At 45.4% G+C, this 72,089-nt stretch overlaps 1 protein-coding gene and 1 pseudogene across 1 annotated transcript; both read left to right on the top strand.

Annotated features, from left to right (window-relative positions):
• Positions 1-16,725: 16,725 nt before the first annotated feature.
• Positions 16,726-39,934, top strand: LOC121598770. The gene is made up of 7 exons (XM_041926044.1): positions 16,726-16,823; positions 29,261-30,332; positions 30,432-30,698; positions 37,942-38,459; positions 38,540-38,607; positions 38,763-39,553; positions 39,653-39,934. The coding sequence occupies exons 1-7, from the start codon at positions 16,726-16,728 to the stop codon at positions 39,932-39,934; spliced, it is 3,096 nt and encodes a 1,031-aa protein (XP_041781978.1).
• Positions 39,935-40,623: 689 nt separating this feature from the next.
• On the top strand, positions 40,624-50,720 carry LOC121598771 (annotated as a pseudogene).
• Positions 50,721-72,089: the final 21,369 nt, after the last annotated feature.

Genomic DNA, 72,089 nt, shown 5'->3' on the forward strand with positions numbered 1-72,089 from the left:
GCAGGCCAAGACCGCAAAGCGGTTGTAGTGCCGGACAAGTAAGTAAGTATGTATATTACATATATTACACTTTTATACACTACATACTATATATTAGATATTATACTTATATATATTACACAATATTGGCACGCGTGAAAGAAAGGAGGAGGAAGGCATACGTCTCATTTTGTTCTATTGTTAAAAAAAAGTGAGTCTATAGTTTTTTTTTTAAGAAATGAGGTGATTGTTTTTCTTCATATATACGCATTCATTTTTCATAGTATTAAAATTTAGGATCGTTGTGCTTAAAAGTGTATCGAGTTTTCGAATAGTGAATTATTTTTTTATTACGCTAGATTTTTTATATAATTTTTCATTGTCATTCTCATACGTATTATTGAAATCAATTATTATTTTTATTGTTATTATTATTTTATGCGCATTCCAATTAATATATTTCCTCATCGTTGCGAAGTGAACATAGTTAGTTAGAACAGTGAAACTTTTACTGAAGTGTAAACCACATCGTGATGTCGCTTAAGGCTGGGGAGGAAGAGCGCGTTGCAGAGCGCGTTGAAAAACCGTTGACACCATCGAGCCAACAACTTGCCGTAAAACGCGTTTCCTCAAAACTACCAAATTTTTGGGAGGAATTGCCAGAGGTTTGGTTTGCTCAAGCCGAAGCGGAATTCAAGATATCGCATATCACGCGAGAGCTTACTCAATATTCCTATTTAGTAGCTGCACTCTCAAAGGAAGTATTGGCAAAAGTTGAGGATATTGTTAAAAATCCAGACCAAGAGAAACCGTATTCGCCCCTTAAAGAAACCATTTTAAGACGGTTGACTTGTAGCGAAGAAGCACGGTTGTCAAAATTTACTATACCATGTTGAGATGGGGGATAAATATTCGTCTGAATTTTATCGTCACATGCTACAAATTGCTGGTGACTCTACTGACCTTTCACTCACACTAACACAAAAACTATGGAAATCAAGGCTTCCAAAGTCAATTGAAGTTGTATTAGTGGCAGTGGACAGCAAAGACTACGCGGAACTAATGAGAATAGCAGACAGCTTGTGGGAGTGTACGCAATCTAGCGCAATATCAGAAGTAAACAGCGGATTAAACAGTTCACGCGGGTCGGTTACCACAGAACTTCGTCGCGAAATTAGTGAAATTTGTGGATTAATTAAAAATTTGGCAAAAGATTCACACCAACCGCAACAATCACGATGGCGAAACCGAAGTGCTTCGAGAAACAGGAACAATCCCCGTCAAAAGACTCCATCGCGCCAAAGGAAACCATTTTGTTGGTACCATTATCGCTTTGGTAATGAAGCAAACAAATGTGTTGAACCATGCAATTTTTCTTCATCGCAGGGGGCTTCCACAAATGATAAAAAAAACTAAGAGGCTCACGGGAAGTGGCGGACATCCCACGAGCAGTCAACAGCTCCTTTCCTCGATTATTTGTGAAGGATGAAAAAACTTCACTTACATTTTTAGTGGACACAGGAGCAGACGTATCCGTCATTCCTCTTAGTTTGGTTGGAAAACCTCACAAACCTACGGATTTATTACTTCAGGCAGCCAATGGTAACTCTATAGAACGACGAAGTTAATCCAAGTATGTTTAGGTTTTAAGAGAATTTTTATTCGTTTTTATTATAGCCTCAGTGAACCGCCCCATAATAAGCGCAGATTTTTTATTTAAAACAGGAATTTTGGTCAATATGAAGGGACGCAAGCTAATCGATCCACTTACTCGTTTCACAACCAAAGGAGCTCTTGGAGAGTTCAGAAAAACTTTACATCAGCTCCCCACATTAGTGGAACCTTCGGATTATAGGAAGCCTGTAAGACATAATGTTCTTCATTATATAGGAACAAAAAGTCCATTACCTTTTGCTAAACCTCGTCGCCTAGATCAAAAAAAGCTTAAAATTGCTCAGGCAGAATTTCAGCAAATGGTTGGTATAGGTATTTGCCGGCCGTCATCATCACCATCGTCATCGCCTTAGCACATGGTACCAAAGGAAGATTGGAACTTTTATGCATAAATTATTAATTGGAGATTTTGATGCACCTGACATTTTAAATTTTATTTGCTTTTCTACTCCCTCTAGAGGTCTTAGAAGTAGAGAGCTTTTAGATCGACTGGTTTTGGTGCCAATGATCCACTGCTCAAAATGATTGATGTGTATAATAGGTTAGGGTTATCAGCAGATTTCAATCAATCCGTTAGTCAGCTGCGTCAGCATATTCAAGTTAGTTCTAGGACCATACTTTAAACTTGTACTCTGTAAGCATTAAGTTATTTAGGCATACTGCCCGATTACTTTGATTCAAATAAATAAAAAGATCAGGACTGGAGGCCATGTGGCGACTATCGTCGTCTTAAAGCGGTCACGAAACCTGGCCGATATCCCGTTCCTCACGTACAGGATTTTACCATGAATCTCAATGGTTGCACGATATTTTCAAAAATCGACATTGTGCGAGCCTACCATATGATTCTGATAGCCGAGGAAGACATACATAAAACCGTCATCACAACACCTTTCGGTTTGTATGAATTTCTTCGAATGCCATTTGGTATGAGAAATGCTAGCAAAACATTTCAAAGATTTATGAACAGTCTGTTTAACGATTTTGATTTTGTTTTTGTTTATATCGACGATATACTAATCGCTAGTCCGTCGAAGGAAACGCATATGAAACATTTAAAACAGGGTTTCAATCGTTTCGCTGAATTTGATATTAAAATAAAACCATCCAAATGCGAGTCAGGAGTATATTCTATAGATTTCCTAAGTCATACCATTTCATCAGAAGGGACTAAACCCTGCAAAACAAAGATTGATGCAATACTAACATCTCCAACCCCAACGTCAGTTAAAAAAGTACAACGTTTTGTGGGAATGTCTAATTATTATCATCGGTTTTTGCCCAAGGTTTCTGGTATCCTCGCAACATTACACAAATTGGTAGCACAGAATACAAAAAAAAACCAGGTAAAACCTTTATTGGACTGAGGAATGCAACAAAGCTTTTCAACAGGTCAAGAACGATCTGGCGAACGCTACGATAGTGTTGCATCCTAGGACAAACGCCAGTTTCTAGTTAACCACGGAAGCATCCAATTTTGCGGTAGGTGCAGTTCTTCAGCAACACCATGAAGGATTTGATGAACCTTTAGCATTTTTTCCCAAAGTTATGTCTTAGCCGAACAAAAATAATTTACGCATGATAGGGAGCTACTCGCAATCGTTCTGAGTATTAAAGATTTTCGATATTTTTTGGAAGGGAGATCGTTTACTATTTATACTGATCATAAACCTCTGACAACAGCGCTAATGTCGAAAACTGAAAAATCTTCCCGACAAAATCGACATCTCGATTTTATTTCACAATTTACTAGCGATATCCAATTTACTAGCGATAGCTTCATCAAAGGTGATAGTAACGTCGTCGTAGATGCTCGGGAACGCGTGTGGGAAACAAATTCTATTGACGACTTAAATTACAAATCATTTGCTGAACATCAAAGTTCAGATGAGCAAATAATTCAATGAACCAACAACCAGGCAAAACGCAATTCCTCATACAAAATCGACAAGTTAAAGCTGGGGGATACAGAACTTTTTTTTAATCGTCAACAGGTAAAAACAGGTTGTATGTACCAATTCCATTACGGAAGAAAACATTTGAAGGCGTGCACAATGCCTCTCATCCTGGAATAAAGGCATCACGATAATTGATGACCGGCAGATATTTTTGGCCATCAATAAATAAAGATGTTGCAAACTGGACTCGTTCATGCATTGGTTGCCAGAATTCAAAGATTACACGGCACACAAATTCTCCTTTCGAAAATTTCACAATACCCCAAGGGAGATTCGATCATGTACACATGGATCTAGTAGGACCTCTTCCACCATCTGAAAACAAAACATCTTACTAACAATCGTAGATCGGTTTACGAGATGGCCAGAGTGTTATCCTCTATCGGACATCACAGCAACTACGATTGCCAAAGTTTTCATAGAAGATACGTTTCCCGTTTTGGCTGCCCATTAAGGATAACTACCGACAGGGGTAGACAATTCACATCACGATTGTTTGATGGGCTAACCAAATTATTAGGTACACACCACATTACAACAACAGCTTACCGCAGCCCAATGGCATGGTTGAAAGGTTTCATCGCCAATGAAAGGAAGCTCTCAACCGAAACGGTGCAAACACGTCCGATTTCATACATAGATTGCCAGTCCGCTTACGCGTTTGACGGCAACAACTTAAGCGTGAATACGTCATTGATGGGAGTTAATGTGGTGATCAGCGCCATCTGTACATCAGATACCGCAATCTAAACGTTGCTGTCATATTCACCACCTTAAGTGGACATCACCTTGTGGTATAGAGTAAGTTGACAGAGCGTAGGTGTATGTGTATTCGATTAGTTTAGAGCAGGACGAACGAGGAAGCAGCGATCGGATGCGTCGATCGCTCGTTCACTTCTCTTGCAACCATCGGCTAGTTCTGATTCACTTATCATAAGTAATAAAGTAAAGCTCCAACTTAAAGCTTACACAGCCATGTCATACAATGAACCATCTCTTTAATGCTTAGTTCCGGAAGGACATCCTGAAATAGTGATAATGATGATGATGAAATAGTGATGATGAAATAATTAATTCTTCCCGCCCGCGAGTAAATCGTTGCATTTTCAACTTTAACTTTCAAGCCATCAATACTCACGCCGCTTTCTCGCTCGAAATTTCCACAAAGCTTTTAAGCATATGGCTGCTTAAGGTCTCTCGCCTACATCTGCCTCTTGTTGTCATGCGTTTTCCTCGTCCCGATACAGCCAATAATGCGGAGAAGTAGATGGGAGGGAGATAATGAGGGAGAGTACATGTTTGACGGGATATTCTGTACCACACTTATATGCCGATGACGACAGTATATGTAGTACTCAAGGTGCATAAGTACCAACAATGAGTATGGTTGGTTTTATGAATGATTGGAATAACTGGAATATTAACCATTTCACAATAAAGTTTTTTTGCATAGTTTTCAAAACATTTTTTTAAAGTTGCCTTGATTATCTTGATGTATCATGGGAAGGAGTATGAGGTGGGACACATCATCATCAGCTGGCTAATTTGCATCTTTAATTATAAAAAAACTCATTATACCCAATACAATGTGATTTCAAATTGATTTATCCAAACAAAAAATCTAAGTAACCATTGCCCTCATCACCCACGGGCTAGAAATGGTGCATGGAGTAATTGTTTTCCTGCAACGCGCGTTGCTAAAAGAGTTCTGCTCTTACGCGATTTTCGATTTTATATAAATATAGCGAGACTAGTTAATGCCCGGTAAAATCTACCGGATGTCCTCAAATTTCGAATTGTTTTCAAACTCTACACGTTCAGTGGCAGCAATGATACCTCAAACACCTAATTGTTCTAATTCGTTACACCACAAATGTGTTAACCCTGTTACTTCCTGGTTAGTTCTTGCTGTACATTGCAGATCCGTTAAATATCGATGAAGCTACTTTTGAGCTATACTGATTTAAAAATTAGTCTAATGTCTTAAATAATCATTGTTGAGACTTTATTGACAGGATTCTTTCTTTCACCCGAAATATGTAATCCATGCGGTTTTTAGCATCGTGGTTAAAGTCCATCACTCGTCCGGGTTAGTACCGAACTTGACCCACAGGGGGCCCTGTGGTGCAACATTTCATCTGAGATTGCTCGATTATTTTTCAAGCAGCTGAGTGACTGTCAGATCGTTGCTGCCACAAATTGTAAATAAGTGCCCCCTGCGCAAATTCGAGCAGTTTTCTGCGTAGTTTTTTGCGTCGTTTTGCGTCAAAAAATACGCAAAAAATACGCTAGACTTCAGCCGAAACTACGCTGGCCAGCGTATTTATTGCAGTTTTTAGGTGCGGAACGAGCGCCATCTGTTGAAGAAATGATTGAACTATTTCAGACGGCGGAGCAAAAAAAAACGGTCAAAAAATTCAAAAATATTGGCGCCCGTTCTCCTCTTCTTCCTCTCGCTCCCGCTTCCCTTCCTGCCTTGCCTTACTTGCGCTTCAGCCCGTGCCTTTCGCCGTCAGCTGATTGTGTGTATGCGTTGGTATATATGTACTTTGCGGTTGTGTATTGTAATTGGTGGGTATTGGCATTTATTTATTGTGTGTGACCTGCACGATGCGGGAGAAGCTGGTTCATTTTGGGATTTAAAGTGTTTAGGTGTATTGATGGTTTATTTTATTTCGTGCCGCTGCTGATGAGGCCATTTAATGCCCGTGCCAATTGAGGGTGAAGAAGCCAAACAAGCGTACGAGAACGTCTAACACTTATCTATTTTTTTAAAATTTGAACATGTGTGTGTGTGCGTGCGGGAACCCCAAAACTGTTTGATTCTGATGCGTGCATTGTCACCGGCTGCGTCTACACACTCCATGCATTCTCAGAAAACGCACTGTACGCCGCCCGATCGATTACCGCTACCTAGGAGACAATACAACCATTTAATTGGCACCACCATCTTTGCGATCGGTTCTGCTGTTGGGGGTATTAAAAAGACAAACGATCGAAGCAAACATGCGTGTGATATGTTGCACATTTCTTTCCAATTCCGCTAGCGGCCGCAGTGGAAACAACATTTTGAATTGAATTCATACAAAAGAGGATTCTGGTTTGGTTTATTACGGTGCGCGTATGATACTGCACCTGTCCGTCCAGAATCTGGCCGCTTGTTGGCTTGGAGTCGATATCATGACGCCGAGCGACCGGCACTACCTTGGAAATGGGTTCGGCTAGGTAGGTTAATGTTTTCATCGATTGCATTCCGTGCATTTGTCGCGTCACAGCGGTAGCACGGCAGCAACAAAGATAAGCCAATCTCTTCTCCGGATGTGGGCTGTTATGCTATGTTATTCCTCTTCTTATTATTATTATTGTCATTACGGCCTACGCGATCATGCCGGCCTTTTCAGGACTTGAGTAGCACGTAGGCGGATAGTCACCCCTTGCTACGGCGGACGGTTCATAAGCGGTTAGAACCCACGATGAGCATGCTGTTAAGATGTGCGGAATGATGGCGGTGCCGCGGGGCCGCTCCTATCCAGCGGGCAACTTGCATACTGCCAAACTGTATCCTGCCCGATGCATACGCTGCAGGCAGGGGGAAGGATGCAGCTCAAAAAAACAATAAAAAAAACACCGTCATGAACACCTTCCTTTCTTGGACCGATGGATCACAACATTCCGGAAGAATACACATTTGGCGACAGTGTTGCACACACACGCACACTCACACCCTTGCGCAGACGGCTCAGCCTATCTATGTAATCTACGACATACGAAAGGAAAAGCATAGTGTCACATAAAGTAATGCTTTATGCAATTAGGTTTAAGCTTTCCTATGCACGGCCATGGCCACCTGTGTTGCGTGCGCTACTTCGAAATAGGGTTCTGGGCGTTGCACAGCAAACCCTCCAGCGTGAGCTAGCGATTCGTTAGTTATTTTAACATTGCAGCGATTGAACTCATTGCGCTTTTTTGGTTTGATTTGTGAAAAATTAATGCCGCAATGTTTGTTAACGGTTTTTTTTAAGCGCCACAACAGCACGCGAGCATTGACCACACGCGAGAAAGAGATAGCGCTATGGAGGGAAAAAGCACGGACGACGGCTGACAGCGATTGGCCGTCTGACGCACCAACACATCCAAACTTTCGGCAGCGCGCTCAGGCGAGGGGTATGAGGCGGAGCCAGGGACGGGCAGCTCGATGAGTTGCTTGACAAATTTGCCGTTGGAGAGAAAAGGAAGGCATGATAAAATTCTCAGAACGCCATAACGCCTTCCGTCGCTTTGCACAGCGGGATGTGTTTGTCTCTTTCTGACAAAAAAGCTTCGGTACGCAACCGTGTTGGCGCAAAAATGATAATGGCCGAAAAATGTTTCACATCCACGTTTTCTTTCTCCCCTCTTTACCCTTTCACCTCGCTTTATCGTTATTGGTTTTTGCTCTCTAGCTACATTGAGCGAGTAGCTGACAAGTTTTCGATCGCTTTGCGCAGCGGGTATGTGTTTATCTCTTTTTGACTAAAAAGCTCCGGTACGCGACCGTGTTGGCGCAAAAATGATAATGGCCGAAAAATGTTTCACATCCACGTTTTCTTTCTCCCCTCTTTTCCCTTTCACCTCGCTTTATCGTTATTGGTTTTGCTCTCTAGCTACATTGAGCGAGTAGCTGACAAGTTTTCGATCGCTTTGCGCAGCGGGGTTGCACAGCAAACCCTCAATCGTGAGCTAGCGTTTCCTTAGTCATTTTTACATTGCAGCAATTGAACTTATTGCGCTTTTTTGGTTTGATTTGTGAAAATGCAACTTCATCGCCGCAATGTTTGTTAACGGCATTTTTAGGCGCCACAACAGCTCGCGAGCATTGACCACACGCGAGAAAGAGATAGCGCTATGGAGGGAAAAAGCACGGACGACGGCTGACAGCGATTGGCCGTCTGACGCACCAACACATCCAAACCTTCGGCAGCGCGCTCAGGCGAGGGGAATGAGGCGGAGCCAGGGACGGGCAGCTCGACGAGCTGCTCGACAAATTTGCCGTTGGAGAGAAAAGGAAGGCATGATAAAATTCTCCGAACGCCTTGATTTCTTCCGTCGCTTTGCGCAGCGGGTAAAGTCCCGCACAACAAAATCGAGCAGTATTTGAGCTCGCTTTCTAGCTCGCTTTCCGCCGAAACCGATCGAGAAAACGAGCTGAAACGTCCCGCTGCGCAAAGCGATCGAAAAATTCTCAACCTCTCGCTCAATGTAGCTAGAGAGCAAGAACCAATAATGATAAAGCAAGGTGAAAAGATGGGGAAGAGGGGAAGGAGGGGAGAAAGAGAACGTGGTGTGAACTATTTTTCGGCCACTATCATTTTTGCGCCATCACGGTCATGTACCGGAGCTTTTTTGTCAGAAAGAGATAAACACATACTGCGCGCTCTCTCGAACGACCGTAAACGCTTCGATAGATCAAGAGCTTCGATCGATTCTTCGGACGTTTCTGCTCCCCGCACAACAAAATCGAGCAGTTTTTGAGCTCGCTTTCTAGCTCGCTTTCCGCCGAAACCGATCGAGAAAGCGAGCAGAAACGTCCGAAGAACCGATCGAAGCTCTTGATCGATTGAAGCGTTTACGGTCGTTCGAGAGAGCGCGCTGTATGTGTTTGTCTCTTTCTGACAAAAAAGCTCCGGTACGCGACCATGTTGGTTCAAAAATGATTATGGTCGCAAAATAGTTCACACCCACGTTTTCTTTCTCCCCTCCTTCCCCTCTTCACCATCCTTTTACCTTTTATTGGTTCTTGCTCTCTAGTTACATTGAGCGAGACGCTCCCGCTGCGCAAAGCGATCGAAAACTTGTCAGCCACTCGCTCAATGTAGATAGAGAGCAAGAACCAATAACGATAAAATGTGGTGAAAGGATGAAGAAAAGGGGAAGGAGGGGAAAAAGAGAACATGGGTGTGAACTATTTTTCGGCAATCATCATTTTTGCGCCAACACGGTTGCGTACCGAAGCTTTTTTGTCAAAAAGAGACAAACACATACAGCGCGCTCTCTCGAAATACCGTAAACGCTTCAACCGATCAAGAGCTTCGATCGGTTCTTCGGACATTTCTGCTCGCTTTCTCGATCGGTTTCGGCGGAAAGCGAGCTAGAAAGCGAGCTCAAAAACTGCTCGATTTTGTTGTGCGGGCTGAGTTTTCGATCGCTTTGTGCAGCGGGTCGTTTTCTCGATCGGTTTCGGCGGAAAGCGAGCTAGAAAGCGAGCTCAAAAACTGCTCGATTTTGTTGTGCGGGCAGCGCGCTCTCTCGAAATACCGTAAACGCTTCAACCGATCAAGAGCTTCGATAGGTTCTTCGGACGTTTCAGCTCGTTTTCTCGATCGGTTTCGGCGGAAAGCGAGCTAGAAAGCGAGCTCAAATACTGCTCGATTTTGTTGTGCGGGGTCCGAAGAACCTATCGAAGCTCTTGATCGGTTGAAGCGTTTACGGTATTTCGAGAGAGCGCGCTGCCCGCACAACAAAATCGAGCAGTTTTTGAGCTCGCTTTCTAGCTCGCTTTCCGCCGAAACCGATCGAGAAAACGAGCAGAAACGTCCGAAGAATCGATCGAAGCTCTTGATCTATCGAAGCGTTTACGGTCGTTCGAGAGAGCGCGCAGTATGTGTTTATCTCTTTCTGACAAAAAAGCTCCGGTACATGACCGTGATGGCGCAAAAATGATAGTGGCCGAAAAATAGTTCACACCCACGTTCTCTTTCTCCCCTCCTTCCCCTCTTCCCCATCTTTTCACCTTGCTTTATCATTATTGGTTCTTGCTCTCTAGCTACATTGAGCGAGAGGTTGAGAATTTTTCGATCGCTTTGCGCAGCGGGTGTATGTGTATGTCTCTTTTTGACAAAAAAGCTCCGGTACGCGACCGTGTTGGCGCAAAAATGATAATGGGCGAAAAATAGTTCACACCCACGTTCTCTTTCTTCTCTCTTTTCCCTTTCACCTCGCTTTATCGTTATTGGTTTTTACTCTCTAGCTACATTGAGCGAGTGGCTGACAAGTTTTCGATCGCTTTGCGCAGCGGGGTACGATGAAAACATTTTTTGTCTAGGTCCAGGTTCAAATTGCACAGCAATTGAACCGGTACATATCGCTTCAGCTGCAAACGGTGTAGAGGTATATCGCTGATGTTGAGAGAATTCACCAACTCGTGCAGCAGCTGCAGACTCCTGTTCTTCCGAATTTATGCGGAATACTACTCCATAAGCGGCTCAGGTTTATCGTCCAGTCGAAAAACATTGCTGATAGTCATAACATCAACGTTGAACGGAACTAGCATTGATTGATACATGGTTTTACAAGTCATTTTGCAATTTGTGCTGCATATTTGTCACTCCCGAAATTATGTTGACTCCTAGTACGTACTAGGACTGGTCTAACGATAATTTTATTTGCCCAAGTTTAATTTTTATATCCCTATCGAGGTGCAGGTTTTCCTATGTTTTCTACTTTATTTTAAACATTTATAGTTATTTCCTACGAGGAAACACCGTGTCTATCGGAACCTTGGTTAAGGATGAGTACGGGGAAGATATTGTGACAGCCTACACCGATCTTATGCAAAAAATTGGTGAATTGTTTGCAGATCGCTGCCACGTTTAATGTTTACGGCAGCTCGAATGCGCATATTGATACCAATTCACGGAGTAATGAATTTCGACCGCAGTACACTCCGCTCAATGCACTGTTCAATTATGTGTGCCTCCGTTCCCCTATGTACAATTGGAAAGATTTGGCGAAAATCACCAACACAACTTTGCCTCTGAAAAGTTGTTGCACACCCACGATTTCCTGTAGTTTGCGACCGTAGGCCTCGAGTGCGAAGTGACTGGCCATCGGAACTTCATCCAACACGTTCGATGTAGTCTGTCGCATCAACTTGCCGAACTCGGATAGTACGAGGATAGAGTAGATGTAGCATATCTGCTATACAGAACTTATTATAATACACACTATCAACTATAGACTCATTGTAACATTCTTCGGAAAGCCAAACCACACTATTGCAACACATTCATTATAACACACTCAGCAAATCAGATCATAGCATAACAAAGCAACCGGCAGAATTCAGGCCCCACCGTTCATATAAAAACAATTGTGAAACACTTCTTGAAAACGCCCGAAAGACGCATAATAAGCAAATCAGACGTTACTGCAGGCAAATTAGGTGAACCGAGAACGCATAGCAGCTTATTGCTAAAAGCGCAGTGTAGGCAATGATCGACGAACGCACTCGTTCTTTGGCTAGAACAGTTGAAACTTTCCAGAACCATTGTAAAAACACTAAAAGAGCAGCATAGGCACCAATTAACAAACACCCAACACCATTTCAATTTATAAATCGTTACCAATAACAATAATATTTGATTTGGACAAAAAAATATTCAACAATAATATTAAATTTGGACAAATATTCATATTCGAGAGGAAGATGCTCAGAAGGATACTTGGCCCCGTATGTGTGGAAGGACAATGGAGGAGCCGCTATAATGCCGAGTTATACGAGATGTACGGCGACCTCACCGTGAGCGGTTTCGGACACTCCTGAGGCAGGCCAAGACCGCAAAGCGGTTGTAGCGCCGGATAAGTAAGTAAATTAATACACTTTGAAAAGCCAAACCACACTATTGCAACACTTTTATAACACATTCAGCAAATAATATCATAGCAACAAACACGAAGATTTCAGGCAACACAGTCCATAAAAAACAACTGCGAAACTTATCAAAAACAACCGAAACATGCAACATAAGAAAAAGCAATCGTCACCGCAATAAAGTAGACCACCGTCACGGAGAACGCATAGCAATGTACAAGCGCGGTGACGAAGACACCCATTTGAAACCTTCTTGCGCAATATATTAAAACTGCAGCACTAGCACACAGCGACAAAAACACCTCACATTCTCCCGTACACATTGTGAACTAAAACCACATAGAAACACCTCACGGAAACCAGAAGTTCATTAACACTGAGTAAAATACAAAATGTTGCGAAAAGGTACTCAAAAGAAAATTACGTAAATATTTCTTAGCGGCGAAAAATCACAAAATTAGTTTTTATTCCACGAGCAGCACCAGTTACCGAGTAGCGCCAGTCCGTCCTCGGGCCCTTTTATCCTCGCACCACCTGCCGCCATCACGATTCAATCGCGATGAAGTTTTCTCCTGTCGAGCTATGGAACTCAACAACAGTTTCCTCTCTACATTTGTGGTGTTCCCCAAAACCATAACAAACGCTGTTGTCACAATACAAAACATAAACAAGTGATTGCCACAAAACAAAACAGCGGCCCTATTTGTACTAAATTGTACCGAACCAATATATTTTATCAATAAATAAAAACGATTCCGATCACGGTAAATGAGACTCGTTCGGACTGCTAAGATAAGACGTTACGCTTCCTTAAACTTCACCTACCAATTTATTTCAAGAGTTTCCAGTAAGGGTAACCCCTTCTGGGTTTCCATTATCGCCTGGACGATCGAATTCCGGGTTCAATCAGTCCGCTTTGAAAAGTTCGTTCCACCTCGTCTCATGTCAGTCAAAACTGACTCCCCGCAAACATAGTGCTCGATGGCCTCCGTGTACGTTCGATCACAATACAATTTGATATTTGATACTAGTTAAGACCCGGTGAAATCTACTGGGTATCCTATTTTCGACTTGTTTTCAAACTCTACATGTTCAGTAGCAACAACCATAGCTCAAATACCGATTATTTTTCACATGCAGTACACCATAAATATGTTTACCTTGTAACTTCCTGGACTGTTTTAATTGCACATCGTAATACCGTTAAATTTCGATGAGGCTACTTTTCAGCTATACTGGTGTAAAAAATTGGGCTTATATCATAATTACCCCAAAAACCAACAATATGAACTAGTTTTTGAACTGGTATTCGAAAATAAGGTAATTTAATACGCACATCAAGTACAATGAATACCAATAAATCTAATGTACTAAATTTTGTAAGTAATAACAATGATAATTATGATTGGCGAGCTTTGAGGCCATTTTGATAAAACAGAAGATCCGATTTCCAACAGACCTGATACGTGCCATGCCTTTGCTGACACAAATGTATGATTTTTGATTATTTTTTTTAATATCGGCGTGATTTTTTGAAAGAGCACTAAGCAGTAACCTCAACAACTTGTTGATTGAATAATGTATTGATGTGCAGTGGCGGCTAGTACGTGCAACATGTTCAGATCCAATTCCAAATTTATACTTAAAAACATACAATTTTGTAATGCTAATTTCTGCTTCAATCCATCTTTTGTTTTCAGTGCCCATAAATTTAAGATCGAACTACAAAATATGATATCGCACGTTGTTCAAAGTCAATTTGTACTCTGTTTTTCGACTTATGTTTTCTTCGTTAGGTAATAAGCTCTCGATCTAATCGATGCTGAGAACAATTTCAATGTAAATTTTATCGGTCTTGAATTTCATGAGGGTCATTTCCAAAAACGCCATTAAAATTTTATTTTATTGTCCTGAAAGTGGTTTTGTATTAAATGGTATAAGTATATGTGTATGAGACTATTGACAGATTTTGCTTCTAATTTGACGTATCCTTAATTGTAGCGTGGTTGTTCTTAACCAACACCATCAATATAACGTTGAAGAAAGAAGAAGTCACTTGATCTTACTTGATAGATACCGCCAGAGTCCTTTTCTGCCCTGTTGGGCATATTTCAATTGTTGATCATTCTGCAGTCGATGCTGCTCCAGCTTAATGAAGTGCGCAAAGTTGCCTCACCTAACGTGCAGTGTGTTAGGTGTCTGTACGGCTCCACTACAACGACGATCAGCGTTTGTGCTTGTAACCACGAGGCAGAGCTCTAATCGTGCGCCATCGCCCTTTACGGCCACGAGGAACGAATCCAGCCGAGCGCCGTCGTTTTTATTCAAGGCCACACGAAAAACGTCTAGGCGTGTGCCGTTGCACGGGCACGAAATACCGGAACAAGCCTTCATCTATCCGGCGTCCACAAAGGCCGTCAGTTAAAACACCCGCCATCGCTATTGCTACTACGAGGTAGCCAACGCCATCGCTACTGTTACCACGAGGCCCAGCCAACGCCATCGCTATTTCTGCCACGAGGTTCAGCATGACGCCATCGCTATCGCTGCTACGAGGTTACGGTACAGCCAGACGCCGTCGCTTTTACGGCCACGAAGTCATAGCCAGCCCACCACCATCGCTATTGAAGCCGGACGGGCTAAGAAGAACCAAATGTTAATACAGCCGGGCGAGTGATTTCCAGCAACATCATCGTATTACGGTGAACTAATCGCACAGGAGTGTTCTGTTGGTGAGTTCGTTCTATATTATTTTGTTGTTAAAAAGTTTTAAATTGATTTCTGCTACGTCAAAAATCTTCTCTATCTTCTTAGGCACAAAAACCGCTGTCGGTCAAGGCCTGCCAGTACCCAGTAGAGAAGTGAGCTTGGCTTTCAGTGACTTATTACCATAGCAGGATAGTAAGTCCTACGTATGGGGATACGGTCTATTCGGGACTTAACCCCATGTTGTTACGTCATACGAGTTGACGACTGTACCACCAGACCCAGGGCGTCACATATACATCCATATATAAGAACTACATAACATTTACATACTGATATATTACGTATAAAGCTCGCCAGGCTCCGGTGGGCTGGCCATGTTGTACGCATGGAAACGGACGACCCAGCCCGTAAAGTTTTTAAGGCCGTCCACAAGGACAGAGGAGGCGTGGTAGGCCCAAATTGAGGTGGCAAGATGGCGTGGAGGCGTCCGCCATTAAGGCCGGGATAACGGACTGGCAGACGAAGGCGCGAGACCGTGAGCGGTTTCGGACACTCCTGAGGCAGGCCAAGACCGCAAAGCGGTTGTAGTGCCGGACAAGTAAGTAAGTATGTATATTACATATATTACACTTTTATACACTACATACTATATATTAGATATTATACTTATATATATTACACAATATTGGCACGCGTGAAAGAAAGGAGGAGGAAGGCATACGTCTCATTTTGTTCTATTGTTAAAAAAAAGTGAGTCTATAGTTTTTTTTTTAAGAAATGAGGTGATTGTTTTTCTTCATATATACGCATTCATTTTTCATAGTATTAAAATTTAGGATCGTTGTGCTTAAAAGTGTATCGAGTTTTCGAATAGTGAATTATTTTTTTATTACGCTAGATTTTTTATATAATTTTTCATTGTCATTCTCATACGTATTATTGAAATCAATTATTATTTTATTGTTATTATTATTTTATGCGCATTCCAATTAATATATTTCCTCATCGTTGCGAAGTGAACATAGTTAGTTAGAACAGTGAAACTTTTACTGAAGTGTAAACCACATCGTGATGTCGCTTAAGGCTGGGGAGGAAGAGCGCGTTGCAGAGCGCGTTGAAAAACCGTTGACACCATCGAGCCAACAACTTGCCGTAAAACGCGTTTCCTCAAAACTACCAAATTTTTGGGAGGAATTGCCAGAGGTTTGGTTTGCTCAAGCCGAAGCGGAATTCAAGATATCGCATATCACGCGAGAGCTTACTCAATATTCCTATTTAGTAGCTGCACTCTCAAAGGAAGTATTGGCAAAAGTTGAGGATATTGTTAAAAATCCAGACCAAGAGAAACCGTATTCGCCCCTTAAAGAAACCATTTTAAGACGGTTGACTTGTAGCGAAGAAGCACGGTTGTCAAAATTTACTATACCATGTTGAGATGGGGGATAAATATTCGTCTGAATTTTATCGTCACATGCTACAAATTGCTGGTGACTCTACTGACCTTTCACTCACACTAACACAAAAACTATGGAAATCAAGGCTTCCAAAGTCAATTGAAGTTGTATTAGTGGCAGTGGACAGCAAAGACTACGCGGAACTAATGAGAATAGCAGACAGCTTGTGGGAGTGTACGCAATCTAGCGCAATATCAGAAGTAAACAGCGGATTAAACAGTTCACGCGGGTCGGTTACCACAGAACTTCGTCGCGAAATTAGTGAAATTTGTGGATTAATTAAAAATTTGGCAAAAGATTCACACCAACCGCAACAATCACGATGGCGAAACCGAAGTGCTTCGAGAAACAGGAACAATCCCCGTCAAAAGACTCCATCGCGCCAAAGGAAACCATTTTGTTGGTACCATTATCGCTTTGGTAATGAAGCAAACAAATGTGTTGAACCATGCAATTTTTCTTCATCGCAGGGGGCTTCCACAAATGATAAAAAAAACTAAGAGGCTCACGGGAAGTGGCGGACATCCCACGAGCAGTCAACAGCTCCTTTCCTCGATTATTTGTGAAGGATGAAAAAACTTCACTTACATTTTTAGTGGACACAGGAGCAGACGTATCCGTCATTCCTCTTAGTTTGGTTGGAAAACCTCACAAACCTACGGATTTATTACTTCAGGCAGCCAATGGTAACTCTATAGAACGACGAAGTTAATCCAAGTATGTTTAGGTTTTAAGAGAATTTTTATTCGTTTTTATTATAGCCTCAGTGAACCGCCCCATAATAAGCGCAGATTTTTTATTTAAAACAGGAATTTTGGTCAATATGAAGGGACGCAAGCTAATCGATCCACTTACTCGTTTCACAACCAAAGGAGCTCTTGGAGAGTTCAGAAAAACTTTACATCAGCTCCCCACATTAGTGGAACCTTCGGATTATAGGAAGCCTGTAAGACATAATGTTCTTCATTATATAGGAACAAAAAGTCCATTACCTTTTGCTAAACCTCGTCGCCTAGATCAAAAAAAGCTTAAAATTGCTCAGGCAGAATTTCAGCAAATGGTTGGTATAGGTATTTGCCGGCCGTCATCATCACCATCGTCATCGCCTTAGCACATGGTACCAAAGGAAGATTGGAACTTTTATGCATAAATTATTAATTGGAGATTTTGATGCACCTGACATTTTAAATTTTATTTGCTTTTCTACTCCCTCTAGAGGTCTTAGAAGTAGAGAGCTTTTAGATCGACTGGTTTTGGTGCCAATGATCCACTGCTCAAAATGATTGATGTGTATAATAGGTTAGGGTTATCAGCAGATTTCAATCAATCCGTTAGTCAGCTGCGTCAGCATATTCAAGTTAGTTCTAGGACCATACTTTAAACTTGTACTCTGTAAGCATTAAGTTATTTAGGCATACTGCCCGATTACTTTGATTCAAATAAATAAAAAGATCAGGACTGGAGGCCATGTGGCGACTATCGTCGTCTTAAAGCGGTCACGAAACCTGGCCGATATCCCGTTCCTCACGTACAGGATTTTACCATGAATCTCAATGGTTGCACGATATTTTCAAAAATCGACATTGTGCGAGCCTACCATATGATTCTGATAGCCGAGGAAGACATACATAAAACCGTCATCACAACACCTTTCGGTTTGTATGAATTTCTTCGAATGCCATTTGGTATGAGAAATGCTAGCAAAACATTTCAAAGATTTATGAACAGTCTGTTTAACGATTTTGATTTTGTTTTTGTTTATATCGACGATATACTAATCGCTAGTCCGTCGAAGGAAACGCATATGAAACATTTAAAACAGGGTTTCAATCGTTTCGCTGAATTTTGATACCAAAAAAACCATCCAAATGCGAGTCAGAGTATATTCTATAGATTTCCTAAGTCATACCATTTCATCAGAAGGGACTAAACCCTGCAAAACAAAGATTGATGCAATACTAACATCTCCACCCCAACGTCAGTTAAAAAAGTACAACGTTTTTTGGGAATGTCTAATTATTATCATTGGTTTTTGGGAAGGTTTCTGGTAGGTCGCAACATTACACAATTGGCTATTTGCATCTTTAATACAAAAAAAAACCAATAAACCAATTTATTGGATTGAGGAATCCAACAAAAAATCTAAGTCAACCATTGCCCTCATCACCCACGGGCTAGAAATGGTGCATGGAGTAATTGTTTTCCTGCAACGCGCGTTTCTAGTTTGCTCTTACGCGATTTTCGATTTTTATAAATATAGCGAGACTAGTTAATGCCCGGTAACATCTACCGGATGTCCTCAAATTTCGAATTGTTTTCAAACTCTACACGTTCAGTGGCAGCAATGATACCTCAAACACCTATATTGTTCTACTCGTTACACCACAAATGTGTTAACCCTGACTTCCTGGTTAGTTCTTGCTGTACATGCAGATCCGTTAAATATCGATGAATACTGAGCTATACTGATTTGAAAATTAGTCTAATGTCTTAAATAATCATTGTTGAGACTTTATTGACAGGATTCTTTCTTTCACCCGAAATATGTAATCCATGCGGTTTTTAGCATCGTGGTTAAAGTCCATCACTCGTCCGGGTTAGTACCGAACTTGACCCACAGGGGGCCCTGTGGTGCAACATTTCATCTGAGATTGCTCGATTATTTTTCAAGCAGCTGAGTGACTGTCAGATCGTTGCTGCCACAAATTGTAAATAAGTGCCCCCTGCGCAAATTCGAGCAGTTTTCTGCGTAGTTTTTTGCGTCGTTTTGCGTCAAAAAATACGCAAAAAAATACGCTAGACTTCAGCCGAAACTACGCTGGCCAGCGTATTTATTGCAGTTTTTAGGTGCGGAACGAGCGCCATCTGTTGAAGAAATGATTGAACTATTTCAGACGGCGGAGCAAAAAAAACGGTCAAAAAATTCAAAAATATTGGCGCCCGTTCTCCTCTTCTTCCTCTCGCTCCCGCTTCCCTTCCTGCCTTGCCTTACTTGCGCTTCAGCCCGTGCCTTTCGCCGTCAGCTGATTGTGTGTATGCGTTGGTATATATGTACTTTGCGGTTGTGTATTGTAATTGGTGGGTATTGGCATTTATTTATTGTGTGTGACCTGCACGATGCGGGAGAAGCTGGTTCATTTTGGGATTTAAAGTGTTTAGGTGTATTGATGGTTTATTTTATTTCGTGCCGCTGCTGATGAGGCCATTTAATGCCCGTGCCAATTGAGGGTGAAGAAGCCAAACAAGCGTACGAGAACGTCTAACACTTATCTATTTTTTTTAAATTTGAACATGTGTGTGTGTGCGTGCGGGAACCCCAAAACTGTTTGATTCTGATGCGTGCATTGTCACCGGCTGCGTCTACACACTCCATGCATTCTCAGAAAACGCACTGTACGCCGCCCGATCGATTACCGCTACCTAGGAGACAATACAACCATTTAATTGGCACCACCATCTTTGCGATCGGTTCTGCTGTTGGGGGTATTAAAAAGACAAACGATCGAAGCAAACATGCGTGTGATATGTTGCACATTTCTTTCCAATTCCGCTAGCGGCCGCAGTGGAAACAACATTTTGAATTGAATTCATACAAAAGAGGATTCTGGTTTGGTTTATTACGGTGCGCGTATGATACTGCACCTGTCCGTCCAGAATCTGGCCGCTTGTTGGCTTGGAGTCGATATCATGACGCCGAGCGACCGGCACTACCTTGGAAATGGGTTCGGCTAGGTAGGTTAATGTTTTCATCGATTGCATTCCGTGCATTTGTCGCGTCACAGCGGTAGCACGGCAGCAACAAAGATAAGCCAATCTCTTCTCCGGATGTGGGCTGTTATGCTATGTTATTCCTCTTCTTATTATTATTATTGTCATTACGGCCTACGCGATCATGCCGGCCTTTTCAGGACTTGAGTAGCACGTAGGCGGATAGTCACCCCTTGCTACGGCGGACGGTTCATAAGCGGTTAGAACCCACGATGAGCATGCTGTTAAGATGTGCGGAATGATGGCGGTGCCGCGGGGCCGCTCCTATCCAGCGGGCAACTTGCATACTGCCAAACTGTATCCTGCCCGATGCATACGCTGCAGGCAGGGGGAAGGATGCAGCTCAAAAAAACAATAAAAAAAACACCGTCATGAACACCTTCCTTTCTTGGACCGATGGATCACAACATTCCGGAAGAATACACATTTGGCGACAGTGTTGCACACACACGCACACTCACACCCTTGCGCAGACGGCTCAGCCTATCTATGTAATCTACGACATACGAAAGGAAAAGCATAGTGTCACATAAAGTAATGCTTTATGCAATTAGGTTTAAGCTTTCCTATGCACGGCCATGGCCACCTGTGTTGCGTGCGCTACTTCGAAATAGGGTTCTGGGCGTTGCACAGCAAACCCTCCAGCGTGAGCTAGCGATTCGTTAGTTATTTTAACATTGCAGCGATTGAACTCATTGCGCTTTTTTGGTTTGATTTGTGAAAAATTAATGCCGCAATGTTTGTTAACGGTTTTTTTTAAGCGCCACAACAGCACGCGAGCATTGACCACACGCGTGAAAGAGATAGCGCTATGGAGGGAAAAAGCACGGACGACGGCTGACAGCGATTGGCCGTCTGACGCACCAACACTTCCAAAGTTTCGACAGCGCGCTCAGGCGAGGGGTAGGAAGCGGAGCCAGGGACGGGTAGCTCGAAACGCTGCTCGACAAATTTGCCGTAGGAGGGAAAAAGAAGGCATGAGAAAATGAGCGAAAGGGCATGATTTCTTCCGTCGCTTTGCACAGGGGGTGTTTAATTCACACATGGTTGTTTGTTATCTTCATACTTCTGCTCCTCTTGGTAAGAAATAGGTAGGCTACCCTGGTACTGGTTTCGCGCTTGGGCTGTCCGTTTGTTGGCGTTCACAGCGACCTGAATCAATGTGCTCAATCAACTGTGGGCTGCCCCAAGTAGCCAACGACGTCAATGCGGCCCTAAGTCCATGGCTGTAACGTACCAGTGTGTGAAACATGATGCTTAAACACTGTACCTTGAACCCGTTGATGCATCGTGCTTCTTCTTGCGTTTGATTTGTACTATACAATTTGTACTACAATGTTTCAGTTCGTTTTAAATGTTATAAACAAGCCGTGTGCTCTCTCTCTGAATGTCTCATTAATGGGGCCCTTCACTATTCTAGTCCGTTTTTTGTATGGAGTTTGATAGTTGGAGGCTGAAATCATGTAAACACTGCATACAAAACCACACACAAAACTAACCTGCAATTTTCAGTCTAAATTATTCTAGCCTCAAAGCTAGAATTAGATTCGAGAACCTGCTCGAAAAATGGCAAAACAAGGTGGCGTTTACATGTACATGTATCTGGTGATGGAATATAGAATCAAAGTGTTTGTAGTCCAGGTGGTCTCATAGCATGTTTTTTATAACCAAATTTGAATATCACTTTTTGACAGAACGAGTGAAAACTTTTGTTCAAACAAGCTCGAATGAAATGCTCGTCGTGCTTCACTAATATTCATCTCGTTGCGCAAATGACGTTATGTGAAACGCTGTGCGATGCTGTGTTGCTGCGTCGTTTATCGATAGTGATTTCGGGACATAATGTTTCCTTGCGCTACGTTGTTCAACGGAATGTTTTTTTTTTTTTGTATCGTTAGGTAATTGTCGTTCGTTATATCCCTGCAATGTTATCGATGGTAGCGGAGCCGTCGAGGACCGTTTTGCGGGAGGTCAGTTTTAGGGGTATATTTCCAAGCTTATGAAATGGAAGTCGTAGACGAGTTTTACAGCAAGCGTAACGTTTTATCCTAACAGCCCGAACGAATCTGATCTGCCTTGATCGGATATGGTTTTATTTAAACCAAAAAAAAAAGTTGTGGATTCCGTACATTTGGTTTTGGTTTGTGTTTTTGTTCTGCTTAAAGCTAACTGTTTAGCTTCTGCTTGGTGTTGGACAAACCTAGGGTTTTGATACTGTAGGTCGTTCTATTTTCCGCGGTGTATTTCTGTGTGTTTTGGTTTACAATGTGAGCGGAATAGTGTGAGGTGTTTTTGTGTGGAGTGTCACAAAACTGTCTCTTTTTGGTGTAGTGGGTTTGTAGCATATCTGCTATACAGAACTTATTATAATACACACTATAGCTATAGATATACAGCTATAGACACATTGGAAAGCCAAATCACACCATCGCAACACATTGATTATAACACACTCAGCAAATCAGATCATACCATACACACCCGGAAGAGCTCAGGCCACACCGTTTATATAAAAACAATTGTTATAGACTTAACAGAACCAACCGAAACGTACAACATAAGCAGGAACAGTTTATGCATTATAACCCAAATCAGGAACAGTATAAGCATTAAACCCAAAACAGGAACATAGTGACAAGAACCATCGTTCTTATCAACAAAAGACAAACGTAACTAGCTGAGTGAAAACAATAACTTTTCAACATACAACCCGGAACAAAATAAGAGAAACCCTAAACTTCTTTTGAGTATAAATAAAACCATCTCCAATCATGGCAGGTCAGATTCGTTCGGACTGTCAGGATAGGACTATGCCCATCCTACATCTATCGAGTTCTCATTTAAAGAGTTTAGATATGCCCCCCTGCCCAAGGTAAGGCCTCTAAACTCCAACGTTTCCAGTAAGGGAAACCTCCAAAAGGTTTCTATGATCACCTGGACGATCAAGTGTCGAAAGTCCGCTTCGAAACAGTATCCACCTCAGTTCTGCTTATTTCGGCAAACGATAACCTACCTCAAACAATGTTTGAAGGCCACCCTGGCCAACGCGAGTTGAAAGTTACTACATGGCAACCGTCTCGAAATCGAACATACGTTGACTATCTCAAAACATACCACATGGCGACCGTAACAGACATCAAACATACCACAGGTTCTAACGTATATGGTATATGGTGTTCCTGACTTTGGCTGACGGTGTGGCTATCTTTGCTTACGCTGGCTATTGGTGATAAGTCGCTATGCATAGTGAGTTCACTTACTTTTCCATAAGTGTGCTTTTTTTTAATTCTTTGAGTTCTTTATTGAAAGATCATAACAATCTACTACCAGAACCCACTCCTGCCAGCGGGGGGTTACCACAAACGGAGAAACTCGTGGACGAAGGCGTGTCCACTGAGAATCTGGGAGAGGTAGAAATCCAACTCCCCATGCTTTCGTCCCGTCCACAGGCGCACGTCTGGCACTTGTTAAGCCCAACGTATGTAGCGGCTGGAGTTGTTGGCCGTCACGTCATCCCACTGCTGCAACGATGTTCCATTTTCCTCTCGGCGAATCGCCTCTGCTATCCGGGCTGGACCGCTGTCGATGGTAGCAGCGGGAGTCTATTCGTCTATTCCAATATTCGTCTGCACCACTGCAGGTCCGTAGCTTCCGCCCAGCCGGGTGCGCCGTAACGAATAATGGACGCGGCCACTGCGGCGAGCACCTTCCGCTTGGTCACTTGGGGGCCGCTGTGGTTGTGCATAACGCCGCGCAACGCTCGCACCACACGGAGGGCATTGTCCGCGACCATCTCAACGTGTGGGCGCCACGATAGGTGGTCGTGCAGCATGACCCCCTATGGTTTCTGGGTGATAGGCAGTGGCAAAAGTCTGCTTGATCCCCAGCAACTCCGCTACCTTTTTTAATACCTCGTTATTGTATTCAAGGCCTTGATCCGATTTCATCTCAAGAAACCTCCCGTATTTTAATATGCAGTTCTCAACCATGGCCCTAGCTATCGTGTTCGCTTCTTTGTTTTCTGTTGGAATAAGAACAATGTATTTCGAGAGTTCACATGGCATCATAACAATGTATCTATGATTTTTATTGGTTTTCGGCAAGGGACCCACAGTCTACTTCGAAAGGCTTTAAAGGTGTAGTCGTAACATCACATTTTTCTTTTGCATGTCTTACGATTTTGTTTACTTTACATACTTGGCAGCTTCTAACGTAATTTTTAATTTCTTCCTTCATATTCTTCCATTTATATTTTTCTCTAATTTTGAGGTATAATCGATACTGTCCGACATGTCCTCCCGAAGGTGACATGTGATAGTTTTCTAAAATATTTTCTTTTACCTCCTTTCTTGAAATCCATCTTGGTGGAATAAAAGTAATGATCTCTAAACCGGAAATGGCCTTATCTGCGATTTCCTTTATGGTGTGAAAAGAGTATTGCCTGAATAGAGAATCTTCTAATGAAATTGCAACTTTGTCACGATTGTATTCTTTTGCTATTTGGTGTACTTTTAGAAGAGCAGACTCTAGCGCCTGACTTCCATCTTCATTACAATTAATTGTTGTATTTCCTAACTCCTTGTTGTAATTATTATTAAAAACTGTCATTTTGATTTTGCCATATTCTGTTTTTGATAGGATTTTCAAAAGTTTGTTTACTTCTTTTGGGTTTTCTGTTTGCCAAAGTGTAGGTTTAGTTATGGAATCTTTTTCACCTTCGTTTAATTCTGGAGGAATTTTGAAATTGTTCAGTCTTGTCATTGCTCTCCTTTTTACTGCTAGTAGTGATTTATCATTTGTTTCGTTTGCATTATTCTTTTGAATATGCTTCAATTTGTCTGAATTAATGACAATTCTCGATAGTGCGTCGGCTCCTGTGTTCGTTTTTCCTTGCACAAATTCCACTTCAAAATCAAATTCCTCCAGGTCTAACCTCATGCGTGTTAATTTTGAAGTAGGATTTTTCATGTTGAATAGATATACCAATGGTCTGTGGTCGGTTCGTACTTTGAACTTTTTCCCAAAAATATATGGTTTGAAATAATTTACTGCCCAATGTATTGCTGTTAGCTTTTTTTCCATAGTCGGTTTAGATTTCTCTCCTTTAGTAAAACTTTTACTCGCGTATGCAATAGGTAGGTCATTACCATCTGTTATCATCGATAAGATAGCGCCACATGCTACATCGGACGCATCAGTAGTAATGATAAACTCTTTCTCAAAGTTTGGATACTGTAATATAGTAGGTGATACAAGACTTCTTCTAAGAGTGTCGAAAGCTTGCTGACATTCATTAGACCACGTGAATGTAGCTCCTTTCTTTAGTAAATTATTTAGCGGTCTTACCAATTCAGCCAAATTTTTAACGAACTTGCGATAGTTATTACAAAACGCTACAAACCCTCTAACTTCATCCACATTTATTGGTACCGGGTATTTTTTTATCGTTTCGAACTTGGACTCATCGGGATATATGCCTTTATCTGTTATTTTGTGACCTAAATAGGTTACACTGTTTTGGAAAAAAATACATTTCTCTGGATTTAGCTTCAAGTTGTAATTTCTTAGCCTGTTAAACACTTTTATTAAGTTTTCTAGATGATGTTGCATTGTGCAACCCGTTATAATAATATCATCTATGTAAACAAAAGCACTCTCCGGAGTAAGTCCCGCCATTGCTATCGTTATCATCCGTTGAAAGCTATTAGGGTTTATATTCAGCCCAAAAGGGAGTCTTGTAAATTGATAATGGCCTGAAGAAGTTGAGAAAGCAGTATATTTTCTAGAGTTCTTGTGTAAGGGTATCTGGTGAAACCCGGACATAAGGTCCAAGGAAGTAAAATATTTTGCTCTTCCTAATTGGTCTAATATATCATCGATTCTAGGTAGCGGAAACTTATCAGGCATTATTGTTTTGTTCAACTGCCTGTAGCCTACTAGCAAACTCCATTTTTTTTCGTTATCTCCCGATTTTTTTGGTACCAATAAAATTGGTGAATTATATGGAGAAACCGAATTCTCTATGATATCATTCTTAAGCATATTATCAACCTGATTTTTTATCTCGTCACTTTGAGAATATATTTGCTTGTAATTTGGAATGTAACATGGTACGTTATCTTTCAATTGTATCGATTGTTCGTAAAAATTATTAATTGGGATTTGATCATTATCGGTGCAGAAAATATGATGGTACTCGGATAATATTTTTTCTAAATGAGGGATTTTATATGTAGGGACATTCTGACTATCGATTTTGCTCAATAATGTTTTTATTTTAGATTCATTTGTTTTAGAGCTTTTAAATTTTAAAATTTTCTGAATATAATTTTTGAGAGGGTCAATCTGTGGTTTAAATGAATCCTTTCTAATATATACATTACTTTCAGTGGTGTTTACAAATTTTACATATTGGTTTTGTTTTGATACCACCGAGTTAACACAAAATACTCCTGGTAATATTTCGCTCGCAAGGACAATAGAGTCTTCAACGAGGTCGGGCAAATTTATCTTTCGAATAACCTCACTGCGTAGAGGCAATATGAAACTATCATTAATACTATCTTCAATGGGGTGGCTGATTGTAACAACATTACAATTGAAATTTAAAAGCCAGTGCTCATAATCTATAACACATCTATGTTTAGTGAAAAAATCTCTTCCCAAAATACCATCCGCTTTGATAGCTATTTCTGCAGGAATGATATGAAAAGTGTGGTTAATAGAAGCATTTCCGAATGTTATATTAGTGATAGTAGTTGCTAATGTTGATACCGATTCGGTTGTTATGCCCGTTAAGTTTATTCTATTTTGCGCGTAGACTTGCTGTGTTGGTTTTATTTTATCAACTTTGAACAATGACACGTCTGCTCCCGAGTCGATAATTAATATGCTTATTTCACCCATTGCCATTTCTACTTTAATTTTGATAAAGTTGTTAGCATTTAAGTTTATCGCTAATGTTGACCATCGTTTGTAGGATGAATGATTTCTTCTAACGCTTGTGGCACCCATAAAAAATGTTCCTCTTCTGCAGCTTGTGTATTGTAGACTCTACGAGTATTTGCATTTGGAAATTGTTTTCTGAAAGAGTTATTAGAATATCTTTGGTTTTGGAATCTGTTGCTAGTTACCTGAATGTTACCAAGGGGAGCTCTATTGGAAAACCATCTATTTCATTTCATTTCATTTCATTTCATTTATTTAATACAATATCTGCCATCAAGGCTAAATATAATGGACTTAAAACTAATTAAATACTAACAAAAAAACAAAATGATTCATGAAAAACTAAGCCTAACTAACCTAGTCTTGACCTAGCAAAAAAGAAAAGAAAAAAACAAGGGTAGAGCGTAGAGACTATCATAAACTTAACAAAAAAAAGAGAGTAATAGAAAACTAAGGAGAATAATTAAAGGGAATTAGAAGAAAAAATACGGTTACGGAACATCTATTATTTGTGTTTGGCTGGAATCTATTGTATGTGTTCGGTGGGTATTTATTACGAACGAATTTTCTATTGTCATAGTAGTTTCTGTTGAAGGCTAATATTTGTGAACCGTTGTTATTCCTTTCGTTTTCTAATACTTTCTCTGATGCATCTGAAACAGATGCGAATTGACCTGCTTTAAGAACAATTTTTGTTTCCTGATTATGAACTTTTTCAATCAGAGCATTAATCCCATGCTTTAATGACATGTCATTTGCAACTTTTTCCGGAATGTGCAGCTGCAAAAAAAAGTTTTTTTTTTATTTTGTGCTGAGTAATTCAACCTCGTCATAAAGAGCTTTAGTATCAGTCTGGCGAATAGATTTCAATTGGCTTATTATTTTATCTGGAGTAAGTAAATTTTGCTGGCATTATTTTATTTTTCTTGGCCAGTATTTTTCTTGGCATCTGGACCGTATATCATTTATTAACGAGTCAAAATCGTCAATATTAGGCGGCAGTCCTAAACGCGCATTTCCTATTAATTTTGTTTTTAGGAATTATACCAACATTTGTGGATTTTTCGGTCATAACTCCTTTAGTAAATTTGAAGTGTCCACAAAATTTTCCAAACGATCTGTATCACCATCGTATATTTGTACCAAAGCGGTGGCTGTTTTGATATCGAAAGTTTCCATTTTGTTTTGATTCCAACGGTTGAACACGATAGCTGGTTTTGCTAAGGTTTTTAACTTAACTTGAATTTTGTTTGTTTGATGAAATTGTATGCGCGATTAGATATTGGCGTAAGTGTCACTCGCTTCCTTCAAAATTCGTTTTTGCTCTGAAACGGATTCAGTTTCCTGAATTGAATCTAGGTAATACTTGATCTTATCAAAACAAAATTTAGCGGAAACACTGTAATGATCAAGCAAACATCTGCGAAACTTTCTATCACCCGATATTTTTTTTTTTCAATATTTTTAAGTCTTATAATATTTTGATTTTGATATTTTTTGATTTTTGATTTTGATATTTAAACGCACACCACAGATGAAAAGTGGCTGCACTTGTTTGTGCGTGTTCGGTATGCTTATGAAGACCCTGAAAATGTGTTGTGCTTGCTGTTCGATTGTGTTGCGATCTTTTGCACCAGCAATCTAGGCATGGAATGCCTGAGCATGAATCCAAAACGAGAAAATGAATGTTTGTCTCGTGTACGGTAGTCCCAATTTGGGATAAGTACAATCGAGAAAACTAAAATAACAAACCCCACATGAATGTCAAGAGCTACTCGATCATAACAAATATACCGTCAAAAGCGTTGGAACCTCTCTCTTTGCGTTTGAGCAATCTCTGCGTCAATTGTGCAAATTTTAAACAATACCTTCGAAACAGCATGTATGCATCATTGGTTTTTATTTTTCCTAAACCCTACTACCATACACTAACAAAGTAACAGCGGCGTATCGTTTGAAAAATATTAATTAATTAACCATATAATAAATAAGGTAGGCATCCGAAGAGGCCGCCCCACACGGCCATGAAGTCAATGTTTGAGATGCTGGCATGCCATGCGAAAGGAATCACTTCGAGTATGAGCCTGGCATATTTTTATTTTCCACTAACAAAACACTAACATGAAATAAAAACAAAATAGGACATGCAACCGGGTGTTTCAGGAGTGCCTGGACATGTCCTGCTTTCCGCAGCCGTGGAAAAAGCAGCGACTGGTGCTTCTGCCAAAGCCAGGCAAGTCATCGGGCGAGCAGTCGTCCTTTCGCCCGATTTGCCTGATAGACAACACAGGCCAGGCTTTGGAGCGGCTGCTGTTGAACCGGCTCAACGAGCACATCGAGGATCCAGAGAGTCCGCCAATGTCCGAGCAGCATTTCGGATTCCGGCGAGGGCGATCAACTCTGCAGGCCATACAGCAGGTCGTAGATGCGGGACGAGAGGCAAAGTCCTTCGGCAGGACGAACAACCGTGAGTGGCGCTGCTTCATGGTTGTGGCTTTGGACGTCCGCAACGCGTTCAACACGGCTAGCTGGCAGAGTATCGCCGAGGCGCTCCAGGCGAAGGGGATCCCAGCGCAGTTGCGCCGTATACTGCAGGACTACTTCGCCGACAGGGAGCTCGTGTACGACACGGCGGACGGGCCGGTTACGCGCCGAGTATCGGCAGGTGTTCCACAGGGATCCATATTGGGCCCCGCATTGTGGAACATTATGTACGACGGCGTGCTAGCCGTAGAGCTCCCTGAGGGCGTCTCCATCGTGGGATTCGCCGATGATCTTGCGATCCTGGCAGCGGGGACAACTCCAGAACACGCCGCGGCGATTGCGGAGGAAGCGGTGGCAGCGGTCAACAGCTGGATGGTGCGGCATAAACTCTCCTTGGCGCCGGAGAAGACGGAGCTGTTGATGATCTCCAGCAAGCGCAGCGGATATCGGAACATCCCGGTTAATATCTGCGGAGTGGAAGTGCGCTCGAAGCGGTCGATCCGTTACTTGGGGGTCATGCTACACGTTAGTTTTAGCCGGAGAACTGCCCTACCACCTCCTGGTGAAGGAAGACGCCCGCTGCTACAATCGACTGCAGTTAAGCCCGGACAGCAGTCGAGAGGCGATTCGCCAGGAGGAAAAGGATTCCCGCCGTGTTGGCACGCCGTGTTGGCACGCGCAGCGGCCAATGAAGCAGCAGAGCCGACAGAGGAGGTCGAGGAGGAGGAGGTCAGCCCTCCAGAGCCACCAATCCCCCCGCGCAGTCGGGGATTGCCTCCCTCCCCACGAACATCGGAGATGCGGCGACTTCGGCGCAACTACATGCAGTTGCAGTACCGGAGAAGGCGTCGGGCCGGAGAGCTCGGAGACGTTCCGCAGGGTCGCCAGAGGCGTGGGCGAATACCACCATCCGCAGCGGAGCTGGAGCGAAGACGGCTCAACAGGCGACAGAGGGAGAGACAACGGCGGCTGGAGCAACGGCAAGCGGAGGTCGAGGCTCAGCCTCCCCCGTGGGACGAGATGCCGAGCTCTCAGCTGGCCGAAAGGAGATTTGGCCTCACGGAGGACGAGCGAGCGGCCGTCACATCAGCGAATGTACCAGCGCACTGATGCTGCACGATGCTGCTAGGAACTTGAATACGATTACGGATAACGGGACATAGTGAACGTACTCACGCGGGAAAAAAACTATCTTTATAAAAAGAAAAGTTAGTTGAAGTAAAAAACAGAATTCAGAATAAAACAGAATCTAATAAAGAGAAAGGCCCAGACGGGCGGAATTCCCGGCGGGGGGGAGACCGGTAGTGGTATCCCCCCGCCGGTAGGAGCGGGGTTCTTTCGGGAAGTATTAAATTCCAAATAAAGAACTCTATATGAATTAAAAAAACAGGACATGCAACGATAATGTTTAACACATCAACTAACTTAGCTGACTTAACTAATAATAACAACAATTTCATTACGCATACGCTTTTGTTCACACACACATTTTATTAATATATTTGCAGGGAGCATATTCGCCTGATCGATATAATGCAGGATTTAGAGGATCCACAGGATGCTGTGGAGTGGTTACTGCGGAGGCAGTTGCTAAAACCGAGCTAGGAATGTCGACGATGCGGTGACCCGATGAATCTCCGGACGAATCTTCGGGTAGTGGTATGTATTGACGGACGTAGATAGGTATGTGGGAAGCGGCTCTGTCAAAACGCTTCGTTAAGTGTGCAAAATGGCTCACTTTTCGCTGGGTCGAAACTTTCACTACAAAAACTAATGCTAGTAAGGTATTTTGGAGCATGGAGATAGGCGTCGAAAGAGACGCAATCGAAGCGAATGTAAACCGTAAAACCGTGATGTCGTTTAACCGTAAAATCCGCTCCGAGTTAATGTATCTCGATCAGTACACCGGATCGATGGTTGATGGTCCCGGTAAAACTGTCGAGATAGACGAAACAAAGCTGGTCAAGAGGAAATATAATAGCGGCAGAATTAATCCCTCCAATGAAGAATGGTTGGTAGGAGGTATTTGCTGCGAGACGAAAGATATATTCCTCTGTCGCGTAGCCAAGAGGATCGCACCAATATTGGGCAACCTTATACAGACCAACGTTGCTGCGGGGACCAGGATTTTAACCGACTGTTGGCGCGATAACAGTCAACTGGACCAAGTGGGATATTCGCATACCACCGTAAACCAAACTACGCATTTTATTAATTCAGATGATGACACTGTCCACACGCAAACGGTGGAAAATTTTGTAGGGGTGGCTTAAGCACTTCCTTAAGAAAAATGGTACCAATAGGTCTACCCGCTTAAGTTTTTACCTGGCGGAGTATGCTTTTTGCCGGAAGCATAAGGACAACGTATTTGCTGCACTCTGTGCAGCACTTACTTTTGCTTGAAGCGCTGTTGCTTGCCTTTTCACTAGTTTTGCCTTCGTCCTTTTCCCCTTGATGAAACTCTTGCTCCCGTTGCCCAGGTGCATTTGAATCAGTAGACTACTTTGATTTCCTTTAAGCAACCGTGAGCAGTACCGCACATACCATCTGCAGCAGGCTATAGCCTTAATGCGCTGACGGCAACGCGAGCAAAGTGGTCACTCATTTTCATGTAACATGGCAACGGTTGAGAGGATCTAGTAGGGTGCATCCGTCAATAAATACAGTGGCAGGAGAAGCGGACTTATACTCGGTATTTGGTGCAAAGTCGTAAGGCTCATACGCCAGACGTCTCTAAACACGACGTCACAGTGCGGCGCCAAGACGATATCTGCTGATTCGTCTATACCATTTTTCTGCACAAAAAAATGGTGAAGGCTCCGAGAGGTTTCAGTCGGAAGGCATCCGACAGTACCCGGGGAGTGGTCCCTATTGTGCTGCCGTCCAACTAGAAGCGGGTCTCTGGCTGAGGTATGTTGGCTGATGATGACTGTTATGTCTCGGTGATCCTTAAGGACAATCTTGCTTGCGAACATTTTTGGGTGCTACTCTCGAGCACCCTTTGCTCTGTAATGGGATGGGATCCGAAGCCCCTTTGAGGGATAATACAGGCTCTCCCATCCAACTCCTATTCCGACACGTCCTCGTCGTGCAGAGTGGTAACATGTGTCACCACATATCCAAGCTTGGGTACACGGGCTTGACCCAACCCCTTGGGCGGATGGTGGCATATGGCGAACCAGGAAGGGGGTGGGTATCCCGGGAAATAGGTTGCCTGAACGTCGGGGGGGCAACCCGACGCTAAACAAAACGGTCACGTGGGCGCGGGGCCAGTCACCCAGTCCCATGAAGCAACCGACTACAGAAAGCCAAAGAAATTTTCGAAACGGATTCAACGATATCGACCCTACGCAATGCCCCTGGACTACTCTAAAAATGGGCTCATGGAACGTACGCACTCTAAGCGAAGCCGGAGCCTTGAAAAAACTTAATGACGCCCTAGCCACACTGAGCATGGACCTCGTAGCTCTACAAGAGATTCGGTGGCTAGGGAACGGTGTGCAGAACAGGCGTGGTAAGCAGTGCTACGACATTTACTACAGCTGCCACGACCGCCACCGCGTGCTCGGAACGGGTTTCACCGTAGGTCCCCGGTTGAAACCCGCAATCATGGATTTCAAGGCTATAAACGATAGGCTATGCACCCTGCGCATGCGAGGCAAATTCTTTAATATAAGCCTCATAAACGTTCACGCCCCTACCGAAGATAAAGAGGAAGAGGAGAAGGACCTTTTTTACGGCCGCCTCGCTAGAATCGTAGATGCGTGCCCCAGGCATGACCTCATAATCATCCTGGGGGACTTCAACGCAAAAGTCGGTAGGGAGCCAATGTACCGCCAATACACTGGCTGTTACAGTCTGCATGAGCACAGTAACGATAATGGTAGTAGATTGGTCCAGTTCGCCGCAGCGAACAATCTGGTTGTAGGAAGTACCAAATTTGCGCGGAGGGACATCCACAAAATGACGTGGGCACACCCGGATGGCGAATCCTTCAACCAGATCGACCACGTGTTCATAAGCCGTCGACGACAGTCGAGCCTGCTAAACGTCAGAACTTATCGAGGAGCCAATATCGATTCCGATCACTACTTGGTTGGCTTAGTGATACGTTGTAGAATCGCCCGCCCCCGCGCCAATGGGGGTGGAGAAAACACGCAGCCTCGGCTCAACACGGACTCTCTAAGGGACATTACTGTCCAACAGGAATTCAAAACCGCTTTAGAAGAGTCTCTACTACCAGAAAACAGATACGAAACTACGAGCGAGAGGTGGAACGCTCTAAAAACAAAAATAATAAACTGTGCAAGAAATATACTCCCACCACGTCGTGGCAACACCAAATCTGGCTGGTTCGACCATGAATGCAGACAAGTGACCGAACGTAAGAATACTGCATACCGAGCAATGCAGCAACGGCATAGAACGCGGGCATGCGCAGAGGAATATTCACGGCTCAGACGCGAAGAGAAAAGAGTTCACCGCTCCAAGAAGCATGCTTTGGAAGAGCAAAACATGCGGGAACTCGAGCAAACCAGAGAGGCGTACGGACCGACATGAAAGTTTTACCAAGCGATAGCAGGTCACCGAAACAACGTTGTACCTAAGGTAACCTGCTGTCGCAACAAGGATGGAGATCTGGTCAGTAACCAGCCAGAGGTCCTCTCGCGGTGGGCTCAGTACATTGATGAATTACTCAACGACCAGTTTAACGAACAACTAGAAGCGCCACTAGCAGATAGTGTCATGCTACTGCCACCTAGCATAGAAGAAACACAAAAAGCTATACGTCGGCTGAAAAATAACAAGGCACCCGGAACCGACGGTATTGCAGCTGAACTGGTCAAGAATGGAGGAGCAAGACTAGAAAACGAGATTCGTCAAATCGTTACTGAGGTGTGGGATAGCGAATCGATGCCTTGTGATTGGAATCTCGGCATCATCTACCCCATAGACAAGAAGGGAGACAGGTTGGACTGCAACAACTACAGGGGTATTACGGTGTTGAATACCGCCTATAAAATATTCTCCCTGATCCTTCAGGATCGCCTTGTCCCGCACGTCGAAGAGATAATAGGAAACTATCAAAGAGGATTCCGAAACGGAAAATCAACCACTGATCAGATCTTCACCATGCGGCAGATCTTGGAGAAGATGGCTGAATACAAAAACGACACATACCATCTCTTCATAGACTTCAAAGCCGCATACGATAGCATAGCCAGGGTAAAACTGTACGACGCTATGAGCTCATTTGGAATCCCGGCCAAACTGATAAGGCTAGTTAGAATGACTATGACCAACGTCACATGCCAGGTGAGGGTGGATGGAAAACTCTCAGGACCTTTTGCTACCACCAAGGGTCTGCGCCAGGGGGACGGGCTTGCTTGTCTCTTATTCAACCTGGCGCTAGAGAGGGCCATCCGTGACTCGAGGGTGGAGACTACGGGAACCATCTTCTATAAGTCAACCCAGATCCTGGCATACGCTGATGATATAGACATCATTGGTCTGTGGCTCTCCTGTGTAGCAGAAGCCTACCAAGGGATCGAGCAGGCGGCAGAGAACCTCGGATTGCAGATAAACGAGGCAAAGACCAAACTGATGGTGGCAACATCAGCGGGCCGGCCAACAAATAATCAGAATCTACGTAGGCGTGACGTGCAGATAGGTGAACGCACTTTTGAAGTCGTCCCACAATTCACCTATCTTGGGTCAAAGGTCAGCAACGACAACAGCATGGAAGCTGAGTTGCGCGCAAGGATGCTGGCTGCCAACCAGTCATTCTACAACCTGAAAAATCAGTTCACCTCAAAGAACCTGTCGCGACGGACGAAGCTGGGACTATATAGTACCTATATAGTACCAGTACTCACATACGCCTCATGGAGACATGGACACTGTCCAAATCTGACGAAACCCTCTTAGCCGCGTTCGAGAGGAAGATGCTCAGAAGGATACTTGGCCCCGTATATGTGGAAGGACAATGGAGGAGCCGCTATAATGACGAGCTATACGAGATGTACGGCGACCTCACTGTCGTACAGCGTATAAAGCTCGCCAGGCTCCGGTGGGCTGGCCATGTTATACGCATGGAAACGGACGACCCAGCCCGTAAAGTCTTTTTAGTCCGTCCACAAGGACATAGGAGGCGTGGTAGGCCCAAATTGAGGTGGCAAGATGGCGTGGAGGCGTCCGCCATTAAGGCCGGGATAACGGACTGGCAGACGAAGGCGCGAGACCGTGAGCGGTTTCGGACACTCCTGAGGCAGGCCAAGACCGCAAAGCGGTTGTAGTGCCGGATAAGTAAGTAAGTAAGTACTCTCGAGCATCTTTTGTACATTTCGCTGATGAAGCAATTGAGGCACACTTATGGAAAAGTAGGTGAACTCACAATGCATAGCAACTTATCACCAATAGCCAGCATAACCAAAGATGGCCACACCGCCAGCTAAAGGCAGGAACACCATATACGTTAGAACCGACAACACCAAAAAGAGACAGTTTTGGGACACTCCACACAAAAACACCTCACACTATACCACACACATTGTAAACCAAGACACATAGAAACACACCGCCGAAAATAGAACGACCTACAGTATAAAAACCCGAGTTTAGTCCAACACCAAGCAGAAGCTAAACAGTTAGCTTTAAGCAGAACAAAAACACAAACCAAAACCAAATGTACGGAATCCACAACTTTTTTTTTTGGTTTAAATAAAACCATATCCGATCAAGGCAGATCAGATTCGTTCGGGCTGTTAGGATAAAACGTTACGCTTGCTGTAAAACTCGTCTACGACTTCCATTTCATAAGCTTGGAAATATACCCCTAAAACTGACCTCCCGCAAAACGGTCCTCGACGGCTCCGCTACCATCGATAACATTACAGGGATATAACGAACGACAATTACTTAACGATACAAAACAACAACATTCCGTTGAACAACGTAGCGCAAGGAAACAATATGTCCCGAAATCACTATCGATAAACGACGCAGCAACACAGTATCGCACAGCGTTTCACATAACGTCATTTGCGCAACGAGATGAATATTAGTGAAGCACGACGAGCATTTCATCTGGCAAGTGTGTGTCCTGTTAAAGACATCCTTCACTGCTGCCGCGAGTATGCTGCTTCTAATCGCCGCCAATAACGGTGCTTCAAGACGCGACACTCACTGTCCAACCTATGAACCACGCAAAGTAAGTGCATCGTCTCGGTGATGATCGTTGCTGGCTCGTATCTCGTCCACTGCCGGTTATCTGTCCGTTAAAAGGCACCATCGTTTCACCACAGTAGCACCATTCAGCAGCTATTACCGATTACCGTTAACGACATAATAACGCACTTTCGATGAATAGAAACTTGTCAAACAAAATACCAAGGATTCAATATAAAAATGAAACATGACCCGTTATTAATGAGACATTCAGAGAGAGAGAGCACACGGCTTGTTTATAACATTTAAAACGAATTGAAACATTGTAATACAAATTGTATAGTACAAATCAAACGCAAGAAGAAGCACGATGCATCAACGGGTTCAAGGTACAGGGTTTAAGCATCATGTTTCACACACTCGTACGTACTCGTACGGACGAATGCGCCAAATTATTTTCCGATGCTATAAAATGCCAAAATTACAGAAAAGCACACCACAGATGAAAAGTGGATGCACTTGTTGGTGCGTGTTCGGTATGCTTATGAAGAGCGTGAAAATGCGATCTATTGCACCAGCAATCAAGGCATGGAATACCTGAGCATGAATCGAAAACGAGAAAATGAATGTTTGTCTCGCGCACGATAGCCCCAATGTAGGGAATTAGTACAATCGAGCAAACTAAAATAACAAAAACACACCGATCTCATGTGCGTGTGTGTGCACATAACCCCACATGAATGTCAAGAGCTAATCGATCATCACAAATATACCGCCAAAAGCGTTTTATCCCCGCTCTATACGTTTGAAAAATCTCTGCGACAATTGTGCAAATTTTTAACATTACCTTGGAAACAGCATGTATGCATCATTGGTTTTTATTTTTCCCAATCCTACTACCATACGCTAACAAAGTAACAGCGGCGTATCGTTTGAAAAATATTAATTAATTAACCATCTAAAAAATAAGGTAAGCATCCGAAGAGGCCGCCCCACACGGCCATGAAGTCAATGTTTGAGATGCTGGCATGCCATGCGAAAGGAATCACTTCGAGTATGAGCCTGGCATATTTTTATTTTCCACTAACAAAACACTAACATGAAATAAAAACAAAATAGGACATGCAACCGGGTGTTTCAGGAGTGCCTGGACATGTCCTGCTTTCCGCAGCCGTGGAAAAAGCAGCGACTGGTGCTTCTGCCAAAGCCAGGCAAGTCATCGGGCGAGCAGTCGTCCTTTCGCCCGATTTGCCTGATAGACAACACAGGCCAGGCTTTGGAGCGGCTGCTGTTGAACCGGCTCAACGAGCACATCGAGGATCCAGAGAGTCCGCCAATGTCCGAGCAGCATTTCGGATTCCGGCGAGGGCGATCAACTCTGCAGGCCATACAGCAGGTCGTAGATGCGGGACGAGAGGCAAAGTCCTTCGGCAGGACGAACAACCGTGAGTGGCGCTGCTTCATGGTTGTGGCTTTGGACGTCCGCAACGCGTTCAACACGGCTAGCTGGCAGAGTATCGCCGAGGCGCTCCAGGCGAAGGGGATCCCAGCGCAGTTGCGCCGTATACTGCAGGACTACTTCGCCGACAGGGAGCTCGTGTACGACACGGCGGACGGGCCGGTTACGCGCCGAGTATCGGCAGGTGTTCCACAGGGATCCATATTGGGCCCCGCATTGTGGAACATTATGTACGACGGCGTGCTAGCCGTAGAGCTCCCTGAGGGCGCCTCCATCGTGGGATTCGCCGATGATCTTGCGATCCTGGCAGCGGGGACAACTCCAGAACACGCCGCGGCGATTGCGGAGGAAGCGGTGGCAGCGGTCAACAGCTGGATGGTGCGGCATAAACTCTCCTTGGCGCCGGAGAAGACGGAGCTGTTGATGATCTCCAGCAAGCGCAGCGGATATCGGAACATCCCGGTTAATATCTGCGGAGTGGAAGTGCGCTCGAAGCGGTCGATCCATTACTTGGGGGTCATGCTACACGTTAGTTTTAGCCGGAGAACTGCCCTACCACCTCCTGGTGAAGGAAGACGCCCGCTGCTACAATCGACTGCAGTTAAGCCCGGACAGCAGTCGAGAGGCGATTCGCCAGGAGGAAAAGGAGACATCGCTGCAGCTGTGGCAGCAGCAGTGGGACGACGTGGCGGCGAACAACAACAGCCGCTATCTACGTTGGGCCCACCGACAAGTGCCAGACGTGCGCCTGTGGACGGGACGGAAGCACGGAGAGGTAGATTTCTACCTCTCGCAGGTACTTAAAATACTTAGTGGACACGCCTTCGTCCACGAGTTCCTGCACGTGTTCGGGTTCGCTCCATCCCCGGATTGTCCCAGGTGCGCAGGGTCGGTCGAGACGGTGGCCCACGTAATGTTCGAGTGTCCACGTTTCGCGGATGTTCGGGCGGAGTATCTTCAAGGCGTCGACGAACACAACCTCGGCAGCCGCCTGTTGGAGAGTGCGGAGTGGTGGGACCGCATCCAGCAAGCGGCTCGGCGGATCTTCTCCGTTCTGCAGGAGGACTGGCGGGAGGAGCAGCAAAACTTGGCAGCCGCTGAGGCTGCTCAGCCAGACCCTGCATTAAGCCCGCCCGAGGATATAGTGGAGGCAGAACGGAGACGGCTGATGCGACGCCTAGAGGTGCGCAACCGCAGCGCCCGGCGGAGGCGGCAACAACAACGGCAGCAGCGACTCGGCGACTTCGAGCTGGCACCAGCCGTGTTGGCACGCGCAGCGGCCAATGAAGCAGCAGAGCCGACAGGGGAGGTCGAGGAGGAGGAGGTCAGCCCTCCAGAGCCACCAATCCCCCCGCGCAGCCAGGGATTGCCTCCCTCCCCACGAACATCGGAGATGCGGCGACTTCGGCGCAACTACATGCAGTTGCAGTACCGGAGAAGGCGTCGGGCCGGAGAGCTCGGAGACGTTCCGCAGGGTCGCCAGAGGCGTGGGCGAATACCACCATCCGCAGCGGAGCTGGAGCGAAGACGGCTCAACAGGCGACAGAGGGAGAGACAACGGCGGCTGGAGCAACGGCAAGCGGAGGTCGAGGCTCAGCCTCCCCCGTGGGACGAGATGCCGAGCTCTCAGCTGGCCGAAAGGAGATCTGGCCTCACGGAGGACGAGCGAGCGGCCGTCACATCAGCGAATGTACCAGCGCACTGATGCTGCACGATGCTGCTAGGAACTTGAATACGATTACGGATAACGGGACATAGTGAACGTACTCACGCGGGAAAAAAACTATCTTTATAAAAAGAAAAGTTAGTTGAAGTAAAAAACAGAATTCAGACTAAAACAGAATCTAATAAAGAGAAAGGCCCAGACGGGCGGAATTCCCGGCGGGGGGCAGTCCGGTAGTGGTATCCCCCCGCCGGTAGGAGCGGGGTTCTTTCGGGAAGTATTAAATTCCAAATAAAGAACTCTATATGAATTAAAAAAAAAACAGGACATGCAACCATAATGTTTAACACATCAACTAACTTAGCTGACTTAACTAATAATAACAACAATTTCATTACGCATACGCTTTTGTTCACACACACATTTTATTAATATATTTGCAGGGAGCATATTCGCCTGATCGATATAATGCAGGATTTAGAGGATCCACAGGATGCTGTGGAGTGGTTACTGCGGAGGCAGTTGCTAAAACCGAGCTAGGAATGTCGACGATGCGGTGACCCGATGAATCTCCGGACGAATCTTCGGGTAGTGGTATGTATTGACGGACGTAGATGGGTATGTGGGAAGCGGCTCTGTCAAAACGCTTCGTTAAGTGTGCAAAATGGCTCACTTTTCGCTGGGTCGAAACTTTCACTACAAAAAATAATGCTAGTAAGGTATTTTGGAGCATGGAGATAGGCGACGAAAGAGACGCAATCGAAGCGAATGTAAACCGTAAAACCGTGATGTCGTTTAACCGTAAAATCCGCTCCGAGTTAATGTATCTCGATCAGTACACCGGATCGATGGTTGATGGTCCCGGTAAAACTGTCGAGATAGACGAAACAAAGCTGGTCAAGAGGAAATATAATAGCGGCAGAATTAATCCCTCCAATGAAGAATGGTTGGTAGGAGGTATTTGCTGCGAGACGAAAGATATATTCCTCTGTCGCGTAGCCAAGAGGATCGCACCAATATTGGGCAACCTTATACAGACCAACGTTGCTGCGGGGACCAGGATTTTAACCGACTGTTGGCGCGATAACAGTCAACTGGACCAAGTGGGATATTCGCATGCCACCGTAAACCAAACTACGCATTTTATTAATTCAGATGATGACACTGTCCACACGCAAACGGTGGAAAATTTTGTAGGGGTGGCTTAAGCACTTCCTTAAGAAAAATGGTACCAATAGGTCTACCCGCTTAAGTTTTTACCTGGCGGAGTATGCTTTTTGCCGGAAGCATAAGGACAACGTATTTGCTGCACTCTGTGCAGCACTTACTTTTGCTTGAAGCGCTGTTGCTTGCCTTTTCACTAGTTTTGCCTTCGTCCTTTTCCCCTTGATGAAACTCTTGCTCCCGTTGCCCAGGTGCATTTGAATCAGTAGACTACTTTGATTTCCTTTAAGCAACCGTGAGCAGTACCGCACATACCATCTGCAGCAGGCTATAGCCTTAATGCGCTGACGGCAACGCGAGCAAAGTGGTCACTCATTTTCATGTAACATGGCAACGGTTGAGAGGATCTAGTAGGGTGCATCCGTCAATAAATACAGTGGCAGGAGAAGCGGACTTATACTCGGTATTTGGTGCAAAGTCGTAAGGCTCATACGCCAGACGTCTCTAAACACGACGTCACAGTGCGGCGCCAAGACGATATCTGCTGATTCGTCTATACCATTTTTCTGCACAAAAAAATGGTGAAGGCTCCGAGAGGTTTCAGTCGGAAGGCATCCGACAGTACCCGGGGAGTGGTCCCTATTGTGCTGCCGTCCAACTAGAAGCGGGTCTCTGGCTGAGGTATGTTGGCTGATGATGACTGTTATGTCTCGGTGATCCTTAAGGACAATCTTGCTTGCGAACATTTTTGGGTGCTACTCTCGAGCACCCTTTGCTCTGTAATGGGATGGGATCCGAAGCCCCTTTGAGGGATAATACAGGCTCTCCCATCCAACTCCTATTCCGACACGTCCTCGTCGTGCAGAGTGGTAACATGTGTCACCACATATCCAAGCTTGGGTACACGGGCTTGACCCAACCCCTTGGGCGGATGGTGGCATATGGCGAACCAGGAAGGGGGTGGGTATCCGGGAAATAGGTTGCCTGAACGTCGGGGGGGCAACCCGACGCTAAACAAAACGGTCACGTGGGCGCGGGGCCAGTCACCCAGTCCCATGAAGCAACCGACTACAGAAAGCCAAAGAAATTTTCGAAACGGATTCAACGATATCGACCCTACGCAATGCCCCTGGACTACTCTAAAAATGGGCTCATGGAACGTACGCACTCTAAGCGAAGCCGGAGCCTTGAAAAAACTTAATGACGCCCTAGCCACACTGAGCATGGACCTCGTAGCTCTACAAGAGATTCGGTGGCTAGGGAACGGTGTGCAGAACAGGCGTGGTAAGCAGTGCTACGACATTTACTACAGCTGCCACGACCGCCACCGCGTGCTCGGAACGGGTTTCACCGTAGGTCCCCGGTTGAAACCCGCAATCATGGATTTCAAGGCTATAAACGATAGGCTATGCACCCTGCGCATGCGAGGCAAATTCTTTAATATAAGCCTCATAAACGTTCACGCCCCTACCGAAGATAAAGAGGAAGAGGAGAAGGACCTTTTTTACGGCCGCCTCGCTAGAATCGTAGATGCGTGCCCCAGGCATGACCTCATAATCATCCTGGGGGACTTCAACGCAAAAGTCGGTAGGGAGCCAATGTACCGCCAATACACTGGCTGTTACAGTCTGCATGAGCACAGTAACGATAATGGTAGTAGATTGGTCCAGTTCGCCGCAGCGAACAATCTGGTTGTAGGAAGTACCAAATTTGCGCGGAGGGACATCCACAAAATGACGTGGGCACACCCGGATGGCGAATCCTTCAACCAGATCGACCACGTGTTCATAAGCCGTCGACGACAGTCGAGCCTGCTAAACGTCAGAACTTATCGAGGAGCCAATATCGATTCCGATCACTACTTGGTTGGCTTAGTGATACGTTGTAGAATCGCCCGCCCCCGCGCCAATGGGGGTGGAGAAAACACGCAGCCTCGGCTCAACACGGACTCTCTAAGGGACATTACTGTCCAACAGGAATTCAAAACCGCTTTAGAAGAGTCTCTACTACCAGAAAACAGATACGAAACTACGAGCGAGAGGTGGAACGCTCTAAAAACAAAAATAATAAACTGTGCAAGAAATATACTCCCACCACGTCGTGGCAACACCAAATCTGGCTGGTTCGACCATGAATGCAGACAAGTGACCGAACGTAAGAATACTGCATACCGAGCAATGCAGCAACGGCATAGAACGCGGGCATGCGCAGAGGAATATTCACGGCTCAGACGCGAAGAGAAAAGAGTTCACCGCTCCAAGAAGCATGCTTTGGAAGAGCAAAACATGCGGGAACTCGAGCAAACCAGAGAGGCGTACGGACCGACATGAAAGTTTTACCAAGCGATAGCAGGTCACCGAAACAACGTTGTACCTAAGGTAACCTGCTGTCGCAACAAGGATGGAGATCTGGTCAGTAACCAGCCAGAGGTCCTCTCGCGGTGGGCTCAGTACATTGATGAATTACTCAACGACCAGTTTAACGAACAGCTAGAAGCGCCACTAGCAGATAGTGTCATGCTACTGCCACCTAGCATAGAAGAAACACAAAAAACTATACGTCGGCTGAAAAATAACAAGGCACCCGGAACCGACGGTATCGCAGCTGAACTGGTCAAGAATGGAGGAGCAAGACTAGAAAACGAGATTCATCAAATCGTTACTGAGGTGTGGGATAGCGAATCGATGCCTTGTGATTGGAATCTCGGCATCATCTACCCCATAGACAAGAAGGGAGACAGGTTGGACTGCAACAACTACAGGGGTATTACGGTGTTGAATACCGCCTATAAAATATTCTCCCTGATCCTTCAGGATCGCCTTGTCCCGCACGTCGAAGAGATAGTCGGAAACTATGAAAGAGGATTCCGAAACGGAAAATCAACCACCGATCAGATCTTCACCATGCGGCAGATCTTGGAGAAGATGGCTGAATACAGACACGACACATACCATCTCTTCATTGACTTTAAAGCCGCATATGATAGCATAGCCAGGGTAAAACTGTATGGCGCCAAGAGCTCTTTTGGAATCCCGGCCAAACTGATAAGGCTAGTTAGAATGACTATGACCAACGTCACATGCCAGGTGAGGGTGAATGGAAAACTCTCAGGACCTTTTGCTACCACCAAGGGTCTGCGCCAGGGGGACGGGCTTGCTTGTCTCTTATTCAACCTGGCGCTAGAGAGGGCCATCCGTGACTCGAGGGTGGAGACTACGGGAACCATCTTCTATAAGTCAACCCAGATCCTGGCATACGCTGATGATATAGACATCATTGGTCTGTGGCTCTCCTGTGTAGCAGAAGCCTACCAAGGGATCGAGCAGGCGGCAGAGAACCTCGGATTGCAGATAAACGAGGCAAAGACCAAACTGATGGTGGCAACATCAGCGGGCCCGCCAACAAATAATCAGAATCTACGTAGGCGTGACGTGCAGATAGGTGAACGCACTTTTGAAGTCGTCCCACAATTCACCTATCTTGGGTCAAAGGTCAGCAACGACAACAGCATGGAAGCTGAGTTGCGCGCAAGGATGCTGGCTGCCAACCGGTCATTCTACAGCCTGAAAAATCAGTTCACCTCAAAGAACCTGTCGCGACGGACGAAGCTGGGACTATATAGTACCTATATAGTACCAGTACTCACATACGCCTCATGGAGACATGGACACTGTCCAAATCTGACGAAACCCTCTTAGCCGCGTTCGAGAGGAAGATGCTCAGAAGGATACTTGGCCCCGTATATGTGGAAGGACAATGGAGGAGCCGCTATAATGACGAGCTATACGAGATGTACGGCGACCTCACTGTCGTACAGCGTATAAAGCTCGCCAGGCTCCGGTGGGCTGGCCATGTTATACGCATGGAAACGGACGACCCAGCCCGTAAAGTCTTTTTAGTCCGTCCACAAGGACATAGGAGGCGTGGTAGGCCCAAATTGAGGTGGCAAGATGGCGTGGAGGCGTCCGCCATTAAGGCCGGGATAACGGACTGGCAGACGAAGGCGCGAGACCGTGAGCGGTTTCGGACACTCCTGAGGCAGGCCAAGACCGCAAAGCGGTTGTAGTGCCGGATAAGTAAGTACAGTGGCCGGCAAAATAAAGTGGCCACTACTTACATTTTTACATTTTTCTAATTTTTTTTTTCGTTAAAAGTGAAGCTATCTTTGTGTTATATTTTTTTAAACAATCTTCATTCTTTGCTCTTAAATGTGCAATCAAAATTTATTGAAAAAATCAAAGGTTTACCAGTACCAAAAATATTTTTAAAAAAATTAGTCCAAATCACACTGACAAAAAAAAGTGCCCACTATGCAAATCGATCAAACATATCGTTTTTATCGTTTTGTTTTGACAGATTTTTTGTTGACATGAGGTGTTTAGGCAAGCGACCGGTTGCATGCATTAGCATTTGGCATTGAAGTGGATTCGTACTTTAATTTTGGACAATTTGGCTCAGTTGCACAAAATGGAAAACAACACAAAACAAATTCCTCTGGCTGTCCGAAAATTAGTTGTTCGCGATGTTCAGAACGGGGAATCACATCGAGCTGTTGCTGGCAAGTATAGCATCAGCAAATCAGCAGTTGGAAAAATCTTTAAAAAATATAGTACGTTAGGTTCAGTGGTAGATCGCCCAGGCCGAGGTAGGAAGAGAATAACAGATAGCAAAACAGACACCAGGATCGTGCGCGAAGTGAAGAAAAACCCTAAAGTAACAGTCCTTGAAATCAAAAATACACTTCAGTTAAATATATCCGATCGAACGATTCGCCGTCGCATCATAGAACAGGGGTACAATAGCAAATTAGCCAAGAAAAGACCCTTCATCAGTAAGGCTAACAAATCAAAACGGCTCAAATTTGCTCAAGAGCATGCGGATAAGCCGCTCGAGTTTTGGAAAACTGTTCTTTGGACAGATGAGTCTAAATTTGAACTGTTTAACCGAAAACGGCGGTCCCATGTGTGGTGTAAACCAGGTGAGGAGCTTCAAGAGCGCAACATCCAAGGAACGGTGAAACATGGAGGGGGCAATGTTATGGTTTGGGGGTGTTTTTCTTGGGGAGGGGTAGGAAGCCTGGTGCGAATCAACGGCATTATGACAGCTGATACTTATATTACCATCCTACAAGAAAATTTAGAGGTATCTCTAATAAAAACAGGTCTAGAAAATAAATTTGTGTTTCAGCAAGATAACGACCCCAAACATACCGCGAAGAAAACAAAAACTTTTTTCAACTCATGTCGCATAAAACCGCTTGAATGGCCTCCACAAAGTCCTGATCCCATCGAGAATTTGTGGGCCATTCTCGATGATAGAGTGAAAAAAACTGGCGTAACTAATAAAGATAAATATTTTGAAGCCCTAGAGAACGCCTGGGAAAATCTTGACCCAAATCATATAGAAAATCTAGTGGAGAGTATGCCAAAGCGCTTGCAGTTAGTCCTAAGATCCAAAGGGGGGCACATAAAATATTAAATAGTTGTTGTTTGTGTTTAATAAATCAATTTGTTGAAAATAATTCATGTGGGCACTTTTTTTTGTCAGTGTGATTTGGACTAATTTTTTTAAAAATATTTTTGGTACTGGTAAACCTTTGATTTTTTCAATAAATTTTGATTGCACATTTAAGAGCAAAGAATGAAGATTGTTTAAAAAAATATAACACAAAGATAGCTTCACTTTTAACGAAAAAAATTAGAAAAATGTAAAAATGTAAGTAGTGGCCACTTTATTTTGCCGGCCACTGTAAGTAAGTACTCTCGAGCATCTTTTGTACATTTCGCTGATGAAGCAATTGAGGCACACTTATGGAAAAGTAGGTGAACTCACAATGCATAGCAACTTATCACCAATAGCCAGCGTAACCAAAGATGGCCACACCGCCAGCCAAAGGCAGGAACACCATATACGTTAGAACCGACAACACCAAAAGAGACAGTTTTGGGACACTCCACACAAAAACACCTCACACTATACCACACACATTGTAAACCAAGACACATAGAAACACACCGCCGAAAATAGAACGACCTACAGTATAAAAACCCGAGTTTAGTCCAACACCAAGCAGAAGCTAAACAGTTAGCTTTAAGCAGAACAAAAACACAAACCAAAACCAAATGTACGGAATCCACAACTTTTTTTTTGGTTTAAATAAAACCATATCCGATCAAGGCAGATCAGATTCGTTCGGGCTGTTAGGATAAAACGTTACGCTTGCTGTAAAACTCGTCTACGACTTCCATTTCATAAGCTTGGAAATATACCCCTAAAACTTACCTCCCGCAAAACGGTCCTCGACGGCTCCGCTACCATCGATAACATTACAGGGATATAACGAACGACAATTACTTAACGATACAAAACAACATCATTCCGTTGAACAACGTAGCGCAAGGAAACAATATGTCCCGAAATCACTATCGATAAACGACGCAGCAACACAGTATCGCACAGCGTTTCACATAACGTCATTTGCGCAACGAGATGAATATTAGTGAAGCACGACGAGCATTTCATCTGGCAAGTGTGTGTCCTGTTAAAGACATCCTTCACTGCTGCCGCGAGTATGCTGCTTCTAATCGCCGCCAATAACGGTGCTTCAAGACGCGACACTCACTGTCCAACCTATGAACCACGCAAAGTAAGTGCATCGTCTCGGTGATGATCGTTGCTGGCTCGTATCTCGTCCACTGCCGGTTATCTGTCCGTTAAAAGGCACCATCGTTTCACCACAGTAGCACCATTCAGCAGCTATTACCGATTACCGTTAACGACATAATAACGCACTTTCGATGAATAGAAACTTGTCAAACAAAATACCAAGGATTCAATATAAAAATGAAACATGACCCGTTATTAATGAGACATTCAGAGAGAGAGAGCACACGGCTTGTTTATAACATTTAAAACGAATTGAAACATTGTAATACAAATTGTATAGTACAAATCAAACGCAAGAAGAAGCACGATGCATCAACGGGTTCAAGGTACAGGGTTTAAGCATCATGTTTCACACACTCGTACGTACTCGTACGGACGAATGCGCCAAATTATTTTCCGATGCTATAAAATGCCAAAATTACAGAAAAGCACACCACAGATGAAAAGTGGATGCACTTGTTGGTGCGTGTTCGGTATGCTTATGAAGAGCGTGAAAATGCGATCTATTGCACCAGCAATCAAGGCATGGAATACCTGAGCATGAATCGAAAACGAGAAAATGAATGTTTGTCTCGCGCACGATAGCCCCAATGTAGGGAATTAGTACAATCGAGCAAACTAAAATAACAAAAACACACCGATCTCATGTGCGTGTGTGTGCACATAACCCCACATGAATGTCAAGAGCTACTCGATCATCACAAATATACCGCCAAAAGCGTTTTATCCCCGCTCTATACGTTTGAAAAATCTCTGCGACAATCGTGCAAATTTTTAACATTACCTTGGAAACAGCATGTATGCATCATTGTTTTTATTTTTCCCAATCCTACTACCATACGCTAACAAAGTAACAGCGGCGTATCGTTTGAAAAATATTAATTAATTAACCATCTAAAAAATAAGGTAAGCATCCGAAGAGGCCGCCCCACACGGCCATGAAGTCAATGTTTGAGATGCTGGCATGCCATGCGAAAGGAATCACTTCGAGTATGAGCCTGGCATATTTTTATTTTCCACTAACAAAACACTAACATGAAATAAAAACAAAATAGGACATGCAACCGGGTGTTTCAGGAGTGCCTGGACATGTCCTGCTTTCCGCAGCCGTGGAAAAAGCAGCGACTGGTGCTTCTGCCAAAGCCAGGCAAGTCATCGGGCGAGCAGTCGTCCTTTCGCCCGATTTGCCTGATAGACAACACAGGCCAGGCTTTGGAGCGGCTGCTGTTGAACCGGCTCAACGAGCACATCGAGGATCCAGAGAGTCCGCCAATGTCCGAGCAGCATTTCGGATTCCGGCGAGGGCGATCAACTCTGCAGGCCATACAGCAGGTCGTAGATGCGGGACGAGAGGCAAAGTCCTTCGGCAGGACGAACAACCGTGAGTGGCGCTGCTTCATGGTTGTGGCTTTGGACGTCCGCAACGCGTTCAACACGGCTAGCTGGCAGAGTATCGCCGAGGCGCTCCAGGCGAAGGGGATCCCAGCGCAGTTGCGCCGTATACTGCAGGACTACTTCGCCGACAGGGAGCTCGTGTACGACACGGCGGACAGGCCGGTTACGCGCCGAGTATCGGCAGGTGTTCCACAGGGATCCATATTGGGCCCCGCATTGTGGAACATTATGTACGACGGCGTGCTAGCCGTAGAGCTCCCTGAGGGCGCCTCCATCGTGGGATTCGCCGATGATCTTGCGATCCTGGCAGCGGGGACAACTCCAGAACACGCCGCGGCGATTGCGGAGGAAGCGGTGGCAGCGGTCAACAGCTGGATGGTGCGGCATAAACTCTCCTTGGCGCCGGAGAAGACGGAGCTGTTGATGATCTCCAGCAAGCGCAGCGGATATCGGAACATCCCGGTTAATATCTGCGGAGTGGAAGTGCGCTCGAAGCGGTCGATCCGTTACTTGGGGGTCATGCTACACGTTAGTTTTAGCCGGAGAACTGCCCTACCACCTCCTGGTGAAGGAAGACGCCAGCTGCTACAATCGACTGCAGTTAAGCCCGAACAGCAGTCGAGAGGCGATTCGCCAGGAGGAAAAAGAGACATCGCTGCAGCTGTGGCAGCAGCAGTGGGACGACGTGGCGGCGAACAACAACAGCCGCTATCTACGTTGGGCCCACCGACAAGTGCCAGACGTGCGCCTGTGGACGGGACGGAAGCACGGAGAGGTAGATTTCTACCTCTCGCAGGTACTTAGTGGACACGCCTTCGTCCACGAGTTCCTGCACGTGTTCGGGTTCGCTCCATCCCCGGATTGTCCCAGGTGCGCAGGGTCGGTCGAGACGGTGGCCCACGTAATGTTCGAGTGTCCACGTTTCGCGGATGTTCGGGCGGAGTATCTTCAAGGCGTCGACGAACACAACCTCGGCAGCCGCCTGTTGGAGAGTGCGGAGTGGTGAGACCGCATCCAGCAAGCGGCTCGGCGGATCTTCTCCGTTCTGCAGGAGGACTGGCGGGAGGAGCAGCAAAACTTGGTGCGCAACCGCAGCGCCCGGCGGAGGCGGCAACAACAACGGCAGCAGCGACTCGGCGACTTCGAGCTGGCACCAGCCGTGTTGGCACGCGCAGCGGCCAATGAAGCAGCAGAGCCGACAGGGGAGGTCGAGGAGGAGGAGGTCAGCCCTCCAGAGCCACCAATCCCCCCGCGCAGCCGGGGATTGCCTCCCTCCCCACGAACATCGGAGATGCGGCGACTTCGGCGCAACTACATGCAGTTGCAGTACCGGAGAAGGCGTCGGGCCGGAGAGCTCGGAGACGTTCCGCAGGGTCGCCAGAGGCGTGGGCGAATACCACCATCCGCAGCAGAGCTGGAGCGAAGACGGCTCAACAGGCGACAGAGGGAGAGACAACGGCGGCTGGAGCAACGGCAAGCGGAGGTCGAGGCTCAGCCTCCCCCGTGGGACGAGATGCCGAGCTCTCAGCTGGCCGAAAGGAGATTTGGCCTCACGGAGGACGAGCGAGCGGCCGTCACATCAGCGAATGTACCAGCGCACTGATGCTGCACGATGCTGCTAGGAACTTGAATACGATTACGGATAACGGGACATAGTGAACATACTCACGCGGGAAAAAAAACTATCTTTATAAAAAGAAAAGTTAGTTGAAGTAAAAAACAGAATTCAGAATAAAACAGAATCTAATAAAGAGAAAGGCCCAGACGGGCGGAATTTCCGGCGGGGGGAAGTCCGGTAGTGGTATCCCCCCGCCGGTAGGAGCGGGGTTCTTTCGGGAAGTATTAAATTCCAAATAAAGAACTCTATATGAATTAAAAAAAAAACAGGACATGCAACCATAATGTTTAACACATCAACTAACTTAGCTGACTTAACTAATAATAACAACAATTTCATTACGCATACGCTTTTGTTCACACACACACATTTTATTAATATATTTGCAGGGAGCATATTCGCCTGATCGATATAATGCAGGATTTAGAGGATCCACAGGATGCTGTGGAGTGGTTACTGCGGAGGCAGTTGCTAAAACCGAGCTAGGAATGTCGACGATGCGGTGACCCGATGAATCTCCGGACGAATCTTCGGGTAGTGGTATGTATTGACGGACGTAGATGGGTATGTGGGAAGCGGCTCTGTCAAAACGCTTCGTTAAGTGTGCAAAATGGCTCACTTTTCGCTGGGTCAAAACTTTCACTACAAAAAATAATGCTAGTAAGGTATTTTGGAGCATGGAGATAGGCGTCGAAAGAGACGCAATCGAAGCGAATGTAAACCGTAAAACCGTGATGTCGTTTAACCGTAAAATCCGCTCCGAGTTAATGTATCTCGATCAGTACACCGGATCGATGGTTGATGGTCCCGGTAAAACTGTCGAGATAGACGAAACAAAGCTGGTCAAGAGGAAATATAATAGCGGCAGAATTAATCCCTCCAATGAAGAATGGTTGGTAGGAGGTATTTGCTGCGAGACGAAAGATATATTCCTCTGTCGCGTAGCCAAGAGGATCGCACCAATATTGGGCAACCTTATACAGACCAACGTTGCTGCGGGGACCAGGATTTTAACCGACTGTTGGCGCGATAACAGTCAACTGGACCAAGTGGGATATTCGCATACCACCGTAAACCAAACTACGCATTTTATTAATTCAGATGATGACACTGTCCACACGCAAACGGTGGAAAATTTTGTAGGGGTGGCTTAAGCACTTCCTTAAGAAAAATGGTACCAATAGGTCTACCCGCTTAAGTTTTTACCTGGCGGAGTATGCTTTTTGCCGGAAGCATAAGGACAACGTATTTGCTGCACTCTGTGCAGCACTTACTTTTGCTTGAAGCGCTGTTGCTTGCCTTTTCACTAGTTTTGCCTTCGTCCTTTTCCCCTTGATGAAACTCTTGCTCCCGTTGCCCAGGTGCATTTGAATCAGTAGACTACTTTGATTTCCTTTAAGCAACCGTGAGCAGTACCGCACATACCATCTGCAGCAGGCTATAGCCTTAATGCGCTGACGGCAACGCGAGCAAAGTGGTCACTCATTTTCATGTAACATGGCAACGGTTGAGAGGATCTAGTAGGGTGCATCCGTCAATAAATACAGTGGCAGGAGAAGCGGACTTATACTCGGTATTTGGTGCAAAGTCGTAAGGCTCATACGCCAGACGTCTCTAAACACGACGTCACAGTGCGGCGCCAAGACGATATCTGCTGATTCGTCTATACCATTTTTCTGCACAAAAAAATGGTGAAGGCTCCGAGAGGTTTCAGTCGGAAGGCATCCGACAGTACCCGGGGAGTGGTCCCTATTGTGCTGCCGTCCAACTAGAAGCGGGTCTCTGGCTGAGGTATGTTGGCTGATGATGACTGTTATGTCTCGGTGATCCTTAAGGACAAACTTGCTTGCGAACATTTTTGGGTGCTACTCTCGAGCACCCTTTGCTCTGTAATGGGATGGGATCCGAAGCCCCTTTGAGGGATAATACAGGCTCTCCCATCCAACTCCTATTCCGACACGTCCTCGTCGTGCAGAGTGGTAACATGTGTCACCACATATCCAAGCTTGGGTACACGGGCTTGACCCAACCCCTTGGGCGGATGGTGGCATATGGCGAACCAGGAAGGGGGTGGGTATCCCGGGAAATAGGTTGCCTGAACGTCGGGGAGGCAACCCGACGCTAAACAAAACGGTCACGTGGGCGCGGGGCCAGTCACCCAGTCCCATGAAGCAACCGACTACAGAAAGCCAAAGAAATTTTCGAAACGGATTCAACGATATCGACCCTACGCAATGCCCCTGGACTACTCTAAAAATGGGCTCATGGAACGTACGCACTCTAAGCGAAGCCGGAGCCTTGAAAAAACTTAATGACGCCCTAGCCACACTGAGCATGGACCTCGTAGCTCTACAAGAGATTCGGTGGCTAGGGAACGGTGTGCAGAACAGGCGTGGTAAGCAGTGCTACGACATTTACTACAGCTGCCACGACCGCCACCGCGTGCTCGGAACGGGTTTCACCGTAGGTCCCCGGTTGAAACCCGCAATCATGGATTTCAAGGCTATAAACGATAGGCTATGCACCCTGCGCATGCGAGGCAAATTCTTTAATATAAGCCTCATAAACGTTCACGCCCCTACCGAAGATAAAGAGGAAGAGGAGAAGGACCTTTTTTACGGCCGCCTCGCTAGAATCGTAGATGCGTGCCCCAGGCATGACCTCATAATCATCCTGGGGGACTTCAACGCAAAAGTCGGTAGGGAGCCAATGTACCGCCAATACACTGGCTGTTACAGTCTGCATGAGCACAGTAACGATAATGGTAGTAGATTGGTCCAGTTCGCCGCAGCGAACAATCTGGTTGTAGGAAGTACCAAATTTGCGCGGAGGGACATCCACAAAATGACGTGGGCACACCCGGATGGCGAATCCTTCAACCAGATCGACCACGTGTTCATAAGCCGTCGACGACAGTCGAGCCTGCTAAACGTCAGAACTTATCGAGGAGCCAATATCGATTCCGATCACTACTTGGTTGGCTTAGTGATACGTTGTAGAATCGCCCGCCCCCGCGCCAATGGGGGTGGAGAAAACACGCAGCCTCGGCTCAACACGGACTCTCTAAGGGACATTACTGTCCAACAGGAATTCAAAACCGCTTTAGAAGAGTCTCTACTACCAGAAAACAGATACGAAACTACGAGCGAGAGGTGGAACGCTCTAAAAACAAAAATAATAAACTGTGCAAGAAATATACTCCCACCACGTCGTGGCAACACCAAATCTGGCTGGTTCGACCATGAATGCAGACAAGTGACCGAACGTAAGAATACTGCATACCGAGCAATGCAGCAACGGCATAGAACGCGGGCATGCGCAGAGGAATATTCACGGCTCAGACGCGAAGAGAAAAGAGTTCACCGCTCCAAGAAGCATGCTTTGGAAGAGCAAAACATGCGGGAACTCGAGCAAACCAGAGAGGCGTACGGACCGACACGAAAGTTTTACCAAGCGATAGCAGGTCACCGAAACAACGTTGTACCTAAGGTAACCTGCTGTCGCAACAAGGATGGAGATCTGGTCAGTAACCAGCCAGAGGTCCTCTCGCGGTGGGCTCAGTACATTGATGAATTATTCAACGACCAGTTTAACGAACAGCTAGAAGCGCCACTAGCAGATAGTGTCATGCTACTGCCACCTAGCATAGAAGAAACACAAAAAACTATACGTCGGCTGAAAAATAACAAGGCACCCGGAACCGACGGTATCGCAGCTGAACTGGTCAAGAATGGAGGAGCAAGACTAGAAAACGAGATTCATCAAATCGTTACTGAGGTGTGGGATAGCGAATCGATGCCTTGTGATTGGAATCTCGGCATCATCTACCCCATAGACAAGAAGGGAGACAGGTTGGACTGCAACAACTACAGGGGTATTACGGTGTTGAATACCGCCTATAAAATATTCTCCCTGATCCTTCAGGATCGCCTTGTCCCGCACGTCGAAGAGATAGTCGGAAACTATCAAAGAGGATTCCGAAACGGAAAATCAACCACCGATCAGATCTTCACCATGCGGCAGATCTTGGAGAAGATGGCTGAATACAGACACGACACATACCATCTCTTCATTGACTTTAAAGCCGCATATGATAGCATAGCCAGGGTAAAACTGTATGGCGCCATGAGCTCTTTTGGAATCCCGGCCAAACTGATAAGGCTAGTTAGAATGACTATGACCAACGTCACATGCCAGGTGAGGGTGAATGGAAAACTCTCAGGACCTTTTGCTACCACCAAGGGTCTGCGCCAGGGGGACGGGCTTGCTTGTCTCTTATTCAACCTGGCGCTAGAGAGGGCCATCCGTGACTCGAGGGCGGAGACTACGGGAACCATCTTCTATAAGTCAACCCAGATCCTGGCATACGCTGATGATATAGACATCATTGGTCTGTGGCTCTCCTGTGTAGCAGAAGCCTACCAAGGGATCGAGCAGGCGGCAGAGAACCTCGGATTGCAGATAAACGAGGCAAAGACCAAACTGATGGTGGCAACATCAGCGGGCCCGCCAACAAATAATCAGAATCTACGTAGGCGTGACGTGCAGATAGGTGAACGCACTTTTGAAGTCGTCCCACAATTCACCTATCTTGGGTCAAAGGTCAGCAACGACAACAGCATGGAAGCTGAGTTGCGCGCAAGGATGCTGGCTGCCAACCGGTCATTCTACAGCCTGAAAAATCAGTTCACCTCAAAGAACCTGTCGCGACGGACGAAGCTGGGACTATATAGTACCTATATAGTACCAGTACTCACATACGCCTCATGGAGACATGGACACTGTCCAAATCTGACGAAACCCTCTTAGCCGCGTTCGAGAGGAAGATGCTCAGAAGGATACTTGGCCCCGTATATGTGGAAGGACAATGGAGGAGCCGCTATAATGACGAGCTATACGAGATGTACGGCGACCTCACTGTCGTACAGCGTATAAAGCTCGCCAGGCTCCGGTGGGCTGGCCATGTTATACGCATGGAAACGGACGACCCAGCCCGTAAAGTCTTTTTAGTCCGTCCACAAGGACATAGGAGGCGTGGTAGGCCCAAATTGAGGTGGCAAGATGGCGTGGAGGCGTCCGCCATTAAGGCCGGGATAACGGACTGGCAGACGAAGGCGCGAGACCGTGAGCGGTTTCGGACACTCCTGAGGCAGGCCAAGACCGCAAAGCGGTTGTAGTGCCGGATAAGTAAGTAAGTAAGTACTCTCGAGCATCTTTTGTACATTTCGCTGATGAAGCAATTGAGGCACACTTATGGAAAAGTAGGTGAACTCACAATGCATAGCAACTTATCACCAATAGCCAGCGTAACCAAAGATGGCCACACCGCCAGCCAAAGGCAGGAACACCATATACGTTAGAACCGACAACACCAAAAAGAGACAGTTTTGGGACACTCCACACAAAAACACCTCACACTATACCACACACATTGTAAACCAAGACACATAGAAACACACCGCCGAAAATAGAACGACCTACAGTATAAAAACCCGAGTTTAGTCCAACACCAAGCAGAAGCTAAACAGTTAGCTTTAAGCAGAACAAAAACACAAACCAAAACCAAATGTACGGAATCCACAACTTTTTTTTTTGGTTTAAATAAAACCATATCCGATCAAGGCAGATCAGATTCGTTCGGGCTGTTAGGATAAAACGTTACGCTTGCTGTAAAACTCGTCTACGACTTCCATTTCATAAGCTTGGAAATATACCCCTAAAACTTACCTCCCGCAAAACGGTCCTCGACGGCTCCGCTACCATCGATAACATTACAGGGATATAACGAACGACAATTACTTAACGATACAAAACAACATCATTCCGTTGAACAACGTAGCGCAAGGAAACAATATGTCCCGAAATCACTATCGATAAACGACGCAGCAACACAGTATCGCACAGCGTTTCACATAACGTCATTTGCGCAACGAGATGAATATTAGTGAAGCACGACGAGCATTTCATCTGGCAAGTGTGTGTCCTGTTAAAGACATCCTTCACTGCTGCCGCGAGTATGCTGCTTCTAATCGCCGCCAATAACGGTGCTTCAAGACGCGACACTCACTGTCCAACCTATGAACCACGCAAAGTAAGTGCATCGTCTCGGTGATGATCGTTGCTGGCTCGTATCTCGTCCACTGCCGGTTATCTGTCCGTTAAAAGGCACCATCGTTTCACCACAGTAGCACCATTCAGCAGCTATTACCGATTACCGTTAACGACATAATAACGCACTTTCGATGAATAGAAACTTGTCAAACAAAATACCAAGGATTCAATATAAAAATGAAACATGACCCGTTATTAATGAGACATTCAGAGAGAGAGAGCACACGGCTTGTTTATAACATTTAAAACGAATTGAAACATTGTAATACAAATTGTATAGTACAAATCAAACGCAAGAAGAAGCACGATGCATCAACGGGTTCAAGGTACAGGGTTTAAGCATCATGTTTCACACACTCGTACGTACTCGTACGGACGAATGCGCCAAATTATTTTCCGATGCTATAAAATGCCAAAATTACAGAAAAGCACACCACAGATGAAAAGTGGATGCACTTGTTGGTGCGTGTTCGGTATGCTTATGAAGAGCGTGAAAATGCGATCTATTGCACCAGCAATCAAGGCATGGAATACCTGAGCATGAATCGAAAACGAGAAAATGAATGTTTGTCTCGCGCACGATAGCCCCAATGTAGGGAATTAGTACAATCGAGCAAACTAAAATAACAAAAACACACCGATCTCATGTGCGTGTGTGTGCACATAACCCCACATGAATGTCAAGAGCTAATCGATCATCACAAATATACCGCCAAAAGCGTTTTATCCCCGCTCTATACGTTTGAAAAATCTCTGCGACAATTGTGCAAATTTTAACATTACCTTGGAAACAGCATGTATGCATCATTGGTTTTTATTTTTCCCAATCCTACTACCATACGCTAACAAAGTAACAACGGCGTATCGTTTGAAAAATATTAATTAATTAACCATCTAAAAAATAAGGTAAGCATCCGAAGAGGCCGCCCCACACGGCCATGAAGTCAATGTTTGAGATGCTGGCATGCCATGCGAAAGGAATCACTTCGAGTATGAGCCTGGCATATTTTTATTTTCCACTAACAAAACACTAACATGAAATAAAAACAAAATAGGACATGCAACCGGGTGTTTCAGGAGTGCCTGGACATGTCCTGCTTTCCGCAGCCGTGGAAAAAGCAGCGACTGGTGCTTCTGCCAAAGCCAGGCAAGTCACCGGGCGAGCCGTCGTCCTTTCGCCCGATTTGCCTGATAGACAACACAGGCCAGGCTTTGGAGCGGCTGCTGTTGAACCGGCTCAACGAGCACATCGAGGATCCAGAGAGTCCGCCAATGTCCGAGCAGCATTTCGGATTCCGGCGAGGGCGATCAACTCTGCAGGCCATACAGCAGGTCGTGGATGCGGGACGAGAGGCGAAGTCCTTCGGCAGGACGAACAACCGTGAGTGGCGCTGCTTCATGGTTGTGGCTTTGGACGTCCGCAACGCGTTCAACACGGCTAGCTGGCAGAGTATCGCCGAGGCGCTCCAGGCGAAGGGGATCCCAGCGCAGTTGCGCCGTATACTGCAGGACTACTTCGCCGACAGGGAGCTCGTGTACGACACGGCGGACGGGCCGGTTACGCGCCGAGTATCGGCAGGTGTTCCACAGGGATCCATATTGGGCCCCGCATTGTGGAACATTATGTACGACGGCGTGCTAGCCGTAGAGCTCCCTGAGGGCGCCTCCATCGTGGGATTCGCCGATGATCTTGCGATCCTGGCAGCGGGGACAACTCCAGAACACGCCGCGGCGATGGCGGAGGAAGCGGTGGCAGCGGTCAACAGCTGGATGGTGCGGCATAAACTCTCCTTGGCGCCGGAGAAGACGGAGCTGTTGATGATCTCCAGCAAGCGCAGCGGATATCGGAACATCCCGGTTAATATCTGCGGAGTGGAAGTGCGCTCGAAGCGGTCGATCCGTTACTTGGGGGTCATGCTACACGTTAGTTTTAGCCGGAGAACTGCCCTACCACCTCCTGGTGAAGGAAGACGCCAGCTGCTACAATCGACTGCAGTTAAGCCCGGACAGCAGTCGAGAGGCGATTCGCCAGGAGGAAAAAGAGACATCGCTGCAGCTGTGGCAGCAGCAGTGGGACGACGTGGCGGCGAACAACAACAGCCGCTATCTACGTTGGGCCCACCGACAAGTGCCAGACGTGCGCCTGTGGACGGGACGGAAGCACGGAGAGGTAGATTTCTACCTCTCGCAGGTACTTAGTGGACACGCCTTCGTCCACGAGTTCCTGCACGTGTTCGGGTTCGCTCCATCCCCGGATTGTCCCAGGTGCGCAGGGTCGGTCGAGACGGTGGCCCACGTAATGTTCGAGTGTCCACGTTTCGCGGATGTTCGGGCGGAGTATCTTCAAGGCGTCGACGAACACAACCTCGGCAGCCGCCTGTTGGAGAGTGCGGAGTGGTGGGACCGCATCCAGCAAGCGGCTCGGCGGATCTTCTCCGTTCTGCAGGAGGACTGGCGGGAGGAGCAGCAAAACTTGGTGCGCAACCGCAGCGCCCGGCGGAGGCGGCAACAACAACGGCAGCAGCGACTCGGCGACTTCGAGCTGGCACCAGCCGTGTTGGCACGCGCAGCGGCCAATGAAGCAGCAGAGCCGACAGGGGAGGTCGAGGAGGAGGAGGTCAGCCCTCCAGAGCCACCAATCCCCCCGCGCAGCCGGGGATTGCCTCCCTCCCCACGAACATCGGAGATGCGGCGACTTCGGCGCAACTACATGCAGTTGCAGTACCGGAGAAGGCGTCGGGCCGGAGAGCTCGGAGACGTTCCGCAGGGTCGCCAGAGGCGTGGGCGAATACCACCATCCGCAGCGGAGCTGGAGCGAAGACGGCTCAACAGGCGACAGAGGGAGAGACAACGGCGGCTGGAGCAACGGCAAGCGGAGGTCGAGGCTCAGCCTCCCCCGTGGGACGAGATGCCGAGCTCTCAGCTGGCCGAAAGGAGATTTGGCCTCACGGAGGACGAGCGAGCGGCCGTCACATCAGCGAATGTACCAGCGCACTGATGCTGCACGATGCTGCTAGGAACTTGAATACGATTACGGATAACGGGACATAGTGAACGTACTCACGCGGGAAAAAAACTATCTTTATAAAAAGAAAAGTTAGTTGAAGTAAAAAACAGAATTCAGAATAAAACAGAATCTAATAAAGAGAAAGGCCCAGACGGGCGGAATTCCCGGCGGGGGGGAGACCGGTAGTGGTATCCCCCCGCCGGTAGGAGCGGGGTTCTTTCGGGAAGTATTAAATTCCAAATAAAGAACTCTATATGAATTAAAAAAAAAACAGGACATGCAACGATAATGTTTAACACATCAACTAACTTAACTGACTTAACAAATAATAACAAAAATTTGTTTTGGGCTATTGTTCACACACACATTTTATTAATATATTTGCAGGGAGCATATTCGGCTTGTTAACATCATGCAGGATCTAGAGGATCCACAGGATGCTGTGGAGTGGCTACTGCGGTGGAAGCTGCTGAAACCGAGCTAGGAATGCCGGCGATGCGGTGACCCGATGAATCTCCGGACGAATCTTCGGGTAGTGGTATGTATTGACGGACGTAGATGAGTATGTGGGAAGCCGCTCGGTCAAAACGCTTCGTTAAGTGTGCAAAATGGCTCACTTTTCGCTGGGTCGAAACTTTCACTACAAAAACTAATGCTAGTAAGGTATTTTTGGAGCATGGAGATAGGCGTCGAAAGAGACGCAATCGAAGCGAATGTAAACCGTAAAACCGTGATGTCGTTTAACCGTAAAATCCGCTCCGAGTTAATGTATCTCGATCAGTACACCGGATCGATGGTTGATGTTCCCGGTAAAACTGTCGAGATAGACGAAACAAAGCTGGTCAAGAGGAAATATAATAGCGGCAGAATTAATCCCTCCAATGAAGAATGGTTGGTTGGAGGTATTTGCCGCGAGACGAAAGATATTTAGCGTTTAGTTCAATTTTCTTTATTTTTACTTTTCCAAATCGGTCTGCTCTCAAAATGGGCGCCAAACAGAATGGTCGTTCACGCCACGGAATTCTGACAGCTCTTGATGACAGCTCGTACTCTGCGTACGAGCCACGCGAACTGCACAGTGGGCTGCTACAGTACTCCCCTTCCAGACTAGGATACGTACTGTTGAAGATGGGTAGGAAACACTACTCTTCGGCCTGAACGAGTGGTTCTAGTCGGTGGTAACTCAGAAGAACTGGTAGGTGGAGCAGGAACACTTGCAGAAGATTCTTGTAGGATGTGGGCTGGTTTGAGGCGGTCTATTGATATAGATACTGTACGACCTTTCACGTTGACCTTGAAGATTTTTTCTGTTCGATCCATAACCTCATAAGGCCCTTCGTACGGTGGTGAAAGTGTTGGTCGTATGGAATCATTGCGAATAAAGACGAATTTACATGATTTTAGTTCGGTGGGAATAAAAATATTCCGAGAACCATGCCATGAGGTTTGTCTGGGGCGTAATGATCGCATGGCATTTCGTAAATTAGCTACAAACTCAGCTTCATTTGTTGTTTCGCCAATATCGTTGAAAAATTCGGAGGGAATACGAAGTGTGGTACCATAAACCATCTCAGCTGGTGATGCTTTAATATCTTCTTTGTATGTTGTTCTTAAGCCAAGTAGTATCACTGCGAGATTTTCACACCAGTGTTCATTATCGTGGCAGAGAAGAGCTGCTTTAAATGTTCTATGGAATCTTTCGATGATTCCATTGCTTTGAGGATGGTATGCAGTTGTACGCAGGTGAGTTGAACCTAACAGGCGGTTTAATTCCAAGAAGAGTGATGACTCAAATTGTCTACCTTGATCAGAAGTAATATATTTCGGTACACCAAAACGCGCAATCCATCCCGAAACTAGAGCATCAGCTATTGTAGAAGCAGTCATGTCCGGAATAGGTAAAGCCTCTGGCCATCGAGTAAATCTATCGATTATAGTCAAGCAGTACCTATTTCCTCTGCTGATTGGAAAAGGACCAACTATGTCGATGTTAATATGGGAAAATCGATCGTCTGGAGAAGGGTATTGGGATAATGGTGATTGAGTATGCCTTGATATTTTTGAACGTTGGCATTGTATACAACTTCTCGCAAAGGCAATGCTATCTTTTCGAATATTTGGCCAAACGAATCTTTCGGTCATCAATTTGGCTGTGCTTCGTGTCCCAGGATGCGATAAATTATGTACCGCTCGCAGCGCAATATTTCGAAATGATGGTGTGACATACGGCCGAATACGATTAGTAGAGCAATCACAATATAATTGTGTGTTACTGCCTGGAATCTCAATTAATTTTAATTGCAGCGACGATTCAGTTGTACCTTGCAATATCTTGCGGAGTTCCTCGTCATTTTTTTGATCATTTGCCAGCGCAACAAAATCCATCGAAGGCAATGTGTGTATAGCTGATATGCGAGACAGCAGATCGGCGACGATATTTTCTGTACCATTTATGTGGCGTATGTCAGTAGTTATTTGGCCTATGAAATCTAGTTGACGGGCTTGCCGATCAGAAGCTTTGTCGAGTTTTTGGCGAAATGCATATATAATGGGTTTATGATCAGTGTAAATATGACAGCTGCGCCCTTCCAGCATATACTTAAAGTGACGCACTGCCAAATATATTGCTGATAATTCTCGATCGTAAGTACTATACCGCAGCTGCGCTTTATCAAATTTTTTGGAAAAGAATCCCAGGGGTTGAACGTTTCCCTCCACAATTTGATGTAATACAGCACCAGCGGCAATGTCTGAGGCATCAACCCAAAGAGAAAGCTCAGCAGATTTAGCAGGATGAGATAATAAGGTGGCTTGTGCGAGTTGTTGTTTACATTGATCGAAAGCTGCAAGAGTGTTGTCAGTCCAGGACAAAGGAGAGCAGTCGTTTCGTTTATTTCCCGGGATCATGTTCAATAATGGAATTTGAGCTTCAATGGCATGAGGAATGAACCTTCGATAAAAATTGATTATTGCCAGGAATCGTTTAAGTTCCTTTACTGTCGACGGAAGGTTAAAGTTTTGGATGGCTAGTACACGATCAGGTAATGGGCGAATTCCTTCAGCAGATACAGCGTGACCCAAAAAATTGAGCTTATCGCGACCAAATTCACATTTAGCTACATTAATGGTCAGATTGTGATCATTTAGTCTCTCAAACAACTGTCTCAGATGTTGTTTATGTTCATCGAGAGAATTGGACGCTACAAAAAGGTCGTCGACATAAGGGAACACAAACTCTAAGCCACGCACAACTTCATGTATCAATCGCTGAAAGGTTTGAGCCGCGTTGCACAAACCGAACGTCATGAATAAAAATTCGTACATTCCGAACGGCGTCGTAATAGCTGTTTTCGGAATATCATCCGGATGTATAGGAACTTGATGAAATGCTTTTTGTAGATCAATTTTAGAAAATATGCATTTACCTTGTAACATTGATGTAAAATCCTGGAGATACGGCAACGGATATCGGTCCGGAACAGTTTGAGCATTAAGAGCACGATAGTCTCCACATGGTCGCCATGTTCCATCTGCTTTCTTGACCATGTGGAGAGGGCTAGCCCAATTGCTGCTTGATGGACGACATATTCCCAATTTCATCAAAAGTTCGAATTCGTTACGGGCTGCTTCGAATTTTTCTGGTGAAAGTCTTCGAGGTCTAGCATATACAGGCTGGCCAGTCGTTTCAATTCTATGCATAACAGAAGACTTAGTTGTTGTACCCATAGGGGCGAGGTGTGTTATTTGTGGAAATTCAGTTAGTAAATCTACAAATGGCGACGCCGCGGAAAAAGTTTTCACCGAAATGTCAATATCTCTGGTAAGAAAACCACGTGACTCTAAATTGGTAGTGTTGTCTATGAGGCGGCCACGTTTTAAGTCAATAAGAAGATCAAACTTCCGTAAAAAATCTGCTCCGATGATACCCGTTGAGACATCAGCAATGAGAAACGACCACACAAATTCACGACGGAGGCCGAGGTTTACTTTCAGTAACACTTCACCGTATACTTCAATAGCAGTTCCATTAGCGGCGAACAATTGGATAGACGAAGGCTTTACTCTGGCTGATTTTAATCCTTTTGGAACGACGGAAACATCCGCTCCAGTATCGATAAGAAATTGCATATTAGTAGAACAATCTGCAATTTTCAGTCGACAGATTGTGGCTGCCGAGGAAAGTTCGCCATTTTCCTCCACAGCATCAGCAGAGTGGCGTCATTGCTGGCTGGAAGAAGGCCAATTACCTACAGAGCAAGGTGCGCGACATACTCTAGCATTACTTCCGTAAGTACGATGATACCAGCATGGCCCATTTGATGTGTCTCTAGCGCGATCAGCATCCGTACTACGTGCGCGAGAACGGGATCGACCTTGGGGGTTATTAGGATGGATCTTGTCAAATCGTTTCGATAATGCGTCGATTGCCAATTTAAGATCCTGAATCTGTTGATCACTCGATGTTACATTGAGAGCAGTTGTAGTTGTTTCCTGACCGATAGAGCTAATATTTCGTAAGCTCATAGATTCGACAATAGCATCAGCTATAGTCGTCTTGTCAGCGGCATCACCACGCGAAGCAATTACTGCTGCTTGGGCATGAGCAGGAAGTCGAGCTGCCCATAAGTCTAGCAGCAAGGTGTCCCCTAGAGAATCGCCGGCAACTCGCTTCATCTCGTTAAAAAGATGGCTAGGCTTTAAATCTCCAAGGGGCATTTCAGACAACACACGATGCAAACGCCGCTGCTGGCTGTCAGCGAAATGTTCCGTCAGCTTTGATTTGATATATGGGTATTTTCCACTAGTTGGAGTATTCTCGACAATTGTGCGAAGTTCACCAAGTTTCTGCGGGGGAACCTGGGCCATGACGATATTGTACCGTTGAGAGTCATGTTGGGCGGTGATTCCAGATGCAGCAAACCAAAACTCGAGGGACATAAAATATGCGTCAATGTTGGTGTCGGCCATAACTGGTGGGTTAAGACGCGGGGTAGCAATTGCTGCAACAGCCGCGGATGATGATGATGATGATGCTACACTTTCACCAGCATAAACATGCTGAGCACACGGTACAGTTGCGTTCTCGTTCTCCATTGTTTGAATTCGTTCGTAATTGTGAAAAATATTGACGGATCACGTCGGGGTCACCACTTTAGCGTTTAGTTCAATTTTCTTTATTTTTACTTTTCCAAATCGGTCTGCTCTCAAAATGGGCGCCAAACAGAATGGTCGTTCACGCCACGGAATTCTGACAGCTCTTGATGACAGCTCGTACTCTGCGTACGAGCCACGCGAACTGCACAGTGGGCTGCTACAGATATATTCCTCTGTCGCGTAGCCAAGAGGACCGCACCAATATTGGGCAACCTTATACAGACCAACGTTGCTGCGGGGACCAGGATTTTAACCGACTGTTGGCGCGATAACAGTCAACTGGACCAAGTGGGATATTCGCATACCACCGTAAACCAAACTACGCATTTTATTAATTCAGATGATGACACTGTCCACACGCAAACGGTGGAAAATTTTGTAGGGGTGGCTTAAGCACTTCCTTAAGAAAAATGGTATCATTAGGTCTACCCGGTTAAGTTTTTACCTGGCGGAGTATGCTTTTTGCCGGAAGCATAAGGACAACGTTTTTTCTGCACTCTGTGCAGCACTTACTTTTGCTTGAAGCGCTGTTGCTTGCCTTTTCACTAGTTTTGCCTTCGTCCTTTTCCCCTTGATGAAACTCTTGCTCCCGTTGCCCAGGTGCATTTGAATCAGTAGACTACTTTGATTTCCTTTAAGCAACCGTGAGCAGTACCGCACATACCATCTGCAGCAGGCTATAGCCTTAATGCGCTGACGGCAACGCGAGCAAAGTGGTCACTCATTTTCATGTAACATGGCAACGGTTGGGAGGATCTAGTAGGGTGCATCCGTCAATAAATACAGTGGCAGGAGAAGCGGACTTGTGCTCGGTAGTGTAAGGGTCTCATCAGCCCTTACACTATTTGGTGCAAAGTCGTAAGGCTCATACACCAGACGTCTCTAAACACGACGTCACAGTGCGGCGCCAAGACGATATCTGCTAATTCGTCTATACCATTTTTCTGCACAAAAAAATGGTGAAGGCTCGGGGAGGTTTCAGTCGGAAGGCATCCGACAGTACCCGGGGAGTGGTCCCTATTGTGCAGCCGTCCAACTGGATGCGGGTCTCTATGGATGATTTCCTCGCTGATAGAAAAAACGGGAAATCGAACCAATGAATACTTACTAATTTGAATACAAAGCACTTTACTATTCTTCCAGCCAAGCAGATGTCTCATGTGAATCGCCCGCAAGAAGGCTGCCATGTAAATAAGATGTTGGTGCACCAGGTATGTTGTATGTTGAACGAAACCATACTTTTACGCGGAGAAATTTCCGTGCCTTTCTCTTTACACGGTTGGGTAGCATCTTTTTTACATTTCACTGATGAGACAATTGAGGCACACTTATGAGAGAGCTCGTCTACGACACGGCGGACGGGCCGGTTACGCGCCGAGTATCGGCAGGTATTCCAAAGGGGTCCATATTGGGCCCCACATTTAGGAACATAATGTACGACGGCGTGCTAGCCGTCGTGGGATTCGCCGACAATCTGGCTATACTGGCAGCGGGGACTACCCCGGAACACGCCGCGGCGATAGCGATAGCAGTTGCAGCGGTTAACGGCTGGATGGAGCGGCATCATCTGTCACTGGCGCCGGAGAAGACGGAGCTGCTGATGATCTCCAGCAAGCGCAGCGGATACCGAAACATCCCGGTAAATATCTGCAGAGTGGAAGTGCGCTCGAAGCGGTCAATCCGCTACTTGGGGGTCATGCTGCACGACCACCTATCGTGGCGCCCACACGTTGAGATGGTCGCGGACAAGGCCCTCCGTGTGGTGCGTGCGTTGCGCGGCGTTATGCACAACCACAGCGGCCCCCAAGTGAGCAAGCGGAAGGTGCTCGCCGCAGTGGCCGCGTCCATTATTCGTTAAGGTGCACCCGGCTGGACGGAAGCTACGGACCTGCAGTGGTGCAGACGAATATTGGATCGCGTCCAACACCCCTTGGCCTAGGGTATTACGAGCGCCTTCCACTCTTCCAGCTGCGAGGTAGCGGCAGTTCTAGCCGAGGAACTGCCCTACCACCTCCTTGTGAAGGAAGACGCCCGCTGCTACCATCGACAGCGGTCCAGCCCGGATAGCAGTCGAGAGGCGATTCGCCGGGAGGAGAACGAGACATCGTTGCAGCTGTGGCAGCAGCAGTGGGTTGACGTGGCGGCCAACAACACCAGGCGTGCGCCTGTGGACGGGACGGAAGCATGGAGAGGTAGATTTCTACCTCTCGCAGATACTCAGTGGACACGCCTTCGTCCACGAGTTTCTGCACGTGTTCGGGTTCGCTCCGTCCCCGGAATGTCCCAGGTGCGCAGGGTCGGTCCAGTCGGTGGCCCACGCATTGTTCGTTTGTCCCCGTTTCGCGGATGTCCGTGCAGAATTGCTACAATGTGTCGACGAGGGCAACATCGGTAGCCGTCTATTGGAGAGTGCGGAGTGGTGGGACCGCATCCAGCAAGCGGCTCGGAGGATCCTCTACGTTCTGCAGGAGGACTGGCGGGAGGAGCAGTAAACCTTGGCAGCCGCTGAGGCTGCTCAGCCAGACACTGCATCCACCCTGCCCGAGGACATGGCGGAGGTAGAGCGGAGACTGCTGCGACGTCGAGAGGTGCGCAACCGCAGCGCCCGACGAATGCGGCAGCGGCTTCGGCAGGAGCGGCTCGACGAGGCCAAGGTCGTTCCAGCAGTGATGGCACGCGCAGCGGCCAACGATGCAGCGGAGCCGACAAGGGGAGGTCGAGGAAGAGGAGGCAAGCCCTGCAGCGCCACCAATCCCCCCGCGCAGCCGGGGATTGCCTTCCTCCCCGAGGACAGCGGAGATGCGACGACTGCGCCGCAATTTCATGTAGCAGCAGTTCCGCCGAAGACGACAGGTCAGGAAGTTAGGAGCGGTTCCACAGGGTCGTCAGCGACGTGAAAGAGTTCCACCTTCGGCGGCGGAGTTGGAACGGCGACGGATTAATAGGCGGCGCAACAGTCGAGAGTGGAGGCGTAGGCGGCTGGAACAAGGCAGTGCGGAGGTCGAGGCCCAGCCTCCCCCGTGGAACGAGCTGCCGAGTTCCCAGCTGGCCGACAGAAGAACGGGCCTCACAAATGATGAGCGTGCGGCCGTAACATCGGTAAACATCTTTGCGCGCTAAATCAGACAGCATGATGATACAGGGTTTTCCAATTTAGTTTAGACTAGCAACAAACTTATTTTTGAATAGTCGCAATAGATTCTTGACTACCATCCTCTAGTTTTGATTAGGAGCAATGGATTATTGACTAGAAGCAATTGATTTCAGCAGGGCGGTTGCTGGCGCGGAGTGACCAGATTGTTTTTAGAGGTTATCGGTAGGAAGTCTAAAGCAAATATGATATTTTTCTGTAAAAACAACTTTTTAGTCACTCATAAAACTCATTGAATTCCAATTTTATGGTTGAGTGGTCAATACTCAGAAAAAAATTGATTTTGGGTTAGAAAATTTGAGTTATAGTGTGCGCAATTGTAAACCGATATTCGATCAAAATTCGATAGAACAACATATGGTCACACTGAAAAACTTGCTCAATCTAGCTTATGGTTAGGTTACAGGGTTTTCCAATTGAGTTTAGACTAGCAGCATACTTTTTTTGAATAGTCGCAATAGATTCTTGACTAGCATCCTCTATTTTGGATTACGATCAATGAATTTTTGACTAGGAGCAATTGATTTCAGCAGGCCGGTTGCTGGCGCGGAGTGACCAGATTGTTTTTAGAGGTTACCGGTAGGAAATCTAAAGCAAATTCGGTGATTTTCGGTAAAAACAACTTTTTATTCACTCACAAAATTTATTGAATTCCAATTTTATTGAGAAACGGTGAATACTTAGAAAAATATTTGATTTTCGGTCATAAAAATTGAGTTATAGTGTGCTCAATTTTAAACCGATGTTCGATCGAAAATCGATAGAACTACATATGTTCACTCTGAAAAACTTGTGCAAACTAGCTTTTGGTCAGGTTATGCCTGTGGGTCCACTACTGCATATTTCAATTCATCCGTTAAGTGCTTTTGTGTTATATTGTGCATTCAAAAAATACTAAACAAAAGCACCGAAAACCTAACAGATAAAATATCTGTAATTTTGTTGATGATATATAGCAGTAAAACAAATGCTTTTAACTAGTGGACGGATGAAATTAAATATTATCCTCAAATTATTATTCAAGTCGATCTGTCACACCGGGTGTTATAAACACGACGCTCTTAGGCTGTCATGCAGGGACCTGCTGAAATCAATTGCTCCTAGTCCATAATCCATTGCTCGTAATCAAAAATAGAGGATGCTAGTCAACAATCTATTACGACGATTGGAAAAAGTATGCTATTAGGCTAAACTTAATTGGAAAACCCTGTAAGGAGACACCCGCTAGGAAACGGATTAAGACTACGACACACGGCACGAAACAAAATGTCAAGTAATAAGGGAACTTTTCCCAGATGATTTCTGGGGACTTAAGAAAATGAACTGAACTATTATCGTTAAAATAAATAGAAAGGCCCAAACGGGCGGAATTCTTAGCGGGGGGGGGGGCAGTCGTTAGTGATAACCCCCCGCTGGCAGGAGTTAGAACCCACAACACCAAAAAGAGACAGTTTTGTGACACTCGACTCAAAAACACCTCACACTATACCGCACACATTGTAAACCAAAACACATAGCCACTTTTGCTTTTAATCATAATTCCTTTGGTGGAATAAACTTTTCTACATCATTGTGGAAAAATTGCATTCTTTTGATAATGTTTTTTCGATGTTTTTTTTCGAATTCTTCTGACACACATGAGCTTTTTTCTGTCATCACCAATTTGGAAGACGAGAAGCGTCGTTCAGCCTCAGCATTGAAATGGGAAATGGTGATGACAATTTGGAACAGATTTTTGAGCTCAATGAAATTATGCTGCCGGAAAAGAACAGCATAAAACTCCAAACCATCATTATAAGGAGGAAGGGAATGCTTCAAATTTTTTTGTACCACAATTTCTTCAAAAACACGAACTTTGTCGAGGTTCAAATCGACCTTTTCAGCTAGTTTCAACATTTTTTCCTCTGCTTTAATGGAAAAAACTTTTGTAGGTTTCATGTATGAAACGAGATGGTAATAAAATTCGTAAGAAATGTTATTCTCAAGCAAACATGTTATTAATTTTACCACATACTTTTTCATACCTTTTTTACAGTGGTTATGACCTGTTCATTTGTCTCATAATAAGATAATTAACTGGACAAAATGATCTCGTTAACTTTTTTTAATCTACTGTCTAAGTCCAACTGTTTAGTTTCAAAAACAGTCTCTAGCTTTTCGACTTCATACATTTTTGCTAACCAACATTACATAAAAGATTTTATATATTCGAAAATTTGAAAAAGTAGGAGATCATTGGTTTCCAGAAGTTTAATTAACTTTTCGGCATCACTGCATACCTCAATAACAAACCGAATTACGGACTTGATACCTTTTATAGGCAGTATCCTAACAATAATCTCTTAATAATAACTCATTTCTTTGCTTTCCGAATGAGTAAATTTAGGTTTCAATGCAAAAAGTTCTTCTATGTACGCTAGTAGGACCTGCGCTGCATTGCCTAACATTACCCAACGTGTTTCAACAAATTTTACGAACTTTTTTGGTTTTTCCTTGCAACTTTTTTCGAATTCTTCCCACTTGGATGGTACATCAAAATAGTAGTAAACTACCTTCGCCAACTCAGAGACCTCAATCCCAAACTCTTTCAAGGCATACTTAACAGCATTGTGTATGATATGGGCTGGGCATGATCCTGTGTCAACTAGCTGGAATCCTCTTTCACGAACAAGCTTGCTGTTCATTTGCGCTCAAGGCATTGGTTGACTTTAGGGCCATCCCTGCTTATCATGACAAGGTGGTCTACAGGGAGTTTAGCAGCTTCCATTCCTTTGAGAATTTTGCCCAGAAGCATATCAGCTTTACCGAGAAAAGCGGAATTCAGATGAAAGAACATCAGCTTCGTCAGGTGGCTCGAAAAATATTTCACCGTCACTTCCATTTCCTTGAGCCTGTTGTTTCCTTCGCTCTCATCGAACAACAGCGAATAATACTCTCCCCGTACATCCTTCAAGAAAAGGTCCCTGAAGAATGGTGCGATAGCGTAATTGACCATATCGGTCATTTTCTGCCGATAAAAACTGAACCCCTTCAAATCATTTGGCGCTATCGCGTAACACCTTGGTGTCCTTTTCAGCGGAGTTGAACGATTCATTCTTCATTACTGCGTATATGGTCCAAATAACCTCTTTTTCGAGAATACCTCCGTCTCGGAAATCTTCTCGAGTTTTTACCAAATAATGACGATTTTGTACATAATTATTTTTATTTCCGCAAAATCCGCGCCGATGTAGAGTAACAACGCGCGAAATCTGCGCGAAACGCAAAATCCGCGCGAAACGCAAAATCCGCGCTAGATGTAACAGCCCTGCAGTTGTCCCTTTCTCCTGCTTAGATAGCGTCATCTGTTGTTTGATAGCAGAGTGAGTGAGCCCGATCTTGAACTGGTCTCATAACGTCACTTGACATATCGTAACATACCGACTGTCAGCTGTGGCCTCGTGGTGTTGATGTCAACAGTCTAATAGGTTCATAATAATGTGTTATAGCATATCGTTTTATATATTTTAAAAGTATTTTAAAAATTCTATCAAGATTTTTTTCATTCAAAATATGTTGTAACTGAATACCCCAAACGGCCAGGCCGCAAATTTTGAGCGGATGCTGAAGTCTTTTTCTAAGTTTTACAAACGGTTCATTCGAAAGTTATGTATATTTTTTAAATTGTTTTGCTTGTTTCATAAAAATGTATGTTGACGATCTATAAAATATGCTTATCATGTTTTTTTTTAAACCGGCACCGACCGGCTACAAACAATTTCAGAGCCGGCTCCGAAATATTTAGAGCATGATTTGATCATTTCTTCGGAATGTCTATCTTACGGCAGACGATCCTGCGCTATTGATTGTAGATGGACACTCTTCCCTCACAAAAAAACCTAGCAGTAAAAGATAAATCTAAATCTAATCATGTAACTACAATACTTCTACC

Source organism: Anopheles merus, chromosome 3L, assembly GCF_017562075.2.
Source record: "Anopheles merus strain MAF chromosome 3L, AmerM5.1, whole genome shotgun sequence".
Classification (NCBI taxonomy): domain Eukaryota; kingdom Metazoa; phylum Arthropoda; class Insecta; order Diptera; family Culicidae; genus Anopheles; species Anopheles merus.

Coding starts and splice junctions, on each gene's coding strand:
- LOC121598770 (XM_041926044.1), top strand. CDS start 16,726: ATGGCGAAACCGAAGTGCTTCGAGAAACAGGAACAATCCCCGTCAAAA. Junction 30,333..30,431: donor AGGAGGTCGAGGAGGAGGAG/GTCAGCCCTCCA, acceptor AACTACATGCAG/TTGCAGTACCGGAGAAGGCG. Junction 38,460..38,539: donor CCCGCATTGTGGAACATTAT/GTACGACGGCGT, acceptor CGATCCTGGCAG/CGGGGACAACTCCAGAACAC.